Here is a 72089-nt window from a genome sequence, read left to right as displayed (position 1 = left end):
CCAGTTAAGAAATGGGCAGAAGACATGAATAGACATTTTTCCAAAAAGATACAGAGATGGCTAACCAATGCATGAAAAGATGTTCAGTATCACTCTTCTTCTAGGAAATACAAATCACAAGGACTATGAGATACCACCTCACACCTCTCAGAATGGTAAAATTAATAACTTAGGAAACAACAGATGTTGGTGAAGACATGGGAGAAAGGGGAACCCTTACACTGTTTGTTAGTGGGAATACAAACTGGTGCAGCCACTGTGGAAGACAGAATGGATGTTCCTCAAAAAGTTAAAAATAGAGCTACCCTATGACCTAGCAATTGCACTGCTAGGTATATACCCAAAAGATACAAAAACACAGATTTGAAGGGGCACATGCACCCCAGTATGTATAGCAGCATTATCAACAATAGCCAAATGAGGGAAAGAGCCCAAGTGTCCCTTGACTGATGAATGGATAAAGAAAAGGTGATATGTGTATGTGTGTGTGTTTGCATATATATACGCATATACACATATATATATGTGCATATATATGTGCAAATACACACACTATATATATACACACACACAAATATCTATATATACTCAGTAGCACTATATTTATTTATATATATACATATATATGTGTGTATATATATATACACACACAGAATATGCAATAGAATATTATTCAGGCATCAAAAAGAATGCAGTCTTGCCATTTGTAACAATGTGGATGGAGCTAGAGAGTATTATGCTACGTGAAATAATCAGAGAATGACAAATAACATATGATTTCACTCATGTGTGGAATTTGAGAAACAGAACAGATGAACATGGGGGGAAAAAAGAGAGGCAAACAATAAAACAGATTCTTAACTATAGAGTACAAACAGGTTGCTGGAGTGGAGGTGGGCAGGGGATGGGTTAAATGAGTGATGAGTATTAAGGAAAGCACTTGTGATGAGCATTGGTGTTGTATGTAAATGATCAGTCAGTAAATTGTACAGCCAAAACTAATACAGCACTGTATCTTAACTAAATGAAAGTTAAATAAAAACCTGAAACTAAAAATTTAAAAAAAAAACCATAAAATTAAAAATGTTAAAAAAATAAAGATTAAAAAAATTAAGAAAGGATGCAAGAGCAATTACAAATAAACAGACTAAGTGTATACCTTAAGGAACTAGGAAAAGAAAAAAAAAGGGGATTCAAAAGTTAGCAGAATAAAAGAAATAATAAAGATTAGAACAGAAATAAATGAAATAGAGAACAGAAAAACAAAAACAAGTTTAAGCAAACTAAGAGTTTATACTTAGAAAAGATAAACAAAATTGACAAACCCTTAGATTAACCAAGGAGAAAAGAGAAAAAGACTCAATTTGCAAAATTATAGTTGAAAAAGGAGACATTACAATTACCATAGAAATTCAGAGGATCATAGGAAGCTACTATAAACAACTATGTGTTAACACATTGAGCAACCTAGAAGAAATGGAAAAAATCTTAGAAACATACAAATTACAAAGACTCCAATCAGGAAGTAGAAGTAGATAATCCAATCATAGTAGATAGACTCCAATCATAGTAGATAGACTCCAATTAAGAAGTAGATAATCTGAATAAACCAATTACTAGTAAGGATATGGGATCAGTAAATAAATATTTCCCAGAGAAGAAAAGCACAAGACCAGATGGTTTTATCGGTGAATTTTACTGAACATTGAAAGAATTACCACCACTCCTTCTTAAAGTCTTCCAAAAAATCAAAGAGGAAGAACACTTAGTCCCAGACTGAATTTAGAAGGCTGGGATTATCCTGATAGTAAATCCAGAAAAGGAAAACTACTGGAAAAGAGATCCACAGGCCAGTATTTCCGATGACTAGATGTGCAGAAATTCTCAGTAATTGAAACTGAATTGAGCGGCATGTTAAAAGGATCATTCACCATGATCAAGGGTGATTTACCCCTAGGATGTAAGGACAGTTCTACATATGCAAATGATTGTGATGCATTGCATTAATAGAATGAAAGAAGAAAATAGCATGAACATCTCAATAGATGTAGAAAAAGCATTCGACATAATTCAACATCCACTTATGATTAAAAATTTAACAAAATTTAACAAATTCCTCCATAGAAGGAATATTTCTCAACATAAAGGCCATATATGACAAGCTCATAGCCAACACCATAGTCAGTGGTGAAAGAAAGAAAGCATTTTCTCTAAAATGAGCAATGAGACAAGTGTGCCCATTGTCACTTCTCCTATTCAACATAGTGCTGGAAGTCTTATCCAGAGCAGTCAGACAGGAAAAAGAAAGTGTATTAGAATTGGAAAGGGAGAAGTAAAATTGTTTCTGTTTGCAGATGGCAGAATTTTACATATAGAAAATCTTAAAGATCTAAAGATTCAGCCAAATATTGTGAGCTCTAATCAGAATTCAATAATTTGTATAATACAAAATTGACATACAAATATCAGCAACATTTCTACAAACCAACAACAGAATTTCTGAAAAAAGAATAAAGAAATCAATCCCATTTACAGAAAGTATAAAAAAAATTCTTGTGAGAGAAAAAGAGAGAGAAAAAGAGACAAAGGGCTCATTATTATGAGAAAAATACTTTTGACCTTGTGGACCCCTTGGAAATTGTTGGAATCATTGGGAGACTTTTGACCATACTTCAAGAACTACTGCTGTTTTGTTTTTTTGTTTTGTTTTGTTTTTGTTTTTTAAGAACAGCTATTGAAGAATATTACCCTGTTCATTCAATACATTTTATGTTTATCGCAACTCCATATCTTTTAAAACCAGTTGCTTGTGGATTTTTATATTCCAGTCCTATAGTAATGGATTGCTGTTTGTAGTGAGATCAAGGTATGGGATTAGAGATATCTCTGACTTTGCATGTGTTAACCCTCACTGCTGAGGAAAGTTTTCCTCATCTTGCAAGTCTTTTTCAGATCATCAGTTACCTTCTCTGTGACACATTTAATAATTCCTGTGTCTTTCTTACGTACTTCATACATACTTTTAATATTTTACAATCATGCGGGTGCTCGTTACAGACAAAAAGCCGTGGTGTGTATAAAATACTACTTTATTTCCTGTGTAATCTCTTTTACTGTGACTTCTCAACTTTCTAACTTCACAGGAAATTCCATATTCAGCATAGTACGTTCTCTTAACCTGACCTAATGTTCCTCCGTACTCTGAGAACCTACTTGGTGCCCAGAGAATGGAAATGAGCTTCTGGTCACTGATGCAGACATTGTCTTCGCTTATGGTAGTACTCTACTTGTCTGTAGCATTTTAACTGCTGCCATGCCATACGTCTTGTGACCAGATCTCTGCTGAGTCTGGTGACCAATGACTAGTGTCAGTGGTCACTTCTTCCATTCCCACACAGCTATTCCTTTTGGAGGCTTTGGGGCACTGTCCCTTTACATCTGTGTCTCTAGTTCTGGGACCCCACTAACCTAACAAAAATTGTAGGAAGGGGAAGCACCAACTAGTCTCCTGCTTTTGCAAGACTCTTTTTGATTTATAATTGACACTATTATGCTCAGTGGGTCTAGGACTTACAAAACAAGGGTTAAGAATTCTGGCAAGCTTTCTTTTCCTTCCAGCTGTGTACAAATCCTGAATACATTGAAGCATGGAATTTTCTACTTTCTTGAAGGGGAGGTGGAAAAAAGAAGAAAATCTGGAAAGGGGGAAAAGACAGCACTAATTAATCCAACAATATATTATCTATCCATATATGTATTAGACATGATTATTTTATTAGGTTTTATCTTTGCACCCCTCTCCAACATACATACACACATGTGTACACACATAATCCATGACACTGATGTAACTGTTTTGACATAGTTAGCTTCTAGTATGACACATAGTGATCAGCATATCATAGAATCTCTAAATATTTGTTAAAGCAATCTAAAAATAATGTAACTAAGATTTTACCAGTATATTTTATCTTAATTTTCTTTGAAAAAGAATCTAAGCTATGCCTTCTTGTTCGTTGTTATTATAATTGAGGAATGAAAGGCTAAAGACCATGCATAAAATACTAATACCTTTAAGGATTTAATATACTAAAACAAGTTCTTAATACACTAAGGACATTAACTGTCAGTGCCAGGCAAAGATCTAGATTTAGGCATTGGAAGGAAGCATGCAGTAAATAGATAATATGTCTTCTGACTCAGAATTGTTTATAAATTAAAATTTCCTTTATGCTGGAAAATTATAGCTGTTCAGTACACTTAGGTATGCACAGAAATTTCTGGTAGCACTCAATGAAACAATGTTTTAAAATGGCTAGTATGATATGTCATAGGTGATGCTCAGGAAATGGCAGCAATTTGCATTGCTTTATTTTCCTCTCAATGTAGATAGACCTTGTGGGTCTACAGCACAGCTACCTTGCAACTTTGAGAAATGCCAGTTTTCTCTGCTGCCAGTAAATTCTTTTTGCACCAAGAGGAAATCTAGACTGCTTGCTTAGTTAATGTGCATAATAAAATAACTGTTATAGAAGCAGAAAATGGAGGGCCAAAATGATCCTGCAGTGTCTTAAAAATGTACTTCATAGGAGACAATGGGAAGAAATCTGGATTTGCCAGTACTTTTAAGTTTTTTTCTGACTTCTTTTTCTGTGGTTTATTGCATGTTCAATTTCTGCTGTGTCTGGATAAACTCAAAGTATGTGTTCCATGACACATGATCCTTGGTTTCTTGAAGTATATTAATACATATAAGATCTCTTCCAGGACAAAAATTAGTCTTCATCATATAATGAAAGAATTGCCTTAACTTTTTAATAAATATTTGAGGAAGAATGATTCAAGGCAAATTGAGAATTTATTACAAAACTTTAAAAAAAGATTTTGTGTATCTATTTGACAGAGCGAGAGAGTGCGAGAGAGAGCTCAAGCACACAAGCAGGGGGAACGGCAGGCAGAGGGAGAGGGAGAAGCAAGCTCACTGCAGTGCAGGGAGCCTGATGTGGGGCTCAATCTCAGGACCCGGGGATCATGACCTGAGCAGAAGACAGACACTTAACTGACTGAGCCATCCAGGCATCCTTGTTGTAAAACTATAGAAACTTGATGGATTTGCAGACTGGGACTCTGGATAATTTTGTGAAAACAAAAAAACCAATAATCTAAAATCTTCAACATCAAAGTCTTCCTCATGTTGAAAATCTTCAACATCAAAGCCTCATGTTGGTGCTTAAAAATGCAGGGTGTAACATCTGTGTTTTAATCTCGGTTCTACATTTGCCACCATGAGCAAATTCTTACATATTCTGATCCCCAGTTTTCACATCTAAACAAGTGGAATGAGAAATAGGACCTTGTCATAGGTTTATTGTGATTAATAAGTAAGTAAATCATATAAGTTGACAAGAGTGTCCAGCACATTGTAAGTCATCATTAAATATTAAGTATGGTAGTAAACTAACTTCCAATTTCTACCCTCAGAATTTATCCTTAATATAGTTCATGAAATATTATTTAAGTTTTAAGAATTATTTTCTTGGGGCACATGGGTGGCTCAGTGGGTTAATAAGCCTGTGCCTTCGGCTTGGGTCATGATCCCAGGATCTTGGGATCGAGCCTCACATCAGGCTCTCTGCTCAGTGGAGAGCCTGCTTCCCCCTTTCTCTCTCAGCCTACCTCTCTGCCTGCTTGTGATTTCTCTCTCTGTCAAATAAATAAATAAAATCTTAAAAAAAAAAAAAGAATTATTTTCTTCTTGCATTTAAACTATGCTGAACAATTATAATGCATTTGGGTGATGGATTATCTCATGGAATTATTCTTTATTTAATATCTAGTCCTAGGTTTCAGGAATTAAAGTTTGAATTTAGGAAAGGAGTTAATATTCCTAATTGTAAATGCCATCTTTATAGCTTGATTTTATCATAAACAGTATTTATTTGACATTCTTGTTAAGTTTCTTTCATTGACGGTAAAATAAATCTCTGTTGTATTGTTTGAATGATGGCATTAAATATGTGCTAAAAGTTTCCTTTCAAAAATAAAAAATTTTAAAAAAAGTCTCCGTTCTCTGAACTTGGTATAAATATACTTTCCATTCTTAGATGATTATAGGAAGTAGGTAAGCTTTTCCTTTATTTTCTCTACTTCAAGATATGTACAGTGATAAGTATCATTGATATTCTGAGACTTAACCCACTTTTACACTCACTGTTAACTTGCCTAACTTATTTAGTTCATCTAAGCTTGTGTGCAGGTCAACTTTGACAAGTAATTTAGAAGGTTGTCATGTTTGACAGGAAAGCTTCTGTGATCATGGATTTTCTACTCTATTAATATTGTCAACTGGACTGTTTTCTGACATTTTAAAAATAAATGTGAGCCATATTTACTATTATTCAAAAGACAGATCACTCAACTACTGTGAATGAAGAATATTTCACTGGCTAGTGGGAATTTTTTAAGACATAAATGTTATATTCAGAAAACTTAGTGAAATAATCATTAAAATTCCTATTATTTAGAGGAATTGGGGCTTTTTTGTATATACTTAAATTTAACTGCAGTGTTGTGCTTTCTTCAGCTAAATGAAAAAAGCAGTAATTTTTTAAAACCTCAAGTCTAGACAATGGGTGCTTTTGTGTATTTCCATTTTAAATCAGCAAATATTTTCTCCAAAGATTACAATGTAAAAGCACCATGGGCAAATTCTCTCTTACTTACCAAGCCCCACCCCACTGTCCTGCCTTCCACAAAAAGAGGACTCTTGTGATTTTTTTTTTAGTTAAACAAATATAAAGCAGAGGTTTCTTCTAAATTGAAAGTTTCTATTGAAGTAGTTCCAGGACATTAAACCTATTTTCAAGAAAATAAGAGCAGCACTCCAGTCATTATTCAATCAGTATACCATTGTACCATAGTATTTAAGGTAAGGTTTTTTTTTGTTTGTTTGGGTTTTGTTGTTGTTGTTGTTGTTTAAAGATTTTATTTATTTGACAGAGAGAGATCACAAGTAGGCAGAGAGAGAGAGAGAGAGGAGGAAGCAGGCTCCCTGCTGAGCAGAGAGCCCGATGTGGGACTCGATCCCAGGACCCTGAGATCATGACCCGAGCCGAAGGCAGAGGCTTAACCCACTGAGCCACCCAGGTGCCCCTGTTGTTGTTGTTTTTTAAGCCATGGCATGGGGTTTATAATTCTGTCTCTACTACCTGGGACCTTGATCAGGTTGGGGATAAAAATGATACTACCTCATCAGGTGGTTATGTGGGACAAGTGAATTTGTTTTTACTTTTTATTTTTAAAACACTCAGAATTGTACCTGGCATGCACAGTAAACACAAAGGTTCAGGTCAGCTTCCCTGATTGGCACTACTCAGTGCATATTAAGTCATATAAATTGCGTCATACATTGTAGGGGGGAAAAAGACACTGTATGAATGACTTCTCTGGGAGAGGATGAATGGAAGCTTATGCTTGGTGACTCCTGGAACTTTTTGATACTAATATGTACAATTTTGTTGTAATAAACTGTATCTGTGAGTATAATGCTTTTTATGAGTTCTGTCAGTTCTTCTGGTGAATTATTGAACCTGGATGTTCTTGGGACCCCTGCAAACTTAAAATCCATGTCAGAAGTGAGAGTGATCTTGAGGATTCCTGAACTTTGCATGGCCATTCACAATTATCTTCATACTCTGTGGCCATTCTGAAAGTTTCACGCATACGTCTCCTTCAGACCTGTTTATTCCCACTTTTCAAACATTCCCTTTACAATTGAATGGCTAGTAGCCAACCTTGCCTCTTGTCCCTGAGTGCAAATGTCGATACCTCTTTTCTTGTAGGAAGTATGGACAGCCGGATACACCGCCTGAAATTATACCCTCTGTACGATTTTCCATATTGATATTCCTCAGTAGTACAGTAATCCTGTATCCTTCCAAGTTCCAAAAATCAGGTCTGCATTTCTCATCTCCTGCTAGCCGGTCATAGGAAATCCCATGCACCTCGGCCCCCAGGCCTTAGCTGTGGGTTTAGGAAAAGTTCGTGAGCAGCATGATTAACCAACATGAGATTCTGAGCCAGCAGCTCATGCAATTTAATTGTGCTCTTGATGTTGGACTCAGTCTCATACATAGCATTTCCATTTAATGATGGAGTAAATACAGACCAGTTCATGATGGGTAATTCATGCTGCATATTTCCTTGATGTTCTTTAATTAGAAGTCTTTATCAGAGCCCAGTAAATTGCCAGGATTTGCTTCTCAAAAGTAGAATGATTTTTGGCAGAGAGAACATAGCTTTACTCCAAAACTAATGAGTCTTTAATATGATTCTCCTATTGAGACTTAACAGATACTCCATGTACCATTGTCATTGCCCATGTATACTTCCCAATATTGTTGGAACTGTACAACCTAATCACTTTAATAGTAATCTATGGTTATTTTCAAACATGTAACAGGCTCTTCCACTGTCAAACAAATAAGATAAAAATGGATAAGATGGGAATGACTAGCCTTGCAACTTTCAAATCTTTAAACCATAGTAAAAATCTTTAGTTTTCTTGCGGATGTGGTATTGTTTTTTTATCCTTTATTTGTATATACAGGACAGTTCCAAGAGTTTCCTTTTAGCTTTTATGACCCTGATACTGGGGAGTCAATGTAAGGATTCTAACTTTGCCTTCAGGAACTGAAAAAATAACCACAGGATTGGTTGGGGGTCTGCAGGATCCACTGGGAGACATATATGAAGCATCTGTCATTTGACTTCCCATTCTAGAAGTTGGGCCTGAGATGTACTTGCTTTCTCAAGTTTAGTGTTAATTCAGGGCCTATATTTAACAAACCTTTGGAGATTTGGGCATTTATCTGAGTCCAGTTATAAAGCACCCAAATAAATAGCTGAATATCTCTCTGGAGAAGGCTTGGACACCTGTTCATTTAACATAGCTAGGTGCACCATTTCAGGGATCTTCCACAAAGCCTCTCCATTCATTAATCAAAGGACTCATGGTCTATGAATTCACCCAAGGCCATAAATTTACTAATCAACTGTGTTAATTTTTTATTTGCAGGACTTACTTTATTTTCTTTGTTAATGTCAAGCACATAAAGGTTGCTCATTTATTGTATTCTAGGGATGGCATAATAAAATATCCACTGCTTCAGTTCCCTGCAAGTCAATATTCTCTCATTACCACTCTTTCTTTGTGGTTTTGTGTTAATTCATATGCCTTCTTCATCTGGCTCTTATTATACTGGGATTCCATTTTTCCCACCTAAAACTGTGAACCCAATTATCTTCCAGGACAATTGCTGTAAAGCTCTTCACAGTTGATGTTGCCTCCCTCATCAATACATTTATTAATGTCTCAGAAAAGGAAAACTCCCTGTTATTATTTCTTTTCTCTTTTTATAAGACTGATTATTATTATTACTACTACTACTATTATTATTACTACTACTACTATTATTTTGGAGAGAGAGAGGAAGAGAGAACACGAGCCGGGACTGGAGGTGTGAGGGACAGAGGGAGAGGGAGAGAGAATCTCAAGCAGGCTTTTCACTGAGCATGGAGCCCAACTTGGGACTTTATCTCTTGACCATGAGATCATGACCTGACCCGAAGCCAAGAGGCAGAGGCCTAACCAAACTGTGCCAACTGAGGTGCCCCTCTTTTATTTCTTTCATGCTCATTAGTAATTGTGTTCTTTATTGGTTGGTTTGTTAACACACCATCTTTCTAGTATGTGAGATTTCTGTAATGATAGAGTAATTCTTGTCTATCTTATTCTCTGATAGCTCTGTCGTGCCTAAATAGGTCTTACTATACAGAGATGCTTAGTAAGTCATTACTGACTGACTGAATGAATGAATGATTATATCTCTGTGCTTCTATGTGAATGTTAATGTGGGATAGATTTCCAGAAATTTCAATTGCTTTGTCTAAATTTATGGACATTTTAATTTTATGAAGTACCATCTGCTTGTCCCTCAAATAGATATTACTGATGGACATTTTCATCAAATATGTATGAGAATACTCATTTCCACAAATTCATCCTAATACATGGCCTTAATTGTATTGTCAGTCTATATGTGAAAAAAAATCCTATTTGATTTATTTGCATTTCCTCGATGATTGGTACATTTGAACATTTTATATTATATATATTTAATATATATGTGTATACATATAAAATATATAGAGGTGTGTATATATAAATACTGGCCCTTTATATTACTTTATAAGAACTTGTTCATACACTGTTCATTTTCCCATTGTATTTTAAAAACTGTTTATTTGTAGGAGGTTGTTTTGTTTTGGGGTGTGGGTTTTTTTTTTTTTTTTTTTTGGTCTTTTAAAGATTATTTATTTATTTATTTGACAGACAGAGATTACAAGGAGACAGAGAGGCAGGCAGAGAGAGGAAGGGAAGCAGGCTCCCTGCTCTGCAGAGAGCCCGATGCGGGGCTCCATCCCAGGACCCTGGGATCATGACCTGAGCCGAAGGCAGAGGCTTTAACCCACTAAGCCACCCAGGTGCCCTGGTGTTCTTGATTATATATTGGTTTGTGCTTAGCCACCTTTATCAATCTTGTGCTTATTGTATAATTTTTTGTATAATTTCATTTGCATTTTTGATACAGCTTATCTTGTCATTTGTGAGTAACAGTCTAGGTTTCCCCCCCAATTCTTAGACATTATTTATTTTTCTTGCCTATTGCAGCAGCTTAAAGTCTTGTACACTTCTAATTAAGAAATGAGAACTGCAAGCTCCCCTGTAACGTCTTACAGAGTATTTTCGTTACCCTAAAAATCCTCTGTGCTCCACTTACTTATCCTCTCCTCCTTCACAACTCTGGAAAATACTGATCTTTTACTCTCTGTATAGTTTTTTGCCTTTTTCTAGAATGTTGTATAGTTGGAATCATACAGAATATAGCCATTTCAGATTGACTTCTTTCACTTAGTAATATGTACTTAAGGTTACTCCACATCTCTCATGGCTTGATAGCTCATTTCTTTTTAGGGCTGAATAGTATTTCATTGTCTGGATCCACCATAGTTTATCCATTTACCTAATGAAGAGCATCTTGATTGCTTCCATTATTTCACAATTATGAATAAAGCTGCCATAAACATCAATGTGCAGGTATTTGTGTGGACATAGATTTTCAACTCCCTTGGATAAATACACAGGAGTGCAATTGCTGGATCATATGGTTAAGAGTATGTTTAGTTTTGTAAGAAACTGCCAAAGTGTCTTCCAACTGGTTATACCATTTTACATTCTCACCATCAATGAGTGAAAGATCCTGTTGCTCCATATCCTTGTCAGCATTTGTTTTCAGTGTTCCAGATTTTGGCCATTTTAATATGTGTGTAGTGGTATCTTGTTTTAATTTGATTTTCTCTGATGACAGATGATGTGGAGCATCTTTTCCTATGCTTATGGTATCTGTATATCTTCTTTGAAGACTTTGGCCCATTTTAAAATTTTTATATTGTTGAGTTTTTAAGAATCTTTGTATATTTTGGATAAAATTCTTTATCAGCTGTGTCTTTTGCCAGTATCCCCATCTGTGTCTTCTTTTCTAATTATTTTGATAATGTCTTTCACAGAGCAAAAGTTCTTAATTATAAAAAGTCGAGGTTATCAATTCTTTCTTTCTTGGGTTGTTCCTTCGGATTGAAAAAGGCATTGCCATACCCAAGGTCATCTAGGTTTTCTCATATATTATTTTCTAGGAGTTTTATACTTTAGATCCATTTTGAGTTTTTGTGAAGGGTATAAGGTCAATATCTAGATGATGATGATGATGATCTAGATGATGATGATGATGATGATCTAGATGATGATGATGATGATGATCTAGATGATGATGATGATGATGACGACGACGACAACGACGACAATGATGATTTTGTATGTGGTTGTTCCACTTGTTCCAGTGCCATTTGTTGAAGAGGGTGTCTTGTTCCATTTTATTACATTTTCTTCTTTGCCAAAGATCAGTTGATTGCACTTATGGGAGTCCATTTTTGTATTCTCTATTCTGTTGATTGATCTTTTTTTCTATTCTTCAGTCAATTCCACAGCATTTTAATTACTATAGATGCATATATCTTGAAATCAGGTAGTATCACACCTCCAAGTCTGTTCTTCTCTTTTAATATTTTATGGGCTATTCTAGGACTTTTGCTTCTCCATACAAACTTTAGATTTAATGCTTGTTGATATACATAGAATAACTTGCTAGGATTTTGAATGGGATTGCCTTGAATCTATAGGTCAAATTGGGAAGAACTGATATCCTAACTATATGGGGTGTTCCTATTCATGAGCAAAGAATATTTATCCATTTGTTTAGCTTTTTGATTTCTTTCATCACAGTTTTGTAGTTTTTCTCAAGTAGATCCTATACATATTTTGTTAGATTTCTACCAAAGTATTTCAGTTTTTGGTTGCTAATGTAAACATTATTATGTTTTTAATTTCAAATTCCATTTTTGGATATCATAGGTTTATAGGGAAGCAATTGACTTTTGTGAAATTGGTCTTGTATCCTGCAAACTTGTTATAATCACTTATTAATTCCAAGAGGGTTTTTTTTTAATCAGTTCTTTTAGATTTTCTACATAGATAATCATGTCTTCTACAAAGTCAGTTTTATGTCTTCTCGATCTATTTACGTTTCATTTCTTTTTTCTGACTTATTACATGAACAAGACTTTGAGTATCATGTTGAAAAGGAGTGATGAGAGGAGACATCCTTGCCTTATACCTGATCACAGTGAAAAAGTTTCAAAGTTTCTCACCATTAGGTCTGATGTTAGCTGTAGGTTTTTATAGATAGTCTTTGTCAAGTTGAGAATTCCACTCTATTCTTAAATTACTGAGAGTTTTTAACACAAATGTATGCTGGATTTTCCAAATATTTTTTCTACATCTATTGATATGGTCATGTGGTCTTTCTTCCTTTCTTTCTCTGTTGATGTGATGGATTAATTACTTTTTGAATGTTGAACCATCTTTACATACCTGGTATAAACCCACTTGGTCATGGTGTATACTTCTTTTTACACATTGTTTGGTTCAATTTGCTAGTTATTTATTGAGGATTTTTGTGCTGTTGCTGTATAAAATAGCCAACAGATGTTATTTCTATCTAGTTGGTTGATGATATTGTTGAGATCAGCTGTGTTTTTACTGATTTTCTGTCTATTCTGTTTTTGATAGAGGGGTATTATACAAGTCTCCAACTATGATAGTGTATTTATTAGTTTCTCCTGGAAGTTCTACAGTTTTTGCCTTGTGTAGTTTGATGCTCTGTTGTTAGGTACGTTCAGATTTATGTGTTTTGGAGAATTGCCTTCTTTATCATTATGTAATATCCTTCTTTGTTAATTTTCCTTACCTTTTAGTCTTCCTTGTCTGAAATTAATATTGCTACTCCTGCTTTCTTTTGATTACAGTTAGCATGGGGTGTATATTTCTCTGTTTGTTTATTTTTAATTCATACGAGTCTTTACATTTAAAGTGGATTTTTTTGTAGACAACATATGGTTGGGTCATATTTTTTGATCCAATCTGACAATCTCTGTCTTTTAATTGGTATATTTATACTATATACTATATATTTATACTATTTATACTGTACATTTAAAGTGATTATTGATATAGTTGAATTAGTGTTTACTATTTGTTGCCCTTGTTCTTTGCTTCTATATATTTCTTTCATTTTTCTGCCTTTGTAGTTTTGCCTTTGTGGTTTTATTTTATTTTATTTTACTTTATTTTTAAAGATTTTATTTATTTATTTGACAGAGAGAGTGATCACAAGTAGGCAGGGAGGCAGGCAGAGAGAGGGGGGAAGCAGGCTCCCTGCTGAGCAGGAGCCCAATGCAGGGCTCAATCCCAGGACCTTGAGACCATGACCTGAGCCAAAGGCAGAGGCTTATATTAACCCACTGAGCCACCCAGGTGCCCCTCCTCTGTGGTTTTAATTAAGCATTTATTTTTTAATTTTAAGTATTTCATGATTCAACTTTCTCTTCTTTCTTAGCATGTCATTTATTCTTTTCTTTTCTTTTTCTTTTTTTTTTTTTTTTTACTTTTTTTAGTGGCTGTCCTAAAGTTTGCAATATGTGTTTATACTTCAAGTCAATTTTCAAATAACACTATGTCACTTTATGATAGTATATCTTATATTAAAAAAATCCTTATTTTTTCCTTCTGTCTCTTATCATTGTTGTCATTCATTTCACTTACATATAATCATACATAAACATATATACACACACACATATATATGCACATATAATTGAATACATTGTTGCTATTATTATTTTGAACAAACTCTTTCTATTAGATCCATTAAGAGTAAAAAAATAAGTTTTACTTTACTTTCACTTGTTCCTTCTTTGGTGCTCTTACTTTGTCAAATAAATCCAAGTTTCTGACCTATATATTTTTTTTCTCTCTGAAAAACTTATTTTAACATTTCTACTTGCAACAGTTTCCCTCAATTTTTGTTTGAGAATATCTTTATTTCTCTTTAATTTTTCAAAGATACTTTCACAAGGTATAGAATTCTAGGCCTGTAACATTTTTCTCTCAAAAGTTTAAATATTTCATACCACTCTATTCTTGCTTGCATCGTTTCTGAGGAGAAGTTGAATATAATTATGTAATTCTTTTTTATTTCTCTATAGGTAATTTTTTTTCCTTTTTTCTTCTGGGATTTTTTTTTTTTAATCTTTGATTTTCTGTAATTTGACAATGATATTTCCAGGTGTAGTTTTTTGCCATTTATCATGTTTGGTGTTCTCTGAGCTTTCTGGATATAGGGTTTGGTGTCTGACATCAGTTTGGGGAAATTATTAGTCATTAGTGTTTCAAATATTTCTTCTGTTCCCTTCATTCCTTTCCCGCTGGTATTCCCATTATGTATATCTTGCACTTTTTGTAGTAGTTCTACAGTCCTTAGGTTTTCTGTTCTGCTTTTTCAGTCTTTTTAGTTTTTGTTTTTCAGTTTTTGAGAATTCTGTTCATACCTGTTCTAGACCAGAGAGTCTTCCCTCAACTCTGTCCAATCTACTAGTAAACCCATCAAAGACATGCTTCATTTCTGTTATATATATTTTTTTCATCTGTAACACCTCTTTTTCACTATTTGTTAGGGTTTCCATCTCTCTGGTTCCTTACATATTTTTTCTTGCTTATCATATACGTTATCCATTGAAACTCTCAACATGTAAATTGTAGTTGTTTTAAATTCCTGGTCTGACATCCCAACATCTCTGCCATGTCTGGTTCTGATGCTTGCTCTGTCACTTCAAATTTTATGAAATGCAGCTAATGTAGCACTTAACTGAATACTTAGAGCCTAAAGCACATACATTATAAAAGAATGAAAGTTGAGAATAAGTGAGCTATGTTTCCATCTCAAGATGTTATAAAAGAGTAATAAATCTTACAAAAGAAAATAGAAAGGAGTTAACGTAAGAGCAGAATCAATGAAATAAAAAATGAATAAATGTACAATATAATTTTGTGTTATAATTATAGTATAATTATATTAAATTTTTTTCTTGGTAGTCAGACATGATACATTGAATAAAAGGAACTACTATAAATAGGCCTTTAGTAATGCTTGGTGAGTTTTCAGGAGAGGGAAAGTATTCTCTAGTCCTACAGGTAGATCTCAATCTTTTAGTGATTTGTGTCTCTGGACTGTAACTTCACAAGTGTTTTTTATTTCTTTTCTCCCTCCTTCATTGGGACAGATTGGTTACAGTGAGTTTGTATTGGGTATTTCCCTTCTCTAGGCCAGTTATGCTTTGATAATACCCTAGTGGGGTTAGCTCTGATTAAGTAGTTTCATGTGAGGGCAGGCCTTGTTAAGAAGAACAGCATTCTCTGGAGTATATAAAAATGGCTTCTTTAGGATTTTTATGATTTCCTTTCTCACATTAGGTCTTTCATCCAGTTTGAACTTATTTCTGTGTATGATGTAAGAAAAGTCCAGTTTCATTCTCCTGCATGTTGCTGTCCACTTTTCCAACACTGATTGTTGAAGAGACTGTTTTTTTTCCCCTACTGGATATTCTTTCCCGCTTTGTTGAAAATTAGTTTACCATATAGTTGTGGCTCCATTTCTGGCTTTTCTATTCCATTCCATTGATCTATGTATCTGTTTTTGTGCCCATACCATACTGTCTTGATGATTACAGCTTTGTAATATAGCTCGAGACCCAGAATTGTGCTGCCTCCAGCTTTGCTTTCCTATTTTAAGATTTGAGTCTTTTTTGGTTCCATACAAATTTTTTAGGATTGTTTGTTCTACTTCTGGGAAAAATGCTGGTGGTATTTTGGATTACACTGAATGTGTACATTGCTTTAGGTAGTATAGATATTTTAACAATATTATTCTTCCTTTCCATGAGCGTGGAATGCTTTTCCATTTCTTTGTGGCATCTTCACTTTATTTCATAAGTTTTTATAGTTGTCAGAGGACAGATCTTTCACCTCTCGGTTAGATTTATGTCTAGGTATCTTACGATTTTTGGTCCAGTTGTAAATGGGATTGATTCCTTGATTTCTCTTTCTGCTGCTTCATTATTGGTGTGTAGAAATGCAACAGATTTGTGTATGTTGATTGTATCCTGCAACTTTACTGAATTCATGCATCAGGTGGAGCTTTTCAGGTTTCCATATAGCGTATCATTCTGTCTGCAAATAGTGAAAGTTTAACTTCTTCCTTGCCCATTCGGATGCCTTTTATTTCTTTTTGTTGTCTGATTGCTGAAGCTAGGACTTCTAGTACTATGTTGAACAACAGTGGTGAGAGTGGACATCCTTATCTTATTCCTGACCGTAGAGGAAAAGCTCTCAGTTTTTCCCCATTGCTGAATATTAGCTGTGGGTTTTTTGTGCATGGCTTTTATGATTTTGAGGTGTGTTTTCTCCATCCTACCCTGTTGAGGGTTTTTATAAAGAATGGATGCTACATATCTTTAAATGCCTTTTCTGTATTTATTGAGATGATGATCACATGGTTCTTCTTTCTTTTATTAGTGTGGTGTAGTATGTTGATTGATTCATGGATATTGAACCACTCCTGCAGCACAGGAATGAATCCCACTTGATTGTGGTGAATAATTCTTTTAAAGTACTCTTGGATATGATTTGCTCTTATCTTGAGAGTTTTTGCATCCATGTTCATCAGGGATATTGGCCTGTAATTCTCCTTTTTAGTGGGGTTTTGTCTGGTTTGGAAATCAGGGTAATGCTAGCCTTGTAATATGAGTTTGGAAGTTTTCCTTCCATTTCTGTTTTTTGGAATAGTTTGAGAATAGGTATTAACTCTTCTTTAAATATCTGGTAGAATTCCCTTGGTATAAGCCACCTGGCCCTGGACTTTTGTTCATTGGGGGATTTTTAATTAGTGATTTAATTTCTTTGCTGGTTATCAGTCTGTTCCAATTTTCTATTTCTTCCTGTTCCAGTTTTGGTAGTTTATATGTTTCTAGGACTTTATCCATTCCTTCCAGCTTGCCAAGTTTGTTGGCATACAATTTTTCATAATATATTAAAATAATTATTTGTATTTCTTTGGTATTAGTTGTGATCTCTCCCCTTTCATTCATTATTTCATTTATTTAGGTCCTTTTTCTTTTCTTTTTGGTAAGTCTGGTTAGGGGTTCAATCAATTTGCCAGCCACCTCTTTGACCTTGGCCATAACAACTTCTTACTAGACACATTTCCAGGGACAAGGGAAACAAAAGCAAAAATGAACTATTGGAACCTCAGCATGATAAAAAGCTTCTGCACAGCAAAGAAAATAAAACTTAAAGGCAGCCTTTGGAATGGGAGAAGATATTTGCAAATGACATCTGATGAAGTGTTAATATCTAAAATTTATATAGAACTTATCAAACGCAACATCCAAAAAGTAGATCATCCAGTCAATAAATGGGCAGAAGACACAAATAGACATTTTTTCCAAAGAAGACATCAGATGGACAACAGACACTCATCATCAAGGAAATACAAATGAAAGATGCTCAATATCACCCATCATCAGGGAAATAGAAACCAAAACCACTATGAAATACCGCCTCATTCTGTCAGAATGGCTAAAATTAACAACTCAGGAGACAACAGATGTTGGTGAGGATGTGGAGAAAAGGAAACCCTCTTATACTGTTGGTGGGAATACAAACTGGTGTAGCCACTATGGAAGATAGTATGGAATTTCCTAAAAAAATTAAAAATAGAATTACCCAATGAACCAGCAATTGCACTACTAGTTATTTACACAAAGGATAGAAAAATCCTGATTCAAAGGGGCACATGCACCCTAATGTTTATAACAGCATTATCAACAATAGCCAAATAGTGGAGAGAGCCCAAGTGTCCATCAACTGGTGAATGGATAAAGAAGTCATGGTACAGATATACAATGGAATATTATTTAGCCATCAAAAGGAATGGAATCTTGCCATTTGCAAATGTGGATGGAGCTAGAGAGTATTATGCTAAGTGAAATAAGTCAGAGAAAGATAAAAACCATATGATTTCACTCAGTGTGGAATTGAAGAAGCAAACAGATGAACATTTGGGAAGGGGGAAAAAAAAAGAGAGGGAAGCAAACCATAAGAGACTCTTAGCTATAGAGAACAAACTGAGTGTTGATGGTAGGGTGGTGGGTGGTGGATGGTCAAAATGTATTATGGGGATTAGGGGAGCACTTGTATTGAGCACCGTTATTTGTATGTGATGAATCACCAAATTCTACTCCTGAAATCACTGTTACACTAAATGTTAACTAACTAGAATTAAATAAATTTGAAACCAAAAAAATACAAGGAAAAGTATGGAAAATTAAAAACAATTTTAAAAATGGCTATATCCCTAGAAGAAAAAATTTGGAAACAGTGCGATGGTTGCACAGCAATTAATGTAATTAGTGCTGCTGAATTGTACACTTGAAAATGGTTAATAGAAATAACAAATTTTGGGTTAGATAAATATTTTACCACAATAAAAAGTGATTATATAAAAACAAATAACTAACAAAAACAAAAACAAAACGCCTTTTTTCTTCCACCTACTGGAAGCCCTGGGAGATGTTTCTCCAACATTTACCTTTGGAATTTGGCCAGGCTATTGGAGGTAAATCTCACAATATTGTGGAGCACCATTATGACTGTGTACCCCCTGGAGTTTTTAAGTTTCAGAGTTGTCTGCACTGAGCCTCCAATAATTCACCAGCAGTTCAGATTTTCTTACCTGGCACTGGGTTCTTGTAGAAGTTTCTGCATGTAAATCTCTGCTCTGTAAGCTAAGATTTCTGTATTTTCTTGTTTGTCTCTCTGATTTGTGGGTCAGCAGTTATCCCTGTGCCCTCCCCTTTCTTATGGAACCAGGAAGAGTTGTGTGTTTTTCGGTCTGTTCAGCATTTTACTTGTTTTTAGGATGGACTGATGACTTCCAAGCTTCCTACATAAGGAACTAGAAACAGCGACTCTCTTGGACTGCATGTGTCAGTTTTTAATATGAAGTTTATGATAATAAAATAGCTGGTGTTTTCTTTTCTTTTTCTTTTTAATTTTTCATATGTCACTATAATATACAAAATTATGTTCACATGTATATATGTATTTATGAATATGTGTGTGTCTGATTTTAAAAGCTGTGCAACCACCCCTCAAATCGTATGGATAATTTTTTTAGCATTATAACCCTATTTTTTAAATAGAACTTAGGTTCCCATTGACTTAAAATGTCATTTTTTGGGGATTCTTGTGTGGCTCAGTCCATTAAGTATCTGCCTTCAGGTCAGGTCATGATCCCAGGGTCCCGGGATTGAGCCTTACATCGGGCTCCTTGCTCAGTGGGAAACCTGCTTCTCCCTCTGTCTGCCATTACCCCCGGCTTGTTCTCTCTTTCTCTCTCTGACAAATAAATGAATAAAATCTTTAAATGAACAAATAAAATACCATTTTTTGGCATTTATCAATGATACATATTTTTGTTTCATTGAACATCATTCATTGATGGCACACTCTCTTAGCAATTATAGGTTTGTGAAAATCCTTGATTACTTAAAGACCAAGACCTTGTCCCTAATATACTGTTTTTTTCCTAGGAGGGCCTAGGACTTAAAAAAAAAAAGACTCAAGACAGTTCTTAGACTCCCATAAGAAGATAATGTCCTGTGTATGTTGTATAGTTTCCATAAGTAATGAACAAGTAAGTGTCTCCTAGAGGGCAGATTCTCAGATATGAGGGAACAATAAGCAAGGAAGTTCCCTTTGATCAGGAATGTGAATCTAATAAAGTAACTTTCTCTGCAGCAGGTCAAAATGAGTGGATTTAAGGAGGGAGTATATTACAGGGCCTAGCCAGCTGCAGTGTGTGTGTGTGTGTGTGTGTGTGTGTGTGTGTGTGTGTATTTTATTAACATATACTGTGTTATTTGCCCCAGGGGTACAGGTTTGTGAATCATCAGGCTTACAAATTTCAAGACACTTACCATAGCACATACCCTCCCCAGTGTCCATAACCCAGCCACCGTATCCTTAACCCTCCACCCCCAGCAACCCTTAGTTTGTTTCATGAGATTAAGAGTCTCTTATGGTTTGTCTCCCTCCCAGTCCCATCTTGTTTCATTTCTTTTCTCTCTGTAGCTCCCACAGACCCCTGCTCTGCCTCTCAAATTCATCATATTAGAGAGATCATAGGATAATTGTCTTTTTCTGATTGAGTTCTTTGGCTTAGCTTAATACCCTCTAGTTCCATCCATGTTGTTGCAAATGGCAAGATTTCATTTTTTTTTTGATGGGTGAATAGTATTCTATTGTATATATACTGCATCTTTATCCATTCATCTGTTGATGGACATCTAGAGTCTTTCCATAGTTTGGCCATTGTGGACATTGCTGCTATAAACATTTGGGTGCACGTGCCCCTTTGAATAACTACATTTCTATCTTTAGGGTAAATACCCAGTAGCATGATTGCTGGGTCATAGGGTAGCTCTATTTTCAACTTTTTGAGGAACCTCCATACTGTTTTCCAGAGTTGCTGCATCAGCTTGCATTCCCACCAAAGTGTAGGAGGGATCCCCTTTCTCCGCATCCTCACCAAAACCTGTTGTTACCTAACTTGCTAATTTTAGTCATTCTGACTGGTGTGAGGAGGTATCTCACTGTGCTTTTGATCTGTATTTACTTGATGCTGAGTGATGTTGAGCACTTTTTCATGTGTCTGTTGGCCATTTGGTTGACTTCTTTGCAGAAATGTCTGTTCATGTCTTCTACCCATTTCTTGATTAGATTATTTGTTCTTTGGGTGTTGAGTTTGGTAAGTTCTTTAAAGATTTTGGATACTAGCCCTCTATCTGATACATCATTTGCAAATATCTTCTCCCATTCTGTCATTTGTCTTTTGGTTTTGTTGACTGTTTCCTTTGCTGTGCAAAAGCTTTTGATCTTGATGAAGTCCCAAGTTCATTTTTGCTCTTGCTTCCCTTGTCTTTGGCAATGTTTCTTGGAAGAAGTTGCTGTGGCTGAGGTCGAAGAGGTTGCTGCCTGTGTTCTCCTCAAGGATATTGTTGGTGTCCTGTCTCACATTGAGATCTATCTTCTATTTTGAGTCTATTTTTGTGTGTGGTGTAAGGAAATGGTCCCGTTTCATTCTTCTGCATGTCCAATTTTTCCAACACCATTTGTTGAAGAGACTTTTTTCCATTGGACATTCTTTCCTGCTTTGTCAAAGATTAGTTGCCCACAGAGTTGAGGATCTGTTTCTGGGCTCTCTATTCTGTTCCACTCATCTATGTGTCTGTTTTTGTACCAATACCATACTGTCTTTGTAATACCATACTGAGCTTTGTAATAGAGCATGAAGTCTGGAATTGTGATGCCACCAACTTTGGTTTTATTTTTCAACAGTCCTCTGGCTATTCGGGGTCTTTTCTGGTTCCATATAAATTTTAGGGTTATTTGGGGCACCTGGGTGGCTCAGTGGGCTAAGCCTTTGCCTTTGCCTTCGGCTCAGTTCATGATTTCCGGTTCCTGGGATCGAGCCCCACATCTGGTTCTCTGCTCAGCAGGGAGCCTGCTTCCCCCCCTCTTTCTGACTCCTCTCTGCCTACTTGTGATCTCTCTCTATCAAATAAATAAATAAAATCATTAAAAAAAATTTAGGGTTATTTGTTCCATTTCTTTGAAAAAAAAAGATGATATTTTCATAGGGATTGCATTAAATGTGTAGATTGCTTTAGATAGCACAGACATTTTTACAATATTTGTTCTTCCAATCCATGCGTAGAACATTTTTCCATTTCTTTGTGTCTTCCTCAATTTGTTTTATGAGTACCTTATAGTGTTCTGGATACAGATTCTTTGTCTCTTTGGTTAGGTTTATTCTTAGGTATCTTATGGTTTTGGGTGCAATTGTAAATGAGATCGACTCCTTAATTTCCCTTTCTTCTGTCTTGCTGTTGCTTTATAGAAATGCAACTGATTTCTGTGCATTGCTTTTATATCCTGACACTTTACTGAATTCCTGTGTGAGTTCTAGCAGTTTTGGAGTGGAGTCTTTTGGGTTTTCCACATAAAGCATCATATCATCTGCAAAGAGTGAGAGTTTGACTTCTTCTTTGCCTATCTGGATGCCTTTAATTTCTTTTTGTTGTCTGATTGCTGAGGCAGGGACTTCTTATACTATGTTGAATAGCAGTGGCAATAGTGGACATCCCTGCCGTGTTCCTGACCTTTGGGGAAAAGCTCTCAGTTTTTCCCCATTGAGAATGATATTCGCTATGGGTTTTTCACAGATGGCTTTGATGATATTGGGGTATGTACCCTCTATCCCTACACTGAAGAGTTTTGATCAAGAAAGGATGCTGTACTTTGTGAAATGCTTTTCAACATCTATTGAGAGAATCATATGGTACTTGTTCTTTCTTTTCTTAATGTATTGTATCACACTGATTGAATTGAGGATGTTGAATCAACCTTGAAGCCCAGGAATAAATCCCACTTGATCGTGGTGAATAATCCTTTTCATGTACTACTGGCTCCTATTGGCTAGTATTTTGGTAAAATTTTTGCATCCATCTTCATCAAAGATATTGGTCTGTAATTCTCCTTTTTGATGGGGTCTTTGTCTGGTTTTGAGATCAAGGTAATGCTGGCCTTATAAAATGAATTTGGAAGTTTTCCTTCCGTTTCTATTTTTTGGAACAGTTTCAGGAAAATAGGAATTAAAGGAATTAATTCTTTTTTAAATGTTTGGTAGAATTCCCCTGGGAAGCCGTCTGGCCCTGGGCTCTTGTTTGTTGGGAGATTTTTGATGACTGTTTCAATCTCTTTCCTGGTTATGGGTTTGTTCAGGTTTTCTATTTCTTCTTGGTTTAGTTTTGGTAGTTTATATGTCTCTAGGAATGCATCCATTTCTTCCAGATTGTCAAATTTGCTGGCATATAGTTGCCCATAATATGTTCTTATAATTGTTTGCATTTCTTTGGTGTTGGTTGTGATCTCTCCTTTATCATTCATGGTTTTATTAATTTGGGTCCTTTCTGTTTCTTTTTGGTAAGTCTGGCCAGGGGTTTATCAATCTTATTAATTCTTTCAAAAAATCATGTCCTACTTTTATTGATCTGTTCTACTGTTCTTTTGGTTTCTATTTCATTGATTTCTGTTCTGATCTTTATGATTTCTCTTCTCATGCTGTTTTTAGGCTTTCTTTGTTCTTTCTCCAGCTCCTTGGGTGTAGGGTTAGTTTGTACACTTGAGACCTTTCTTCTTCTTGAGAAAGGCTTGTATCACTATATACTTTCCTATCAGGGAGGGCTTTAATGTATCCCAAAGACTTTGAACAGTTGTGTTTTCATTTTTATTTGTTTCTATGATTTTTTTAAATTCTTTAATTTCCTGGTTGATTGATTCATTCTTTAGTAGGATACTTTTTCACCTCCATGTATTTGAATTCTTTCCAACTTTCCTCTTGTGATTGAGTTCTAGTTTTAAAGCACTGTGGTCTGAAAATATGCAGGGAATGATCCCAATCTTTTTGGTACCGGTTGAGACCTGATTTGTGACCCAGGATGTGATCTATTCTGGAGAATGTTCCATGCACTGGAGAAGAATGTGTATTCTGTTTTACTGGGATGGAATGTTCTAAATATATCTGCAATGTCCATCTGGTGCAGTGTGTCATTTAAAGCCTTTATTTTCTTGTTTATCTTTTGCTTAGATGATCTGTCCATTTCAGTGAGAGGGGTGTTAAAGTCCCCAACTATTATTATATTATTGTTGATGTGTTTCTTTGATTTTGTTATTAATTGGTTTATATAATTGGCAGTTCCCTGGTTTGGTGCATTGATATTTAAAATTGTTAGATCTTCTTGTTGGACAGACACTTTAAGTATGATATATTGTTCTTCCTCATCTCTTATTATAGTCTTTGGCTTAAAATCTAATTTATCTGATATAAGGATTGCCACTCCAGCTTTCTTTTGATGTCCATTAGCATGATAAATGGTTTTATAACCCCTCCCTTTAAATCTGTAGGTGTATTTGGTTCTAAAATGAGTCTCTTGCAGACAGCATATTGATGGGTCTTGTTTTTTTATCCATTTTGACACCCTGTATCTTTTGATTGGGATATTTTGCACATTTACATTCAGGGTAACTATTGAAAGATATGAATTTAGTGCCATTGTATTCCCTGTAAGGTGACTGTTATATTGTCTGTGTTCCTTTCTGGTTTGTTACTTTTAGGCTCTCTCTTTGCTTAGAGGACCCCTTTCAATATTTCCTGTAGGACTGGTTTGGTGTTTGCAAACTCTCTTAGTTTTCGTTTGTTCTGGAAGCTTTTTATCTCTCCTATTTTCAATGACAGTCTAGCTGGATATAGTATTCTTGGCTGCATATTTTTCTCAGTTACTGCTCTAAATAGATCATGCAAGTCCTTTCTGGCCTGCCAGGTCTCCGTGGATAAGTCTGCTGCCAATCTAATGTTTTTACCATAGTATGTTACAGACCTCTTGTCCCGAACTGCTTTCAGCATTTTCTCTTTGTCACTGAGACTTGTAAGTTTACTATTAGATGATGGGGTGTTGACATATATTTATTGATTTTGAGGTTGCTTCTCATGCCTCCTGGAGTTTGATGCTTGTTCCCTTCGGAAATTAGGGAAATTCTCTGCTGTAATTTGCTCCAATATCCCTTTGGCCCCCCCTCTCTCTTTCTTTTTCTTCGGGGATCCCAATTATTCTAATATTGTTTCGTCTTATGGTATCACTTATCTTTGTATTCTCCCCTCGTGATCCAGTATTGTTTGTCTCTCTTTTGCTCAGCTTCTTTGTTCTCCATCACTCAGTCTTCTATATCATTAATTCTCTCTTATGCCTCATTTATCCTAGCAGTAAGAGCCTCCATTTTTGGTTGCACCTCATTAATATCTTTTCTGATTTCAACTTTTTTTAGATTTTAGTTCTTTTATTTCTCCAGAAAGGGATTTTATTTCTACTGAAATGGATTCTCTAATATCGTCCATGGTTTTTTTGAGCCCAACTAGCGCCTTGATAATCATCATTCTGAACTCTACTTCTGACACATTACTGATGTCCATATTGACTAGGTCCCTAGCCATCGATACTGCCTCTTGGTCCTTTTTTTTTGTGGTGAGTTTTTCTGTCTTGTCATTTTATCCAGATAAGAACAGATGAGTGAGAGAACAAAATACTAAAAGGTAGCAATGAATCCAGAAAAAATATACGCTAGCCAAATCAGAAGAGCCCCCAAACCAGGGGGAGAAGTGAGGGGGAAGTAACAAAAAGGAAAAAAAAATATATATATATGTATGTATATGTATATGTGTGTATATATATATACATATATATGTGTATGTGTGTGTGTGTGTGTGTGTGTGTATATATATATATTAGACTGGTGAATAGAACACAGCTGCACACTTGATTTTGGGTGTATTTTGGTCTGTTAGAAGAAACTACCTCCCTATATTTTAAAGAAGGAATTAGATGTAATACAAAAATAAGGGTAAAAATGATGAAGGGATGGAATATGACTGTAAAGATGAAAATTAGAAAAAAAAATTCCAAAAGAATTGATAAGATAAGAAGTTGGTTGAAAAAAGAAAAAAAAAAAGAGGAAAATATGTGATTAAGCTGGGGAGTAGAACAAAACCATGCACTAGATTTAGGGTATATTTTGATCTATTGGAAGAAATTGTATCCCAAAATTTTAAAGAAAAAATCTTTATGTATATAAAAAATTAGTTTAAATATATTGATGGGATAAAATATGATTATAGTATTGAAATTTTTAAAAAATATTTTTAAAATATATTGATAAAATAAAATTGTTAAAAATGTTAAAATGAGAAAGAGGAAAAATAAAAAAAATAGAATAAGAAAAATAAAATTTTAAAAATTTAACTTTTAAGAACAGAAGGATCGTGGAAAATAGCCATGGATTCTATGTGTTGCTTTCCCCTAGCTCGGGAGTTCTGCAGTTGTCACTGATGTGTGAACTTGGTCTTGGCTGGATGTTTTTGCTGATCTTCTGTGCGAGGGCCTGTTGCAGTGATTGTCAGATGTCATTGCCTGAGACAGAATTGCACCACCTTTGCCAGGGTCCATGCTCAGTAATCTGCTTGGTTTTGATCTCGGGATCTTTTGTTCCCTGACCACTTTCTGTATAGCTTTGGAGGAAAGGAACGAAAATGGCAACCTCCGAATCTCTGGCCCCTTTGAGGCCAAGAGCTCAGGGCCCCACTCCTCAATGCACCCTCAGAGGAAAGCCATCAATCCCTCCCGTCTCCCTGGTCTCCGGCCACACTCTGAGCTCACCCAAGCTGTGATGGAGTGTTTCTATCTCTGGTGCATGGCTCCATTTGGAGTCTCCAAACCCAGCAGATTCCTGCAGCACCTTCCTGCACTGCTCCTCCCAGCGGAGGAAGGAGGGGTGTCTCTCCAAATCTGCCACTTGTGGGGTCCTTTCTTGAAGAGAGGTGTCCCGACTGTGCCTTGGATCACAGTTTAAAGTAATCCTGAGCTGAGAGCCTCCTCTTTGGCTCTGTCTTTACAGCCGGCTTCCCCGATCTGATACCTGGAAGTTCTACCACATTCTGACATCCCTGGTCTTTTTGTGTCCCTACAGGTCCTGAGACCACACTGTCCCCACAAGAGCTCCATGCCCCGCTTAGCTTCTGGAGTGACGTCCCTCAGTGGAGCAGACTTCTAAAAGTTCTGATTTTGTACTCCACTGCTCTACCACTTTCTAGGAGCTGACCCCTCCCCCTGTGGTCTCTCTTCCCCTCTTCCCTTATGTTGCCTTGGATTCACTTCTCCACACATCCCCCATTCCAGAAAGTGATCACTTTTCTATTCCTAGCATTGCTGCTCTTCTTCTCTTCTATCTCCTGTTGAGTTTGTAGGTGTTCAGAATGGCTTGATAACTACCTAGCTACACTCCTGGGACCTGATGATATTTAGGTCTCCTGCTCCTCTGCCATCTTGCTGCAGCATTTTATGTTGTTAGCAGCTGTGTGCTTCCCTTTCCAAAATGTAAGTTTTCTACTGTTATTGTTGTTCTACCAGTGATAGCATACACAGGACTGATATTTTGTCCTTTATATCATATTTTGCAGGACCACAACAACTAGATCCAGCAACAATGGAGAAGATTACTCAATATCCAGAGATTCTGACATTTCAGCTATCTGTGGTAAGTGAATAAAATTTTGGATTGTCTCCTTTGGGGAACAAGTGAGTAGATAGCACCTGTGGAAAGAGGGCACACATAAATACATATAAAGGGGAAGATGGTTTGTGCAGAAATTACTTGCTGCTCAACAGTGTTCTTGTTCTCCACCTCTTGATCTCAGAGGTAAAGATTTCTTACCTCTCTTGCTCTTTTGTGTGGATGTTTCCTGAGTTCTAGCCAATGAAGTGTGAGCAGAGTTGATCTTTCCAGTCTTGGCCCATTAAAAACTCCCATGTTTGCTCCTGTGAGCTCTGTTTGCTTTCTATTTGGAAGGAAGAGCATTGCCAGACAGGACTTGGATGGGCATAAGGTGAAGATGACAGAACGTCTGTTGGCCATTTGGAGGAGGATTGCCCTACTGACCTGTTCAGTCTTTTGAGCAAAAAATAACCTTGTAATATATTCATAGTATGTCCTAGGGCAAGTATAACAAAATATCATAGATAGGTTGGCTTATAAACATAATTTATTTCCCACAGTTCTGGGTCATAGGGAGAGGGAGAAGCTGGTTCTCAGGGCCCTGGGATGATGACCTGAGCTGAAGGCAGACACTTGACTAGCTGAGCAATACTGGCATCCATTTAGAATGCCTTTAAACATAGGTATTCTGTTGAGCAGTGTGCTGCTTCTCCAATTTCTCTTTTTGGGAAGACTGTAATTGATTTTCTTTGAATTATAGGGCTATTTCTAAAGCAATAGTTCGCTATAATATAATTTTGATGCCACATGCCTAACCTTGTGGTATGGACACATCAGAACTGCATAGAATGAATCCCATTGATGAAATAGAGGCTCATTTTTCAGATAAATGCAAAAGTAATTAAAACACACACACACAGACACATACACCCAAAATGCTGATTTCTATTATGAGGACCTATCTAATTTTCATCTGTAGTTATAGATGGCCATGTCTATATGGAATCATAAGGTGATAACCTATTCATCTCCCCAGCTCTCTGTTCATCCTCCTTCAAAATGAAATGAAAATATTTCAGTGGCGTGATTTTATTTTTCTTTTGTAGACCTCTTTCAGGCACTTATTGGGACTGATTTGATCTGATACATTGTTCATCTCCTAGTATTGTCAGAAGTTATATGATAAATGGAATTGACTTTGTATATGGTATAATGTTTTTCCTTTATATAATCAATTATGTTCCAGTATCATCTGCTGAATTAGATATTGAAGTGTTTTCCTAGTGATTTGTAAAAGCACAGCTACCAGATACAAATATTCTTATATGAAGATCTGAATCATGGCTCCTTAATCTGTTCAATGTCCATCTCTGTCCCAACATCACACACTTGGTATTACTAAATGTCTTAATATTTGACAGGTTGAAGTGCTCCTCCTGATGCTGCAGCTTTAAATTTGTCTTGGCGATGCATTGCCCTTTATTATTCCACATGGATTTGTACCAAACTTGTTAGGTGTGAAAATCATTTTTGGGATTTGGATCAGAATCACATCTAATTTATAGAATAACTTGTAGAAAATTGGCATTCTTCATAATATTTAGTCTCGCCAACTATGGATGCATTATTCATTTCTTTTTTTTTTAATATTAGTATGCACTTTTAGTAGTAATAGGAGTAGAAGTAGGAGTAGTAACAATAGCAACAACCAGTTGAATGGTGATTACTATGTGATAAATGTTTTCAATGTATTATTGTCCATATATCAAATCATAGATTTCTATGGGTGGGAAATATTATTACCTACATTATGCTGCTGATGAAACTGAAGTACAGGGAACTTAATAACACGTGTTAAGTTATATAAGAGGATGAACTGGTATTTGAATACATGCAGTTTGTCTCCAGAGTTTAGAATCCTCGCCAATATCTGATAATGCCTCCCTAAGAAGTTGGATCACTTTCTTGGTGACTCTACCATTGGTTTATTACCTTGGATTTTCTAACTAAATAATAATACTTTATGTGTATAACTGCGATAAAATTATTGGTTACATTCTAGACCTTAAACTACTCGTGTTTGCTCATTTACATATTACCTTAGCTAAGATTTCCAGGAAAACATTCATTATCAAGGGTGATAGTATACTGCTTTTGATTTAAAATAGAATACTTCCAAATATTTAGCAAGAAGTTTACTGTTTTAAGAGTTAACATTATAAAGTTATTTCACTTCTATTTCCCCCATTTTTAAAACTATAAATGAAGGGCGCCTGGGTGACTCAGTCATTAAGTGTCTGCCTTTGGCTCTAGTCATGGTCCCAGGGTCCTGGGATCAAGCCCTGCATCAGGCTTCCTGCTTGGCTGGATGCCTGTGTCTCCCTGTCCCACTCCCCCTGCTTGTGTTCCCTTTCTCACTGAGTCTCTCTCTGTCAAATAAATAAATAAAATCTTTAAAAAAAATAAAACTATAAATGGGTTCTTAATTTTTTTTTAAGATTTTATTTATTTATTTGACAGACAGAGATCATAAGTAGGCAGAGAGGCAGGCAGAGGGAGAGAGGAGGAAGCAGGCTCATTGCTGAGCAGAGAGCCCGATGCGGGGCTCGATCCCAGGACCCTGGGACCATGACCGAGCTGAAGGCAGAGGCCTTAACCCACTGAGCCACCCAGGCACCCCGGGTTCTTAATTTTTTAAAAATATCTTTTCTGCTTCTGTTTTCTGCGGCAAAAACTTGTGCTTTTTTGAGATGAATCCAATGTCTCAGAAGAGATCGCAAAGTCAAAAAAGCATGACTTCCACATTACACTTTCTGGTTGCAAGGCTTTCTGTGTCATTTATAAACTCTGGGCCTTGGGAGAGTTGGTTAACTTCCCTAATGGTAACAATCTTAGATGCTGGTGAGAAGGAAACTTCCTCTCAGCCCTGCCCTTTGGGAGGTCCTATGTATCACAATTACACACAAAAAATGAATTTATTAAATAATATTTGAATGTCTTTTATTGTTTTGCTGGTAAATATTTGACAAGAGGCTCTCAAACATGTGTTTATGTATATGCATACATGTGTATATACTTACTAATTTTATTGCTACAAAGGTCGTGTATCATACTACTTGTAAAAAATATTCAATACCATGTACTGTAAATTATATATAGCCAATCGCTTTTCACAAAATGTTTACACTATTATTATTATTATTATTATTTTTGCTTCAGTCCTGTATATATACCCAACTTTTGAATGTTGGACTAACAAATACGGTCTTGACATGAATGTTGGCTGATCACTTTCATTTATATTAATAATATGATGTGAAATAATGAAGACATGTATTAGAACTTCATTTGTTCATCAGTGATGCAAGCAACTTCTTTACTGAATTAGATAGCAGATTTAGAAGAACAGAATAATATTTTCAATTTTATGCTACTTTCAATGTAATGGCTACACACAAGACATACTTCTGGTTTGACGTCTATGATTAACATTTCCTTTTTCACTTTCTTAAGTTTAGACAGTCAACAAAATAATAAATACCTGATTGTGGAATTTGCCCTTTTTTTTTTTTTTTGTTATATAAATGCTCCCATCAGGACAGATTTCTTCTCCATGTGGAAGAGATGCACAGTAGCACACCATTGTATACTGGCTCTACCATGCAGATAAAATAGATATAAAAGCCTCTTCAGTATAGAACATAGTAAAATGTGTTAAAATAATGACTCATTTTGAATATTAATTTCCTTAACTTTTAATATAATTTGTTTAAATGTACATTTACAAAATTTAATTCTTAATAATGTCTGGTTTTAAAAATTGGCTTGTAAACTTACTGAAGATATAAGTTGTTATGAGCCTGCACGCACAGACTCCAGTATACCACTAGCATATCCACATGTAAATTCAGCTCCAGTTGCTCACATATTGCATCCCATAATATTAAACATAAACCTTCCCACATGGTTCAGGCTCCAGAAAAACACTCCCTACATCTTTGCCCTGTGTTTTAAGGCAAAAGCATGACTGAATTCATTGATATGAAATTTATAGATACTTTGGGCTGCTGCCAGTGTTGGAGAGGGACTTTTGTGCACAAGGAGGATTTGAACAGAAGTGCCAAGGAAAGCTTATTACTTGCCAAATCCTTCTTTTAGAAAGGACCAGAGCAATAGATTGTGTGTGATGAAGTATCGAGTTCAGTATTGCAGAACCTCCTTCACTAGGTATTCCAATTCATGATCCTGGAGTTACACATTCATTAATGTAGCACTCAAAAATACTGTATAAAGCAGGAGAGAAATATTTTGTGACTCTATACAATTCAAATTTTCTTGAACTTTTACCTATGTGGTCTACACAGAACATGAATGAAACATACTAGCTTTTTTTGACAAATGGTCAGTGAACATTAAAATTATAAATAGCATTTTTTGTTAAAAATTATGTTGAAATTTCTGAATAAAATTATATTATAGATTTTAAATTTGGAAATTTATTATTTATAATTTGTATCTTTTGTATAAATGTTATTGGACTGTAACGTACATAGGAAAAAGAGTGCACAGATTTTAAAGATAGATCCTGATAAAATTAAATATTACTGTTGTAACTACTATCTGATATAGAAACAGAACTTTACCTGGATTCCAGAAAGTGTTTCACATTATGCTTATCTTTTGCAATCACTATCAACTCTGAAGGGCAATGTTTATCTTGACTTTACCCCTATATATTAGTATTATTGCTGCTGCCTATATACCCCTATATATTAGTATTATTGCTGCATCTTGATTCTTTCTTTCAACATTATGTTTGTGTGATGTATCCATGTTGTAGCACAAAGACGTAATTGTGTGATGTATCCATGTTGTAGCACAAAGACGTAATTCTTTTTTTTTCTCCTTGCTGTATAGTAAGGGATTGTATGAATATATCACTTTATTTATTGTCATGCTGATGAAACTTTGGGTTGTTTTCCTAATTTATATTACTGCTATGAATGAATGTTGCATATCTTTTGGCAGATGTATTTTTACATATTTGTAGATACAAGCACGATTATAGAATAAACATTGGTTCCCAGTGTGCTGCCCTGTAACTTAAACTTAGATCTATCTGTTTCTAGACCCTATTAACCATTTCTTAATTATAATGGTTAATGCAATCTTGATATCTGGTAATATAGATCCTCTAAGATTTCTTCCTTGAGATTGTCTTTACCGTTCTTCTTTCTTTATATTTCCATATACATAGTAGAAACAGCTTCTCAATTTCTTCATACACACACACACACAAACACACACACACAAACACACACACACACACAGAGGCACCAGCTTGAATTCTAAACTGGATTGTATTAGATCTATAAATGAGTTGGATAAATTTATATTACTCAAATAGTCAACATTCCAATTCATGAATATGCTATATTCTTCTATTTGAGGTTTCCACAAAAATTCCTTGTTAACGTCATGAAGTTTTCATGTGTCAGGTTGCAAATCTTGCATTAGATTTATTCTTAGATACTTGATTTTTTTTAATCTGTTGAAAATTGAATAACATTTAATGTTATGTCTTTAAAAGATTTTATTTATTTGACAGAGAGAGAGACAGCCAGAGAGGGAACATAAACAGGGTGAGTGGGAGAGGGAGAACCAGGCTTCCCACAGAGCAAGGAGCCGGATGTGGGGCTCGATCCCGGAACCCTGGAATCACGACCTGAGGTGAATGCAGATGCTGAACCACTGAGTCACCCAGGTGCCCCACATTTAACATTTTTTTTAAAAGATTTATTTATTTATTTATTTGAGGGAGGGAGAGAAGGAGGGAGAGAAAGAGTATGTTTTCGAGTGGGAGAAGGAATAGAGGAAGAAGGAGAGAAATCCTCAAGCCGACTTGCCATTGTGTGCAGAGCCTGATGAGAGGCTCAATCCCAGGACCTTTGATCATGACCTGAGCCGAAATCAAGAGTCAGACACTTAACCTGAGTCACCCAGATGCCCCAACATTTAACATTTTAATTTTTATATTGTTTGTGGTGCGTAAAGATGCTTTATGGATTCTAACATCTGAGTTTTATTTTAAACCAGAAATCTAACTAAATTCCTTATTAATTTAAGTAGTGTAGAGATACTCTTTGATATTCTGTCATCACAGTCAAGTCACAGTTAATAATGAAAGCTTCATACATATATTTTTTTTAATTTCTTATTCTCTTTACTGCCATTTTATAAGGCTTTTCTTGCCTGAATACAGTTGCCTACCACTTCTTATATAGTACTGAATAGAATTTACGTAGTGGGTTTTCTCTTTATCACTTCTGACTTTAGGAATAAATCTTGTAATTATTCATCATTAAGTATGAGATTTGTTTTTGTGTCTTCATGGATACATTTTTGGTATATTTAGGAAGTACATGATTTTCCTGGTTCCATCAGTGTTTTTTTTTTTCCACATGTTGAATGATTTTGAATATTATCATATCTTAAAAATGTATTGAGATAATATTTAGTTTACTACAACAAATGGTGTTAATTTTCAAATGGTAAACAAATTTAGCATGCCTAGAATAGAATCCACTTGTTTGTGACATGCTGTTTTTCTCTTACATTGCTAAATTCAGTACGCAAATGTCTTGTTAAGGGTATTTGTATCTGTTAATTTGAAAGGGTTAACTATCTGTTGGAGCTCGAGAAGCCCTGTGCTTCTAGGAGGATCCTTTAGTCACTATGTTAGCTGGCCAGATGTTTCTCCTTCATACGATGAAAAGCAGGGATCTAAACTTATCCAAAAAGCTAGAGGGACACCTTTTATTCCTATTGGAATGTGGGTTTTGCTGCAGTCATTGCATTTGGACTGTATACATTGAAGAACAGGGAAAATACTAAAATATCTGTTTACCTGGTCCAAATGTGTGTGGTAGCCTAAGACTTTGCTGTGGGAACAATGACTCTTGGAATGGCTGTTGCATGTATACGGAATTCTGGGCAAAGCCTAAACCTTAGAAGAAGAGAATCTGTCTGTCTTGATTTTATTGATAGTGCTTGCTTTAGTTAGACATCTCATGTTAACTTTATATGTTTACATTGAAAATAAATTGTTTGAATGGGTCAGACAATAACATGGTAATTTGAAATTACGAGTGACTAGTTAACTAGCTAGGTCATTCAGGGGAGTCAAATTAGCACAAAAGAAACTTGTCACTTTCAAATGTCCTTAGTAGAGGTAAAATATGAACCTTCTTAAACTCTTCTGATGAGATTAGTTCTAAAGAGGACAATTTGCCAGTCCTGAGGTACTCCCAGTTGCTATAGAATATTATATGCTTTTGATGTTAAGGTGGGAATCCTGTTTGCCCTAATTAATTTAACTTTATTCAACCTGTCTTGCAGACTGATAGAGTGTTTCAGTTTTTAGGGCCTTGTGGTTATTAATGAACCCTTCAGAACAGTGCATGGAATATAACATTATAAGCTTCCACACAGCTGAAAATGTATGTGTGTGTTTAAATCTAACCTGAGAAGCTAACAGCTGCATAAGCGTAGTATTTACTTCAGAAGCCAACTTGCAAACATGGGAATAACTTAGCTATGGATCCCTAGCTTTTTTGTAACTACAGAATTGTATTTATGTTCCTGTTGCATTAGAATAATTTTTAAATGTTATCTTGAAATAGAAATATGTATTTTGAGTACTAATGTATTCAATGAAGAACACCTTTTAAATGTAAAAAAAAGATTATCTGTAATTTTTCATTCTTATAATGCTCTTCTCAGATTTTTGTGTAAGATTTTAGATTCCTTGGAAATAATTTCTTCTCATATAATTTTCTGGAAGATAAGATGGATTCTGCTTCTTTCTTAAATACTTAAATTAGTTTACCAGAGGAAACTTTCATAAGTGAAGTTTGATTTGTGAATAGTTCTTAGAAAAGGATTCCCTTTTTTAACCATGTAAAAGTATTTAATTTTTTTTCTAAGTTGGATTTTGCAACGTGTATGTCTATTTCATTTATGTTTTCAAATTTTAGTGTAAAATTGTTCACAATATTCTCATCTTTTTAATGTTAGCAAGATCTATGGTGTGGTCTCATTTTTAATTCATGATATTGGTAATTTTTTTTCCATTTTCTGGATTAGTTCTAAGGGAATTATTAAAAATTTATATTCTTAAATAAAACATCTTTTAGCTTGGTTGATTTTTCTCTATTGTACATTTATTTATTTTCTATTTCATTGATTCTACTTTTATGTTTATTAAAACCAACACTTTTTATCATCATTGCTTTTGGTACAAATGCTGACAAAATGAAAAGGATAAAATAGCACCTTGGTAGTATTATGAAAAGATAGGCTGCCTATGTAGGCTACACTAAGAAGTACTGCCTTGGGTAGTTCATCTTGATGAAGTCCCACTAGTGGGATGAAGTCCCACTGTTGGCACTTCATCAAGATAAAAAGCTTTTGCACAGCAAAGGAAACAGTAAATAAAAGCAAAAGAGGTAAAGTTGGAGTTTTCATAAGGGTTTCTTGTTCTTTTTTCACCCATTCTCTTTGGGTGGAGCTAGCCAAGGATTTCAACAAGTCTGTAATGTTCCCTGGGGCTTTCTTCTTGGTGGACCCTAAAGTTAAATCTTCATCTCCTCAATGCTATATAATCTGTAATTCATCCTGTGTGATCATATCGTTTGGAATTTCCAGGTCTCTAAGTTTTTCTTCCAAAACATTCAATGGATTATTTTGTTTATTCATCCAGTTTTTTTTGTAATACCAAATCCATTTTTTTATTTAGAAATTGTATTTGTTCTTTTAAAATGACCCTGATTCATAATGTCCTGTTTTAAATAAGGTATCCATTCCTTAACCTCTAATCACTTAATACATACTTATTATAAAGTCAAAGTACTTTTTTATTATTTATAGTTTACAACCATTGGGTTATTAGGAAATACCATATCTAATGACACTCTCTCATAATGCTTTATTTTCTTAAGTCAATATGGATGTTTTGTCTGTATACTTTTCATTTGGATGTTTTATTTCTGGTAGTACTTTGTTCATCCTATTATAAGAACTTTAGTAAAAATAATTGTATTTATTTTTTGCCAAAAGTCCTTGGTCTCTTACCTTTTCCAGCCCATTTTATATTAATTTCACTGGTTGATGTTTCAAGTTTAAAAGCATATTTAAAATTCAGATTTCACACTTGAAAACTAGTATCATTTTCCCTCACATATTTTTTTAAACCCTTATTTGCCTAGGTAAAATTCAAGAGAGGACATTCAAATATTTTTTCCCCTACTGCATTCTTTCCTCTCTCCCTCCCTCCTTCCCCCCTTGCCTCCTATCTTTCCTTCTCTCTCTTTTCTTTTCTTCTTCTTCTTTTTTTAATGAGAACATTACTTTTGGACTTCCTGTAAATCTCTCAGATTCTTTTTTCAATCTAATGCCTGTTCAAGGTAGTACCTCCCCTCATTAAAACACAATTCAGTATCTTCTCAGTTTTACAGGTGAAGTCAAATCTTCATAAACTACCCATGTGTCATTTCCTTCTCACTATAGAGGCTTTGAGTTTCTTCCTATTTTTGGACCTTGCTATGTTTTTTTGTTTGTTTGGTTTCTTTGCTTTTTTGTTTTGTTTTGTTTTGTTTTGTTTCCTTTTCTGCCCCCTCCTCTTCCTCCTCCTCTTTCTTCTTTGGCTTTTTCCCTTTCCAAATTCAGCTATGTATTTTAAGTTTTTTTATATTAAATTTTAACGATAATACCTATTTGTTTGTAATTGGATTGGAAGAGCTTTTCAAATTAGCTTAATGTAACATATTGATGGAAGTATTATTTATAGCTTCAATTCAGTATTTATTTGACATGTATCATGTGGGTTTGCTGACCTGATATAGATTAATTGTATCCTGATTGTATTACTTGTACAACACACTATTAGAGTACATGTGAAACATAATCTGCAGAAAGAACCCCAGTATTTTAGTTTAGGTACATTACATAATTTTATAATAGTTTCCAGAAAGGAATGTTATACTGTTTAGAGTAGACAGAATAATGCCCCACCCTATACAGCTGTCCATGTCCAAATCCCTAGAATCCCTGAATATGTCAGGTTATAGAGATGGGAAAGGGGAATTAAGAATGCTGATGGAGGGTGCCTGTGTGGCTCAGTTGGTTAAACATCTGCCTTTGGCTCAGGTCAAGATCCCAGAGTCCCAGTGGGGAGTCTGCTGCTCCTTCTGCCCTTTACCCTGCTTGTGCTCTCTGTCGCATTCTCTCTTAATCTCTCTCTCTCTCTCTCTCAAATGAATAAATAAAATTTAAAAAAAGACTGCTGATGGAATTAAGTCTGCTGATCAGTTGATTTTAAAATATTATTATCTGATTATACTGATGAACCCTATGGGATCACAAGGGTTGTTTACATGTCTAAGAGGGAGGCAGAAAAGTTAGAAAAGATGTGAAGGAAGCCAGGTTAAAATGGTGTAAGGCAAGTGTTCAAGCCACAAAAGCTGACTTTAAAGATAGAAGAAGTCCATGAACCAAGGAAAGTAGGCAATCTCTACAAGTTTTAAAAGGCAAGAAATAGATTCTCCCCCTAGAGCCTCCCTGAAGGAACATAGTTCTGTCACCACCCTGATTTCCATTGTTTCCTTCATTGCTCAGAGGCTTTTTATTTTGTTGTAGTTCCAAGGGTTTGTTTTCATTTTTATTTCCCTTGACTGATTTTTTTCTTAATGAAATTCTTAAACAATATAATTAAGGGAAACTATTCATATAGTGACAATAGTCTTATTTTTCAATAAAGAATAAATATTCAATAAAGAATAAATATTTCTTTCCTTTCTCATAGATATTTTAGTGGGTATTTGGAGAAATCATTAAAAACATTCCTTGTTATAATTTAAATTGTGAATTGAAGACTTTACATAATATTCATTTATATAGTAAATGGCATGTTAGGTAGCATCAACATGTGCCTGTGGATTGGTGTAAACAGTCAAGTGACAAAACTAGAACAATTAGAAATGAATTTGATGTCTTTTATTTAAGAGAAAAAGATCCATGGATTGGGAAAATAGAGTGCCATACAAGAACTGGAGCACCCTGCCTGAATGATCTTGGGCAAAAGTGAGTCTTACAGAATATTAAAACAGGTGAGCAGAAATAGAGCATGATTGGCTAGGAGATTGGGGATTTCCTTATAAGACTAGGCAGGCCCTAGGTTCTAGGATAAGGTAAGCTAGCTAAAGCAGAGTTGGAGGATTGTGACTGGTGTATGTTGGCTGTTCTTGACAGGTGTTTCCCATAAATGCAAATCAACTTCGGTTTAGATTTGTGATATGGGACTGGCCACTGGTATGGCCTCCATTTTGTGGGTCCTGACACACAACTTTATCAAAGCATATATTTTTATCATAACTGTGGTAAACTAATTTGCATCAGTATGCAATCAGAGTCAGGGTTTGTTTTAATTTAGCTTCTGAGTGAGATAAAATTAGTACATAAATTCTGACCTAAGAGTGCTTGCAAGTTGCATTATCTCTTGAGATACCAAGACTATTACATATTTATGCATCTAACAGTTTAAAATAATTCTGACATTTTTATGTCTCTCTACCTGGAAAAACCTACAGCTTATTCCTTCTGAAATTCTTGATTATTCTCTCTCTCTCTTGCTTTCATTTAGTAAGTGCCTTATGAGCAACTTGGGCATGGTCCATCACCTCTACATGTTTTTGTAGAGGACATCCATCAGTTACATTATTCCGATTAAGTGCATTTTTGGAGATTGGAAAAGAAGAATGTTCTTTATTATTTCTAATGCTTCCCAGCTACATGTTTAAGTACAGAATGAGGTTCAGACCATGGCTCTAGATCACTTTCATTTTCTTTTAAAAAATGTAGAAAAACATTTTTTGGTAATATAAATGTTATATCTCTGTGTACATGAAATATAGTCTTTTAAATTGAATATAGCCAAATGAATTAAAATGCCGGAATATTTTAGTTTGTATAATTAATTGATAAGTAGCCTATTCAACTATTTCTTTGATTATGTCAATGGCTCATAAACTTTGGCCTTTCTGCATTCACTGGCAGCATAGCTGATTTTTAGAGAACTATTTCTGGCTTCATTGACATTTGTAGTGACCACAGTTCCTTTCAGTCACTTGCTTCCTTTGATGATACTTTATTGGCTCAATGAGGAACAATATCTTCAGTATTCATTTTTGAGTATTCTGAACACAGACATGGGAGCCATCGCCCATTTAACATGCTTAATTATAATAATTCATATGGTAAATGATGCCATTAACTTTTAAATTAAGTTTTCTATTCATGAGTTCAGCAGGAGCTTCTTCCAACTTCAGAGTAAAGTAGAAATCTTGCCCCCCTGCAAATATTTTTGAAAGAAACAAAAGATCAAAAGATGAAAACAGCATCTTATTTGGCCTTAAGATGATTTATGTTTTGAGCCAGACTCGAATAAACAGAAGCAGCAATTATAGTTCATAGATTATTCAAAACAAAGTAAACATTATTTATTATTGCTTTCTAATTATGCATTTTTAAGATTTATTTTATTGCTTGCTGATTATTTCACAGTCCTGCCACATTAGTAGACTTGAGTCTAGTTCTCATATTAAACTAATTAAAATGTATGAATTAAATTGTAATTTCCATTCTACTTCAACTGAAGTAATCTGAAAAAATCTTCATATTTCCCTTTAAAATATAACATTAATCTTAGTTACCAAATACTAGTTAGTACATAATGCTTCTAGCACTTTAGGACGTTTTCTAATTGCATATCTATTTTTTCATGTTATATTGATGGGAAAACCATTCAATTATTTTAGTGCATTGCAATTTATGGAGATTTGTTATTAGCTATGGCTATATTATCTCTAAAACATAATCCTAGAATGTCAGTCTAGCTCTGAAACATAAATCTCTATAGGTCGGGACTCCTGGCTGGCTCTGTCAGTTAAGCTTCTGACTCTTGATTTTGACTCAGACATGATCTCAGGATCTTGAGATCAAACCCTGCATTCTGCTGTAAGCTGGGCATGGAGCCTGCTTAAGATTCTCTCTCTCTCCTTCTCTCTCCGCTCTCTTTCCTAAATATAATTGCTATAGATAAATGTTCATATGTTTGAAGTAAAGGCGTTTTTCTTTTTCAAACAGACCTTGCATAAACTCATAAAAATATTTCCTGGTGTATAAAAATAAACTAATTTCTCTTTATATGAAGAGGCAGATGATACTCTATTTGTCAGATTTATTAACTTCAAAAACCAAATGAATTCTGGTTACTTTGAGTAAAATAGTCGTTTTAGAAAAATGTCTGCTAGATTATGGAGTTTCAGGGAGTATTGTAGAACTAGATTTGAACAAGGGTCAGTGTCAGCAAGACAACCCAAAGAAGTTACCTGATAGAACATCACCACTAATCCCAGTTTTAATTAACTGTTATTGTCGCTACCTTGTCCCTGGACACTTAACTCCACACAGTTGACACAATCTCTAATTTGACTCTGTGTCTTTGTATAATGTCCTCAGACTTCAAATTTCAGAGTGTCAGGAGAGTATGAGTAGGCGAACACCCGATTCTCTACCTGACAAGTACAGGAGAGAAGGGATATCTCTGCCCACCTTAAATCTGTATCTCTGGCCATCTGTCCTGCAGGTGAAATGGCCAATCAAATGCATTACTTGAAATTCTACCCACAGATTTTCCTTCTTCACTGCCCTTTAGAGCCCCCTAAATGTGGTGGTACTACTGTGACAGTTTATATCTCAGTAGTACCAACTTGTGTTTCCATCTATAAGCTGGATTTTTATTTGGGGACTTGTGGGGCCATAGTTGTGATTTGAAGGAGAGATGGCAATGCAGCAAAAATAGATGGAATTGAGGGTGTGAGCCAGCTCCTCATGCAATTTAGCTGTGCCTATAGAACCTGCTTGAATTCTGTTTCATATATACTACTTCTACTTGGTGTTGTAATGTTGCTGATCATGCTCATGCCTATCTGTATGGTAGGTGATCTAACGATACTTCATTGATGATGAACAGCTTAGCTCACATAGTCCTTAACTGAGTCTCTATTGCACAAGGAAGGCAATAATTGATCACTAAAACTGTTTATTTTGGGGGCGCCTGGGAGGCTCTGTCATTAAGTGGCTGCCTTCGGTTCAGGTCATGATCTCAGGATGATGGAATCGAGTCCCACATTGGGCTCCCTGCTCAGCAGGAAGCCTACTTCTCCCCCCACCGCCCACTTATGTTACCCCTCTCTTGGTATCTCCGTCAAATAAATAAATAAACTCTTTAAAAAACATGTTTCTTTTTCATAGAGAGATGGTTTTGCTCTGACATCTAAGTTGCATTATTATTATGATGCTTCTTTCCATGTACAGTGTTATATTTTGGTACAGCTATCCACTGTGGAATTACCACCAGATAACAAGGATTAAGTGAGTTATGCCTTTGTAACAGCCTGGACAACTGAACAATCTTCTGTTCTAGGTTCCTCATAGTTAAGCAATAATAAAATCCATATTATGCCATTTAAGATTCCTCAAAAAATAATACTATTAAAAGGCTTAAACAGAAGTCTTGTGATAGAGAATCTAAAAACATTATTTTGTTTTAGTCATTAGTTATTAATTTGGTAATTGACATTGACCAGTGAACTTATCCCTATACCTTATTATTAAAGTATCTACTCTCATCATACTTCTGGCTCCACCAGGAATTCCTATTTAGTCATTAAAATATATTGGGCAAATTCTATGATTTTTATTGTTACTTTTTTTCTTTTTTCTATTGACTCAGGTAACTAGAGAAAGCAGGAATTTGAATGCAGCTTTCATATTGATCAAGAAACTTCTGGGTGAGACAGGTTTGAGTAAGAGAACTAGCTGAACAAAATGCTCTGACTGAATTTAAGTAGCTACCTTAAATCTGTGCTAAATAACATGGAGACTTTAGGAATTATTGGATGATTTTAATATATATTCCATTTAGTCAGTCTTATAAATAAAAGTGTATGTTCAGATATATAATGTTCTCTTAATTTACTTCTCTTTTACATTTTTCCAGTCTTTTGGGAATATTCTATGTTTATGTTAATATCATGAATCTATACAAATCACTCAGGCATAAAAGACTGCTGATTTAAAGGATGAGTTTAAGGGAGATGTCCATGAGATTTGGTGGACAGATCAGTAGAGAGCAATAGCAGAATTTTTCGTAACCATGTATCAGAATGATTGTTCCTCTCTATTGGGTAAATAAAGTCTATTATGGAGGCTTGAGAGAAGAGACATGTCCTGCTGAGCTGGAAAGGGTAAATGAAGAGGAAATTAAGAGTTTGACTCTTTGCAAGTGAAATTAGTGGTTTACAATGTGCAATTGGTCAAACATAAAGATAAAAATACTTGTTGTTTGGGTAACACAAATAGATACTAGTTATTAGTTTCAATCCAGTGTTAATTTTCTCTTAAGAACAAAGAAAAACCATTTTAAATGTGAAATGAAAATTTAAGCTAATTAGAGAATACCACTGAGAAATTTTGAAAATATAAATAAAAAGGATTTTCTTAGTGCTCAGTATAAATGAGAGTTCTTGCCGGAAACTAAAATGTAATCAGAGAAATGAAGTACATAATGATAATGCATCATGTAATGAAATATTGAGACATGTATATGACATATTTCTGGGATAAGATGACTTCAGTTTTATGTTATACAGCCAAATCATTTTTTTTTTAAAGATTTACTTATTTATTTTAGAGAGAGAGAGAGAAAGAGCATGTGTGCATGTGAGTGGGGGAAGGGACAGAGGGAGAGGGAGAGAGGCAGATTTTCCCCTGAGCACAGAGCCCAGTGCAAGGCTCCATCTCAGGACCTTGGGATCATGACCTGAGCCAAAATCAAGAGTGGGACGCATCACCGACTGAGTCACCCAGGTGCTCCAAAATCAATTATTTTTGTTGCATAAACAAAAACACCAACTCTTTCATCATGCCAAACTGTAGTCAGCTAACTTTAATCTTCATAATAACATCATAATAAATGCATCCATTTGAATATTTTTGGAAAAAAAAAAAAGAAGGGTAAAAATTTTGTCTAAAACAGTAAATTAGGAAAAATGAGTTATAGATTATTAAACTAATGTTAGAGTTACCTTTCTGTATGACTGTATGGCTGTTATTTAAAATAACAGCTTATTAAAATATAGAGTTTTAGAAATATATATATTGATCATTAAATCTCTGATTTTATGCTTTTTATTTCTCCATTCCCTGCTCAACCCAAAGCCTTAGCAGAGTGAAACTTCATAGAATTTTTATATAGACCAGTTTAACAGCAACCTCAATAGCAACAATACAGCAGACAGCGTTTACTGAACTTTTTACTATGTTCCAGTCACTGTGTAATGCTTTACAGGAACTCTTTTTTTCACTTTGCACAACAATCCCACCAGATGATTTCTGTTGAAACCAAGACTCAGAGAAATGTGAATTGTCCAAGGTAATACAATGAGTGCCAGTCCAGGGATTCAGGAGTCACTGTTTGTTTTATTTTATTTTATTTTTTTATTTTTTTAAGATTTTATTTATTTATTTGTCAGAGAGAGAGAGAGAGAGAGCGAGCACTGGCAGACGGAGGCAGAGGGAGAAGCAGGCTTCCTGCCGAGCAAGGAGCCCGATGTGGGACTTGATCCCAGGACGCTGGGATCATGACCTGAGCCGAAGGCAGCTGCTTAACCAACTGAGCCACCCAGGCGTCCCGTCACTGTTTATTTTAAAGCACAGTTGAACTTTTACCCTGTATTTCATTTCTACTTAAGCGTAGCAAGCCATCCCTAAACTAGGCAGTTCTAAAGAACAGCATGGTATATTATTTCTCTTAATATTATGGATCAACAGGATATTTGTATCTCCCGAAATTCATATATTGAATCCTAAACCCCGATGTAGCGATACTAAAAGAGGTGGGGTTTTCTGGAAGTATTTAGTTATGGGTATTGGCTGTTGGCTGAACATTTAGCTGAAACTTTCAATGAGAGCACCTTAGCTGTGATCTCCCACTTACCTTGGAATTCTCTGTGTGTGGGGGGTGGAGGGGTAGTTCTTAAGAGGAAACTTTATAAACATACGAAAGTAAGAACTGCAGATCTCTTAAGGTTCAACCTCATAAGTTAGAGTTATTTTATTATGTTCTAGTGGTCAAGGAAAGTTGTAGATCTAGCCCAGAACCAAGGGGATGAGAAATAGATATGCCTCTCTTTTTGGTAGATGTGGCCAAAAATATGTAGCCATTTTAATCTACAGTGCTACTAATTTATTATACTGTACATCATGTTGATTTCAATAAAACATTAGTATTTATATTTTAATGAAGTTAAAATTTCCTTAGAGATCTATGTTAAATTATTAACTTCTGTTTTTTCTTATATTGTTTGAATCACAAACACTAAAGGTGTGTAACACCATTGTATTAACTAACCTTTCTGTGACTCTATATTTAATGCTTTATTAGCCTAAGGAAGGAAACATTTTGTTGTTGGAAAAAATAGAAATAGTAAATATTTTTTGTCATCAATTTTATAAATTTTAATATGTTTCTCTGATCTATTACCTTTATTAAACCACTTCTTTGTAGTTTTTTTTTTTTTTTTTCCTTACTGGTGATTTTTCTGCTATATTTTTGGAGGCCTTTGACAATTGACATTTCACAGTTTTCTCTCCATGGCGAAGGAAATACAGTCCTGTTACTTTTCCATGAAAGAGGAAAAAAAAAATTGACCACATTTTGTTTCATCCATTTGCCTGATGAAATTCCATCAAAACACGAAGAAGAATGACTGAAAATGATTAAGTTATTTAATAACTGCAAAATTAATGATAGGATTTTATTCCACATTTCTTTATGACTTTAAATATCTAAATATTAGAGATTATTTATGACTTTATTATTTCATGATGTATCAATAAAGCTGGGAGCTGATAAAATTATAAGATGGTGAATAATGTGATATACAATTTAAATACATTGTTTTCATAGTTATTACAGTTACATATACTATCACACCCTTGATCTGGGTGTTATGCAAGTATGCTGCCATAACACGGACTGGTCATTTTCTAAACTGGGCTTACTGCATTCAAATTCTTAAGCTAAATATTTATAAGCCTATCATATTGAGACATAACCTAGTTTTATTTAATTCTTTCCTGAAATTTATATAAGAACTGATTGCCTACAACTTTCTTTAAAATATATATGTATAGGGGCACCTGGATGGCTCAGTGTGTTAAAGCCTCTACCTTCAGCTCGGGTCATGGTCTTAGGGTCCTGGGATCGAGCCCCTCATCAGGCTCTCTGCTCAGCAGTGAGCCTGCTTCCCTTCCTCTCTCTCTGCCTGCCTCTTTGCCTGCTTGTGATCTCTGTCTGCCAAATAAATGAATAAAATCTTAAAAAAAAGAAATAAAAATAAAATATATATGTATATATTCCTTTAAAAATAAATATATCTATAGTAATAATAAATATATGTGTAATAATATTAAGAAGTATTGGGAATGTAGTTTTAGAGGCTCTCTATTGGGAATTTGTATTGATCATTGATTTTAATATAATTAAAACCTTAAAGGAAAACTGTTTATTAATTATGTCCATTATAGAGATGAGGAAATTTAGGTTTAGAAAGTTGAATAAATTATCTAATGTCATACATCTAAGGAGGCAGAGGGGCAGAATTCGATGCTCTTTCTGTCTCCACGCCTGTGTTTGTAGACTATAATATTATGTCCTTTTTAAGTTATTAGAAGAGCTAACTGTGATTATTCTTTCTACAGCACATACAATATTAGTTTATTTGTCTTCTTTGAGTCACATACTGTTCATGGCAATGAGGAAACAGTAATGAGCAAAACAGATATGATTGTGGACTTATGGGCTTTTAGGCGTGCAGTATATGGCCACTAAGCAAATATATCAGTTTATAAAAAAAGAAAAAGTGTTACAGTGCCAAGAGAGAAAGAATAGATCAGATAACAGGAAATCGAAATACTTTCCTAATGAAAATTCATTTGAACTGAGATCTGAGAAAGACAGTTTAAAAAGACGAAAAGCAGGGAGAGCTTGGGATGAGTGCCAGCCAGTGAGAAAAGCATATAGGGCTGTCTTTGAAAGAGACAAGTAATTCAAACGAAGTCCATATATCTGGAATTAAAAAATTTAAAAATATTAGAAACAGGGTATATAAGATTATCCACAAATAGGTAAGGACAAGATTATATTTTAAATCATGCTAAATATTTAAATCTTAACCCAAGATCATTGATGTGTTTTCCAGAGTGGATGACGCATGAGATTTGTGCTTTTAAAATGCTTCACAGCTACATTTGTAGAGAAAAATAGGGATAAAAAACAGATGATTAAAAATTTGAGGTATTTTTATATATCCAAATAGAGATTAATAAACACATTAGAATTCAGAGAAGAGATATAAGCTATGAAAAAAAAGTATTTTGAAGTAACTCAAAATACAGAGATGCTACCTGAAATAAAGAGGAGTGAAGATTTTATAACAGAAAAGAAAAGGGGGAGCTACATCTATTCATAAGAACTGAGTCAACATTGAAGAATGAGATTGGCTAAAATATGATGAAAACCTGATGCAATGATTTTTTTATTACTGAAACAGTGTTTGAAGGAAAAAGGAAGTAGTTAATAATATTGGATGCTGTTAGAGAGTCAAGTGAGACAGGAAAGGAAAAAATAACTCCAATTGAGTAATTAGAGACCATTGGTTATTTTAGTGGGAACAATTTCGAGAGGATGTTGGGGCAAAAGCCAGATTGGTATAGGTTGTAGGGTGAACACAAAGTGTTCATGCAGGGAGAAAAGACCAACTCTTCCAAGATATAAATTTTATAAAGAGGATAAGAAAATTAAATTTATAGAAGAATTTTAATAGGGGTTTCCCTGACAAAATATTTTTAAAGCTCTTTGGAGGTATAATTGACTCACAATAAGCTCGTGTTTAAAGTATGTTTGACAAATTCTGAAATATGTATCCTCTTGTGAAATCATCACACTCAATAAATACAACCGTCAGCCTTCACATTTCCTTATGCCCTTCTGTAACACCTTCCTTCTGCCCCTCCTTAACCCTTCACCCTATTTCAAGACAGCAGCTTACTTGTTTCTGTCAATTAGGTTTTTCATATTCTAAAATTTTTTAAAGATTTTATTTATTTATTTGACAGACAGAGATCACAAGTAGGCAGAAAGGCAGTCAGAGAGAGAGAGGAGGAAACAAACTCAGAGAGCCTGATGTGGGGCTCGATCCCAGGACCCTAGGATCATGACCTGAGTCGAAGGCAGAGGCTTTAACCCACTGAGCCACCCAGGTGCCCCATATTCTAAAATTTTATATAAATGAAAGCCTACAATATGTTTCTATTGCTTATCTGGCCTCTTGTTTATTTGGCCTGTTTCATTTCACATAATTTTTCTGAACGGTCTGTTTTTGGGTATATCAAGAGTTCATTCATTTATGTGAATATACCACAATTTATTTTTCCATTCACTTCTTCGTGTACATTTGGGCCATTTCCAGTTTGGGGCTATTACAAATCTGCTGTTAATATCCATGTAATAATCTTTGTATAGATGCAAGCTTTCATTTGTCATGGGTGGAAAACTGGGTGTAGTAATGTCTGGGTTATATAATAGATATTTTAATTTCTTAAGAAACTGCCAAACTTTCCTAAGTGGCTGTCCCATTGTCCATTCTCATTACCAGTGTCTGGGAGGTTTAGTTGCTCTACATCCTTATCAATACTTGGAACGGAGAGCCTTCCTTGAGAGCTTGTTTGGAGGTTCTAGCAGGGGAGCGCAGCTACTCGTATACCCTTGACCGAAGAACGGTCCTCTCCTCTATCGGGGAAGGTCGTCCTCTTCGACCGAGCGCGCAGCTTCGGGAGGGACGCACATGGAGCGGTGAGGGAGGAAGGGGACACCCGCCTAGCCAGCCAGATCAGCCTAATCAACCCTGGCGATCAATGGGGTGACAGATGTCGCAGCCAGATCGCCCTCACATCCACGGAGAGCCTTCCTAATAAAGGTACAGCGATATCTCATTGTAGTTCAAATTTTTATTTTCCTAATTATTCCTAATTATTTTATTTTCCTAATTATTTTTATTTTATATTTTATTTTATTTTATTTTATTTTTATTTTCCTAATTTTTATGTTCCTAATTAAATATCTTTTATTATGCTTATTTGAAATTCTTATATTGTCTTTGGCAGTGTGCCCATTCAAGTACCCATTTGGTTTTTGAATTGTTTGCTTTCTTAGTGTGAGTTCTTTATGTATTTTAGACACATGTCCTTTATTAGATATGTAAGTACAAATAGATTTTCCCATATGAGAGCTTGCCTTTTCCTTCTCTTAGCAGTATCTTAGGAAGAGTAGACATTTTTAATTTTGGTAAAGTGCGAATTAGGATTTTTTTTTTTTTTTTTTTGGTGGCTCATACTTTTGATGTCATGTTAAATAAATGTTGACCTAACCCCAGTTCACAAATATTTTTTCCAATGTTTTCTTCTGGAAATTTTAGAATTTTAGGCCTTATGTTTAGGTATAAGATCCATTTTAATTCAATTTTGTATATGATTTTCAGTGTGATTTGAAGCTTTTCAAGTAAAATGTGAAAATATTAATATTTTCCTTTGAATTGCTATTACAACTTTTTCAAAAATCAAGTGACCTAAAATTTATAATCCTGGCTGTGTTATCTTGGACAAGTTAAATGACTTACTTTATTTAATTAATTAATTTATTTACTTAAAGATTTTATTTATTTGTCAGAGAGAGAGAACACAAACAGGGGAAAGAGCAGGCTCCCAGGTGAGCAAGGAGCCAAATGTGGGACTTGATCCCAGGACCCCAAGATCATGACCTGAGCTGAAAGCAGATGCTTAACCGACTGAACAACCCAGGCATCCCTAAATGATTTACTTTAAATCCTAGTTTTCTTTTCTTCAAATAGTGGAAAGTAGGACAAGCATTGTAGGTTTGTTTCGGAGATAAAACTGAGTAAATATGTAAACTCTAGTAGAATGCTTTCTACAAATTCTTCAAATATTTGTCTCATTTTATTCCATTTATGCTCAAAATAGAAGTTAAGTAAGGTGTCTTAATATAATTATATGTAATGTGATATGGAATCATCTGGAGATAATTATCAAGCAGCCACTGGATCTGCCACATTCATATTCTACATTTTTATTGTACACATACACATACACACCTATGTACACGTACACATATATATGTATAAGGTTATGGAGGAAATGTCGGTTGTTAATTTTGGATTGCTAATTATGAATTACCGCTTTTATGAAGAAAGAAAAATAAAATAGTATTCCTTTTTTATTATTATTAGTTGTATGTTTCTCTTCTGGAAATTCTTTACATATATCCTGTACAAAAAAAAACTTCTTTTGAAAATTAGACCACTGGAATCAAGCAAAAATAACTGAAGGATAATTACTTTTTTATTGTGTGTATGGACACTTGTAGGTTCTCATTATTCTCTGTTGCTTCCTGATAATGAAAGATAAATCTGTATTGGAACCTGTATTCATTTATTATTTTCAGATTCTACAAAGTAATATTGACTATCAACAGTATATGAACCATTCTTGATTTGGTTTATGAAATGAATAAAATATCATTATTTTCTAGGAATTCTGTGTACTCTAGGGGAGGATAAAATATAGCTATTATAAACAAAAATTATACGTACAAACAAATATTATTTCCATGAAGAAGATTAAGTGCATTATTTTATAGTGAATTTAGGAAGGAAATTTGGGTAATAAGGGATCAGGGAGAAGAAATAGATTAAACAGGGTGAAAATGATAGTTTAGGAAAGGAAGGGCATTTTCAGGAAGAAAATAATATGCAAATGTAGATAATCTTAAACATAAATGTTTTATTCAGAAATTGTGGAGTTGTAATGTCTGCGGAGGTGAAGTGTGTATGTTGGCAATGATAACAATTAAAATTTTGATTGTCAGATTTGGTTAAAGTGAATTCTAGGATTATTTTACCTTAAAATTAAAATAATAATGGAAGAAAAATTATCGCATAGTTTTTAGTGTTGTATATGTAACAGGAATTCAAATATTTTAGTATTTTCGTGGTAAAATATTGGAAGTGTGAAGATAAGGATTATAACGAGTGAACCAATTTAATAAGTAAATAGTCTTATGGCTTAAAAATGATTAGTAGTCAGTTTTTTAGCTTATGTATCAATTGAAACTTCATTCAAGCATCTGTTCATAAACATTTAAAAAGTTACTAATCTTTGGATTAGAGTGAAGTTAGACTTTTTTCACATATGCACTTAAAATTTTTTTTTTCTGTTACCTTCTTTACCAATTTTCAAGCTTATACTTTTAGGATGTTACTATCAATATAATCTTTGTTACCTCTGTCTGATTTTCCATCTTCTACAAAATATTATTACATTATAATCTAAACCAATTATTCTTGATTTCTCAATGTCAGTGTTTTCAAAGAAACTCATACTTTTAGAGATTACTATAAAATACGATTTATTTTACCTTATTTGCTACCACCAGAAACAAATGGGACTTCTTCTGAAATTATCATTAATGTATTCTCATTTCTTTCTCTTCTCCCATATGATCACTCATCTGTATCTTTAAAATATTAACTGATTTCATCAGATTCTCTGACTTTAATTTTAAGAATTAAGTCCTATCATTCTGTGTAATCTAAAATATTTTCTACATCTTTTGTAGTCTCACTTACTTCAAACATTTCCTGTTCCTGGCTCTAAATCTGTCCTTGATTGTTTTGTTTCCATTACTGCCATTTAATTCAATGTATTTGTCCTTATTGACTTAATTTAAATTTGTCGGCATTTAATATTTAATGTTATCTTTTTTTGCCATAGTGTTAATGTGTTCCTAGACCACTAATTGTACTTGAGATACACGTATATTCCTCATTTCAGAACATCTTATTTTTTTTAATGGTTTTGAGGAAATTTTGATCCATCAATGAGTTTATCTCTCTATTATGACATCAAGTTAAATACCTTGTTTTGATTCCTCTGTTGTAGGCAGTCGTTTTCCTAGAAACAAGCAGAAAATAATCTTACTGCTTTTACTTAATGTCAATATATTAACTATATGCCAATATTTAAGGAATGCTGTAATTTCTAAAATGACCATTTAAAAAATATTGGTTTTATTAAAAAAAATATTTACCCCACATTTAAAAGGTTGAACCATACTATTCAAAAACAGCTCCTTTTTTTTTTCTGGCTTGAAATTTTATGATATGGTGTAGGCTTTTTGGCACCTCTAGAAATTTTATAAGCTTAAATGATTATAGTCATGTCTTTAATTTGTTATAAGTTATAGGTAAGTTGATATGTTTATTTGGATTTTAAATTTTCATTTTTGTAGGTTCTGCAATGTATAAATCAAACAATTATACATTTTCTTTTGTTTATGATAAGGTAGGCTTTATGGAAAGAAACTAACCATCTTAAGTGAGCTATTTGTTAACATTTGGGGAACAGTTATATGATTAAATACTATTTTATTTAAGTATATAAACACATTTTACTTTATGAGAAAAATCTCTTTATCCTTTTATTTCTCCTCTTCCCCCACCCCATAAAAAAAGCATTTGTTTCTAGCCTGATTTTTTGCTCAACTTTTATTCATTTATTTATTTAATTTCAGGACTAAACATACATAGATTATCCCACAATTATAATTGTTAGTAAAGAGTAATAAATTTATAGGATTAGTCAGGTAAAATGACATTACTTGAAAGCAAACAATGTATAAAACTAAATTATTGTGGATGTATGGCGAAATGATAACCACTTTTGCTTGGTCTTTTTATGGCATTTTAATTTAACTTTTATTAATAGTTTTCCATTGCTAATTCACTTCCTCTTATCCAATTATCCTTAAAATGTTTTGAAGATTTTGATAACATAGTGTAAATATAGTATACCTGTAAGGAAATGAAACAAACTACATGAGATTCTAGCAGGACTTAGGCTTAAAATATTCCAGAGTATGCACAAAATAGTAGTATTTAAAATTAAATTGTTCCAAGCGTAAATTACTATAAGAGTTTTAAAAATATCACCTGTATTTTATGGAGCAGTCTAGATTTACAGAAAAATTATGAAGTTGGTAGGCTTCTCATGTACCCCACATCTAGTTCCTGCTATTATTAACATCTTATATTAGTATGCTACATTGATTATAAATTGTCAGTTATTAACTGAAATCCATACCTTACTCATGTTTTCTTGATTTTTACCTGATGTCATGTTTCTCTTGGAGGATCTAGTCTAGACACCACATTACATTTAGTTATCATTTCTCCTTAGGTTTCTCTTAGCAATGACATTTTCTTACACTTTTTTGTTGTTGTTGTTTATTTTTTGTTTTTGTGTTTTGTTTCATTTTGTTTTGTTTTTGATGACCTTGTTAGTTTTGAGGAAAACTGGGCAGGTATTTTCTAGAATGCCTAGCTGTCAGGATTTGATGTTTTTCTCATAATGAGACTGAGGTTATGCATTTTGGGAAGGATGGCCATAGCAGCAAAGTGCCATTTTCATCACATCGTATCAAAGGTACATACTATCAACGTGATTTATGAACACGCATGCTGGCCTGATTCCCTGGCTGAGGTAGGGTTTATAGTTTTTCTCCACTGTAAGATTCCTGCAACCGTTCCATACTGTACTCTTTGAAAGGAAGTTGCTATGCCTAGTTCATCCATAAAGGGTATATAGACTTATGCTCCCCCTTCCTTGAGGATGGAGTATCTACATAAATTATTTACAGTTCTGCACAGAAGATTTGTCTCTTCTTCCCCTTTTATTTATAAATTAAGTTGGGATAATCTGACATCTTAACAATAGTCTTCCTGGCCAAGAACACTATTTATTTAGATCTTTGACTTTTTCATCAGAGTTTTCTGGTATTTTGCATATAAATGCTATGCATATTCTCTTAGGTTTTTACCTAAACATTTCCATTGTTGGTGCTGTTGTCAATGCGTTGTTTTTGATATTATTATTATTTATTTTTTTATTTTTTTACTTTTCGCACGTGTTCATTGCTTACATATTGGAAAGCTACCTTTTAGAATTTGATGGAATTTGAGTGGAAGTGATGAGAAGAGGATATCCTTGCCTCCTCGAGATCTTAGCGGGGGGTATTTTTATTTTCCATCATTGATTATGATGGATCCAAGAATAGCCATTGGTTTTAGTTTCTTCATGTTGTTGTTGTTGTTATGAAGGTAGAAATGACCATATCCAAGCTGATTAATTGTCAGCATAGAAGCCAGAAATTCTATGTTATGATTATTTCAGCCTTTAGCTTACTTTGCTAATTTCAGTCTACAAGTTATGTTTTCTTCTATATTTTACAGACATTTATGATTGAAGAAAGAAATAAAGCTAAAAAAGATAATTATACATTTAAATATTTGAGTCTACATAATATAGTATAACCATAAAAGAGTTAACACTATATTAATCCTGCATTTTATAATGAAGACATTTGAGTGAAGTTTGTTTCTATCCTTTCAAGATATGTTGCTATTAGAAGAAAGTAATAAATGTTCTTTGGTTGAATAGTGTCATGGAAAATTCTCCGTTTTGATATTTGCCATTTCAAAGTGATTGGCAAAGTATGTATCAAGTAAAGATTCTATCACTGTGAATGAACACTGACTTAAACAGTGTACTCTATTTAAACATTCTGCTGGGGGACTTCGATTCAGTTATAAATACTTCTTGTGTTAATTTTTTTAAAAAGAGATTCATACACTGAATTTAAAAAAACGTATATTTGGCTCTCTCAAAGTGTTCCATCAAACCTAAAAGAAGATGCACTGTTCCTGGTTAATTTCAGCTTGAAATTCTGTAATAATTATTTCTGGCATTTTGTATGGCTGAAACCTCCAACTTTACAGTTAATAGTGTGAAACCCCTTTCTGTCCCCAAAGCTATATGACACATAATTATTTTAAGTATTTAAAATTCAAATTACTGCTTTTCTAGAATTCTGTGAAACCCCTTGTGATAATTAGAGATCTAATTATATAACATATCTAACTATCAGGTTTTAGAATCGGAAGAGGCAAGCAGGCAAGGAAATTGACAGTGATTTCTTTCTCTGCATTTCCAAATCTCTTGACTATATCCTCTGAATGTGGAAGTGGTCCTTAACAATGTCAGAATGAAGTTTGTCTTTACTGTTTCTTCATTGAATTTGACTTTCACAGAAACAACAATGACAGCAAACAGAAAAGGGATGTAGAGGTACAAAGTATTTGTATACTTGCTCTGCCATATTCATGATTTGAAATGCCTAACTTTGAATCCTGACTATTAGCTATGTGATTTTGAACAAATTACTTAACATTCTATGTCATTTTAAAACTGAGACACTATATTTCTTTTAGTTTCTGTAGGAGTTGAATTAATATGTCAAGTGTCTTGAATACTGTGAACATGGTCCATACATACAAGTGTTTGCTAATATTAAAGTTTTGGTGTAATAATTCACAAAACATACTATCAAATTCACATCATAGTTTATTAGCAAAGAGTTCCATAGAAGAGAATTGTTTTGAATTGTTAAAAAACCAAAACCAACAAAAACAAAAATGAAAAAAAAAAAAAACCTGCAACAAAGCAGTATTATTTTGGGATATGTCAAAACCAATGTTGGGAGTCACTGGATGAAAACAAAATTCATCAGTTTTCCAGTGCAGTCCTTTCTCCCTCCATGCAGTAATCTTTTTTTTTTTTTAATCTACATCTTTATTTTCTATTTGGAGTAGCAATTACAGTATTCAGCAACCAAAGTATAAGCCATATTCCCATAGTGTTTTTTTACTACTGGGACCCAAATTTTAACTCTTTTTAGGATAGACTGGAAACAGCTAAATTAATAGTGAAAACCATTTGTGAGAGAACACTCAACATATGATCATATTAGTATCACAGGATTCTTTCAAAGTTTAAATGAGGTAACATATCTCTAATATGTAATGCCTGAAACAATAGAATCTCAATAAATGGACCTGCTTTCATTTTTAGTTGAATTAACAGAGCAAACCAAATACAGAAACAAACCAAATTCTAAAGATTAGGTACTTAACAGCTTTAAAATTTTTAAGTGAGATCTTAAATATGATGTACTAATTATATCCTATAGAATTAAAAAAGACCCTAACAATCCTGTGTTATCATTGAATTGAATCTAACTTCCTTACAATTCCATAGTGGCAGAAAATTAAGACTGACATCTTCTCTAATAAATTTTATGCACATACTAAGTTAAGTAGGATTTACTGACTACACTTAACACCTAAAACTTAGCCAGATTACGGAATATATGTAATTATTATTGAACCAAAAGTTGAACACAAATATATAAAATTCTATAAGGATTTCCTTTATAAGATATCTCTTAATGTTATTTATGCTTATCAGGTACTTTGACCGCTGCTCTAGAATAGTGCTGTCCAGGAGAATATAATGTGAGCAACAAATGTAATTTTTTATCAGCCACCTTAAGAATATAGAAACACTTGAAAATAATTTAAGGAATGTATCCTATTTAAACCAGTATATCACACATATTACAATTTCAGAACAAAGTCCTGATAAAAATTAATGAGACATTTATGTTCTTTTTTCAAACTAGGTCTTCTAAAACCACTGTGCATTTTATACTTAAAGCATATCTCAAGTCAGACTGTTCACATTTCAAATGGCTGAACAGGGCTACAGCATGATAATATATTCTAAAAAATACTGTTGCTCAATGATATAGAAATGTTTATAGGTAGTTTCAACAATAAAAGCAATCCCCATGCCATGTCTAAATTTTAATCTGAGCTTCAACACAATATCTAAAATAGGGATAATTGATTTTTTTATCAACCTCACATTCTAGACAATTTTACCAAAATTATTTCATATTATTTGTATTTTTATATATACATATATAAAATGGAACATATTTGTATGTATTTGTTACTTACTTATATTACTGAGTAGAAAGAAAAGGTCAATTGGGGGATACTAAATAAAAATCCAAAATATGTTATTAATTGTTTTTATATTACTGTACCCTACAGAGCATAGAATTATTATAAGACAAGATCTCTCAGTAGTAGTAACTTAAAACTAGACCAGAATATAAAGGGCATATATATTAAAATATATTAGATAAATGAAACAGGCATTACAAAACAATGGACTAGATACACAGTTCAAGCGAGAAGACCTTTGCAAATGGGGTAGTTGGCAAGGTGGAAAAACTTTGAACTTAAAGTGAAACATGTGGCTGTAGGTACTGATCACATTTGTGCATCTTTAACATTTTTAGCATTTTTTTACAATTGTAAAAGGACTTGATTGAATTATCTTGTTCGACATTTCTAGAGGAACTGAAAAGTATTACAGTTGACAGTATACAGCCCAGAGAGGCCCGTCATACAACCACTTCATTTACTGTAATGTGAACAACTGGTCTGATCATATCTGATCACTGAAATTTAAAATTCTGAGGTTTATATGCAAAATATATTTTGGATTTGAAGTTGTAGTATAAAGGAGTTACATGTTTTGCATTTAATATTTTTCTAGGACTTCAAGTTTTAATGTTATCGCTAAACAAGTTTTAGCATCTATCCATTGAAAGTACTGAAAAGAAGATACTGATTATTCTAATTTAAATTTAGGTCTTTAGTATATTACAAAATAAACTTCTTATAAATTTCATAATCACTCTGTGGATGACACAATTAAGTTGCACAGCATTTTAATTTCAAAGTATAAATTTTCAAATAAATACTCAAAAACATGTCACAATTTTCATAATTCTGATATTTTTAATTTTTTTGAAATAAAACTGAAGTCATTGGAAATAGTTTTACTTCTACTAATTTCTTAAACTACAGTATATAATGATATACAATTGACTAATGAGTATAGCTTTAACTAGCATCAACTCATCCTAAAGAAAATAGTCAGTGAGTCAGATATGTCACAGTTGGTTTACATGATTACTATCAGGGAATTGAAGATTCTCTGGTAAATATCCTTGATATAGCACTTATACAACTCTAGGAATTAAATTAGAAATAAAGCAGCATGCTTTTAAAAACAAATACATAATTTTTCCAGGACTATAGGTATATATGTTAACTGCTTTTATACATTAATGTTCAGAGAAAATCTTTTGAGCTTTAATTTCTAAAGCTCTAAAATTGAGAAAAATATTTTACCACTTTATCAAAAAGATGAGCCACATGGAATGCATAGTAACATGATTCATCAATCATGACACATCATATTTTATTTCTATTGGGCACTTTTGTTCAACATAAAGAGATCAAGCAGAGAAAATAAATGACAAATAATTTCTTCAGACACCATTTGACCCAGCAAGTGTTAGACTCTGCAGGCAAATCACAGTGGCTGTAAATAATGGGGTTAATTGCAGGCTTTTTTCAGCTTCAGAAATTCAGTTATGTTCATCAAGAGAAAAAAAAAGTTCAGCAGTGATATGTTAATAAGCTATTTCAATGTTGTGCATCATTACTGTTGTTTACCCAAACTAAAACATGCTGCTGGAAGCAGGGGATCCTTTAATTTTGAACTCAGGGCAAAAGGAATCAATCTAAAGGGACATACTTAGTACACAGAGATTTGATCCTTCAACCCAGCAGTTTGCAATACTGGCTGTATATGAAAATAAGTTTTAAAATCCAAGTCCCCAGTCCATCAACATTTAATTAAATGAGAATCTTTGCAGGTAGATCTCTCATTTCATTATTTTTCAAAAATACCCCTAAATGATTCTTACATGCACCTGGGTTGACAACTAATAGACTAGAATACCCTCTTCTTTCTTAAAATAATCTAATAGAGATAGTTGAGGTTGTATCGTCAGCAAAATATTATCAATATTTTCTTTATTATAAGTCACTTGGTAAATTTATTCTTTTTTATTTATTTATTTTTTTATTTTTTTAACAGACAGAGATCACAAATAGCCAGAGAGGCAGGCAGAGAGAGAGGAGGAAGCAGGCACCCTGCTGAGCAGAGAGCCTGACGTGGGGCTCTATCCAAGGACCCAGGGATCTGACCTGAGACGAAGGCAGAGGTTTAACCCACTGAGCCACCCATGTGCCCCAGCAAATCTATTCTTAATCAACAATGCCTAATGGTCAGTTGGAGATGCATACCAACTACATGGTGAAACCAAGAATTCCATGAAAGATAGGTATTTTCAGCATGCAAATCTTTATTATTTCAAGCTACCGTGTGTCTTTTTTTTTCTTTTAGCATATTTTATTTGGTTGAAGCATAATTGACGTACAATGCCCTGTAAGTTTCAGATATACATCATAGTGATTTGATATTTGTATGGTGACAGATGGTAACTAGACTTATCATGGGAATAAATTTGCAATGTATAAAAATATCAAATTGCTACCATGTATCTTGAAGGCTCATCTTTCAAAATATGAAAAGATAACGACGTGCTGTCTTCCCATACAATTTCAGCATTATTGAAAAAAAAATCCCAATTATTTCATTACATGAGCAATCACAAAAACTATCCTTCTCAAAGGATGACAGCAAAACCCTGAAACAAAATTTATTACGAACCAGCAATGATAAAGAAAATAGACTTCATCTCCTAACCGTGTATTGGTTGTCAATATGTACTGACAGAAGATAAAAATCCACCTACAAGAGTCTGAATCACTGGCCCAAACTTCTGCTGTGTCCCTCATTTTAGAAACTTGCCTGCTGAGCAGACTTATGCAAAACCTGTAACAAACAAACATGGCATATATAAAGAAAAGAGTAGATAAGAGATAACTAATTAAAACAAAGAAAGATGGAATGTGGAAACCTATAAACCCTACAAAAGAGAACTAAGAACCCTAAGTCCATTGGCATATGCTAAGAATAAGACCTCTAATAAAATAATACAGAAATTTAAAGGCCATTTCCAAATTAAGCTATGATATATATTCCAATCTGATATGTTAACATATCTAATATCATCTGTGTTTTGCCTTTCCTACTGTGTATTTTTGCTCTGAGGTTCACTGATGAGAGGCAGATTTCCTGAGATCCACACCTTTGAGACCCCAGAGCCTAGCTTTTATCTAAAATGTGACATAGTCGCCTATCAAACTGAAATAATAGGCACAAAGCAAACAACAGAGAACAATGAGGAAAATTAACTCAAAATATAATTTCTATTTATTAGGTTAAATGAGTAAAGTGATTATCTTCTCCCTCTTGGTCTTAGTTAGTGGTACAGTAGATTGTTTGAATTACACAAGTTAGAGATGATAGTGTCATCTTTGAATGATTCATCTTTGTTAGCCTCACATGTAATTATATTCAAGTTCCATTTTTCTTGAATTTTTTTCTCTTCATTTTTAAGCTAACACTTCCCAGCCCCAAAGTCCAGGCAGGCATTCATACGTTATTACATTAGCCCCTAAACTATTTCTTTCTTCCAACATCTCCCTGAATTGCTGTGATACATTTCCATCATCTTTGTGGCAAAACAGGGATCTGACTATGAATGCCTCTTTAATAAATAAACACTATTTTAATTGTCTCAAAGTGAAGTATGAATTCTGTCCACTTCAGGTATGTCATTTTTTTGCTTTCCCATCTCTTTTTTCAGTTATATGCCATACATAGATCCAATTAAATCAGACTCTTTGGGAGGCAGGATAACATAGCTGTTAAATAATGGCTTAAATTAGCTTTGGTGTTTGAGGGCTTACTCTGTCACTTAACTTTCTCTGACTTTGGTGAAATTACTTCGGTAAAATCGAAATTAGAATATGAACTATTACAAAGTAATATTGTGAGAGTAAAATGCTTGAAGTATATAAAATGTTTTCTTACTGCTTAATATGTACTAGTTCTTAGAATGTAGCTTGAATTGTGTCTCCCAAAAAGTTGTGTCGAAGTCCTAACTCTTACTCAACACCCCAGAATTTGACCTTATTTGGAAATAGAGTTGTTGCAGGTGTAATGACTTAAGACGAGGATATACTGAAGTAGGGTGGATGCCCTTAGAAGAAGATAGCCATGTAAAGATACAGTGATACAGGGTTAATATCATGTAAAGATTGAGATTGGAGTGATGCATCTACAATCTGAGGAATGCCAAAGGCTGCCAGCTGTTACTAGGACCATGGAATAGTTTCTCTCTGAGTGCTCAGAAAGAACCACCAGTGTCAGGACCTTGATTTTCGACTTTCAGACTCCAGAGCTGTTTTAAGACAACCCGTTTGTGGTACTTTGTATGGCAACTCTAGGAAGCTAATGCATTTTATTATTTCAAATTTGTTAATTATATTCTCTTTTCTTTATTCTATTCCTTTGCTCTCACTTTACTGGTTGTGCTTTTCAGCACTTAATTCCTATTTATGACTTATGTTCAGTTCTCTAATGTCTGCATTTCTGCATGCATCCCTACTCTTAGCTATTAACTCATATTAACTCATATATACTTTTATTACAGTCCTTAATTATGATTATATTGTTTATTTATGTATATTTCCTTTTGCTGGAATATAAACTTCAAATATTCAGAAACTAGAATTAATCTGATTTTGCTTCTTGGTTTGCCCTCTATCTTTCATGGAGTTTTACACATAGATAATGAAAAGTTTTTGAATAAGAATTGCTTTAGCAAATGTGACCATGACAGGATATTGTTTCTAAAACTTCTTTGTAATGCTAATTCTAATACTTATAAAAATATTGAAAACTTATAAGAGTATATTGGACAAGTGTGGTAAGTGAATTTTATAATCTGTAATTTATAATAAAGCTACAAACTAGATACATTGCATCATTAAACTTAGCATTCACTTTTTTTTTGGTCAGAATAACACATTATTTAAAAGTTTTATTTTTATCAAGTTCAACATTTTATATAGCAAATTTAAAAATTGTTAAATTAGTAGAAACTTGAAAAAGTATTTAAAATTGGAATGTCACCATCAAAATTTACCATGTTTTATTCTTACTCTCAGTGACTAAATAAAAACTCAAAAAAGGTCAAAGCTTTTTAGCATTTCTTGTTGTTTAAGAATAGGATCTAAAGCATATTGTACATCTAGCCCTTATTTTACTAAAGCTCATTAGGTCAATATATCCTCATTCTTTATTAATAAATACTATGTTTTTTTTTTATTTCAGCAATATAATACCTCAGGCAGGTCTAAAACCTGGGTGGCAAAGGGAAAAATCATCTCTGAGGCATTCAACCTTATAGTAAACACCCAGGAATGAGCTGAAGTTACATCATGAGAGTTGGGATTATCGCAGTTGACAGAATTTGTGAAGGTTTGAAAGCCAGCGAAGCTTGCATCTCTGGGCAGAAAGCTGCTATGTTTGTGGCTCATCAAGCTAAATTTTCTGCTTTACCTTAACATTAGTATCCCTAAGGGATACCTTAGTATCCCTTAGCATTGTTCTGTCATTTATCCCATCCTCTGACTTGTGACAGTCCTACATTTTATAATTTGTGGTACTTTATCATAGAGACAGACTTTCTCACATATTATTTCATATACAGTTCGACATGGAATTTAATTTTTATTCGAAAAGCAAAACAAAATGTATAGTTCTTTTGTTATTAAAAAGTGTTCAATAAGAAAAATAAACCCAAATAAGAAGAGAAATGGGGAAGGAAAAGGGATTTGCTTGGGGATAGGAGGTAATCGGTAGGCGCTGCATAAAAACAAGTTAAGTGAAGTTAGTGTCACCATCCCATGATTGTTACCTTAAGCTGTCTTTACTATTAACATTCATCTCATGTGACACCTTCAGAAAAAAGTTTGTTCTGAGTAGGTTTTCTATGTATAAAATATCAACAGCCAAAGATGGATGTATAGAGTCACCTCATTCACTACATTTTTTGAAAAAACACAAAAAGGTTTTATAGTAAGCATGCACTTTTTTTTTCTTTCTTAGGTGAAATCAGTTGTGGGGTGTGCGTGTGTGTTTGTGTGTGTGTGTGTGTGTCTTTGTTTAATCACAGTAGTAATTATAGTGGTATTAGGTAGATATTAGCAGCTGTGTTTTCATATTATTGCAGTTTAAGATGGAAAAACACGGGGCACCTGGGTGGCTCAGTGGGTTAAAGCCTCTGCCTTCGCCTCAGGTCATGATCCCAGAGTCCTGGGATTGAGCCCCACATCGGGCTCTCTGCTCAGCAGGGAGCCTGCTTCCTCCTCTCTCTCTGCCTGCTTCTCTGCCTACTTGTGATCTCCATCTGTCAAATAAATAAATAAAATCTTTTAAAAAAGATGGAAAAACACCCTCATCAGTAGAAGCCTGTTAGAATATTAAAAGAGAAATTTTAAGAGGATAATAAAATAATGACTAAATTAATTAAATAAATAAATTCATTAAATTATTTATTAATTTTAAATTAAATTTAATTTATTAAAGATGGAACAGAACAAAAAATGTTTATACCCTAAGTATAGGTTGTATTTACAAGGGTATAATTAGATGGTTTATATAGCACCTGCAGATCATTCTATTTACTTGGTCAAAATTTTCACTGGGATAGGCACTGAAAAACTGAAAAATTGAAAATGAGGTCTGAAGGTTATATACCTCCTGATAAAATTTAGTGCTCATTGGTAATTGTAAAATGTTAAGGAAAAATTCATGGTCTGCTTACCAAGTTGGATAGCATTATTATTGGCCTCTAGAAGACACTTTTCAGGATTATTGAAGCCTCTTATCTGTTCATTCTCTTCAACCAACATTTCTCATATTTCTGATTTAACAAAAACCTAACACTCTCCTTAGGAAATTACTTCTTTGCCTCTCTTCCAGGTAGAGTTTGTTCTTTCGCACTTTGGGCATTGTCCAGAAGATCTGGTAAATGCTCTCTTTGGTTCCTCAGCATCTTCATGCTGTTTTAATTTGATATAACTGAAAAACAAAACAAAACAAAACAAAACAAAAAAGCCTTGCTCACTTAAGGCCCCTGCCATGGGAATAAAATACCTTTACCCCAATGTACCAATAGTATCTACTATTTTACTGGATATGTTGCCCCGTAAGTTGCAGCATTAAAATATTGATCTTGTCAACCCATCTAACAGTATGACTTCTCAGTTTCTTGACTTTTTCACCAATAACCGCTTATCATCCATAACTCTTTTCCCTAACCTATACACTAGAATTTAGCACCTGCAAATGTAGGACTGGTGTATCAATAAATTCAGACATTTCTCTTTAAACAAAACTCTTTTTTTTAGCAACTTCCTCTCTTATTTTGATCCTCTATTTTTTTTTCCTCTTCCACGTTGGTTCCTCAAGTCCCTCTTGTCTCTAATTTTATCCAGCAGTCTCAACCTTGCTATGATAGATTTTTTTAACACTGAGGGTGACCAAGCATCACAGCTTACTTTGGACTGAGAGGTTTCTGTGGACACAGGACTTTCACTGCCAACACTAGGACAATCCCAGCAAAACCAGGGCAGTTGGTCATATTGCTCTATTACTACAGCCCCTTGCTCCTGTTCTACCAGCCTGGTAAAACCACAACCTAGTCCACTGGGAAAAACAAAAACAAAAACAAAAACACAAATCTCTCAGTTGGTTAGACTAGCACCACTATAACCTCATAGTTTGTCTTTAACACTACCTGAGATTCCAATATTATTTGTGTCAACAACACATTTCTTGGTTTTCTATAATAAATAATTAACTTTCTTCATTATTGTCTCTTTACTTTATATATTCAAACTGTCACATTGACCTTCCCCTACTTCGCTGCAAAAAATATTGTCTAATAAATTCATTAAACTGACTGTAAACTGACTTAAATGTACATCTGCAACACTACTAACACCTTTTATTTAGAAGAGGAATAATTTCTCATCAAAGCTAATCCCATGATATTTAGTCTGAGTTGGTTTCATCCCACCCTTCTCAGTTGTACCTCCAGCTGGCCACCAAATCAGATTTATTCTTGCTCTAGAATAGCTCTGAAGTCATTCCAGTTTTATGAATCCATATCTTAACCATTATGGTAGTTTCATAACTAGTCATGTGTCTGTAATATATCTATTGACAGTTGACTTAGGATACTAAAATGATCTTTGAGAATGGAAACTGATCATATTCTTGAGTTAAAATGATTCAAAGACTTTTCATTATGTTTAATATAAAACTTCAGAATGATAATATGGTCTGCAAAGTCCTATATCATCTAGCCTAAGACCATCTGTCTGTTTGACTTCTTTTCCTTTTTAATCTGTGCTCCAAACATACTAAACTTTTCTTGTATTTCCTGTAACAAGTATGCTGATATTAGAGATTTTCCATACACTGTTCTTTTCAGCAGTTCCTCTTCAGAACCTGTTACTCATTCTTCAGATTTTAACTTACATATTGCCTTTTAGGAATCATTTTTTGGAGTCTTAGACTGGTAAGGAACTTCTCTTATTTAGTCTCATGTACTTCCCCCATCAAAGCACCTCCCACAGTTTTAATGTCTGTCTTCCCTACTTGACAATGAATTACCCAAGCAAACTTGTCTCTCCTTTTTACAGTTGTTTCTAAGGCGACAAACACAGTGCTTGGGACACAGTAAATGAGCAGTATGCATTTACAAATAAAGTAAATCGTTGAACTTAATTTTACAAAGTCACTTTTGAAATCTGGTTGTATTTATTATTCAAAAATATATTATCAGATAGTTTGTGAACATGGAGAGTAGTTTGCAGCCATGAAGAAAAACAAGTCACGTGTATGTGAATTTTTCCTAAAAGGCAAACCCATGACAAAGGAATACATGTGGTCTTATAGGAAAACATTTATATGTGTAAGAAGTTAGAGGTGTTTTCAGAATCACTAGCCTTCTACTGCATGGTTTTTTGAAGAGATATTACAGGGACAACCGTCATGTAGAAAGGGGTCATTGTAGGAGAGAGATACTCAGCAACTGAGTTGACATATTGTCAGATGTTGTGGTTCTTACCTACCCTGCTCCTAAATGTCTGTTACAGAAGGAAGAAAGTATTTTGGAACATGAGACCCTTCCTTAACTTCTGATGGTCAAAGGACTACTAACAGATCAAATAAAATATGTTGTAAAGGGGGAGATTTGATTTGGGTTTTGTAGACAGGTAAGGTTGTCCTGTTAGGTTAACAATCAGAGGAGTTAGGGGTTTCCCCTCTTTCATTACCCCTATGTTTTACTTCCTGTTGGATCTAAACTAATCCATTATTATGGACCAGAATTGTTATTATTAATTTATCAACAGCAAACTCTCTTAACTCATTTTATTTCTTACTGCTAATTTCATTATACTCCAAATTATCTTTACTTAACTTCCATTTTGGACATACCTTTAGTTAGTAAGAGTGGTATCATTATTTAGCATTTGTATGTAAGAGAACATCTTGTCTCCTTCCTTTTTAAGAATGTGTTCATACTGTAATGTTCTCATGATAGTCTAGATTCTTTTAAAATATATTTAATATTTTTATTTTATTTTATTAATTTTTTAGAGATTATTTGAGAGAGAAAGCAAGAAAGAGAGCACAAGCAGGGGTCAGGGAGAGGGATGGGGAAGAGGTAGAAGCAGATTCCTTGTTGAGTGGGGAGCCTGATGTGGGGCTTGATCCCAGGACTCTGGGATCATGACCTGAGCTAAAGGCAGATGCTTAACTGATAGAGCCACCCAGGCGCCCCAAGATTTTTATCTTAAAAATAAATGAACAAAGAGAATGAGATAGTTGAAATTACTATTTTAAGGAAACTCAGCAAATTACACACACACACACACACACACACACACGTATACATCTATGACAAATGTTATTGTATACCATCTATAAAATAGAAGATCCATAAGGAGTTTATTGTGTCCTCTATTTTAACTTATTTATTCAACTATGTTAATTGAAACATTTATCTTATAAATATTGCCTATGAAATGTATAAACATTTTAATTTAACAGCAGAAAATCACCAGAGGAATCTGAAAGGAAGTCAGTGCTCACACACAACTCATACACCATACACATCATGACATTTTAATTCCATAAAATCTGAAGTGAGTATAGGAATACAACGTTTTGAGTTATGAATTTGGCAATCAAAAATTTTAGTTGAGTGTAGGAACACACAGTTTTGAGTTATGAATTTGCAGTCAAAATTTCAAGTGATATTTTGTGTAGCAACATGAAACAGGGAGGCACTTTAATAGCTTAGAAAGATTTCTGCCTTGGGTAGTTTTAACTGTGCTCTTTGGTAACTCGGTGACACTGAGTAAAGTACTTTATCCTGTCTTGCTATCTATTTTCCATCTATAAAGTGAGGGATAACCACAATTGCTTGATGAACCTGAGCTACTAGTTTGTTACAAAGATAAGTTAATATGCAGTAGTATATGCTAAAGTAATGAATTATAAGCTGTTTAGATATATTGGTTACAGCTCCTGTGGAGCTTCCTCCTCCCAGCAACAGATCTGCTGAATGTAAAGCAATTCCTGGCAAGCTTCTGGCAATGCATGGTGGAGCAGTTTAATGGGGTTATACTGAGGAGTAGCCTTTGAGATCCCACATTTGTGTTGAATATATCTCCACTCCACAACCCATGTGGAACATATCCTGCATTTGGTAGCCAGTGTTGTGCTGCCTAAGCAAAAAATGTGATGTTCAAGTTCCTGGGGTTAAGAAATGCTCCCATGGCAAAAGTAACTTCTTTGGGTTTTGCTTTCTCCTGTACTTGGGGCAGAAAATCTTATTTTATCATCTCCTCAATTAATCTTTCAATGGAAGAGGTGGCCCTAATACCGATTCTGTTCTCTTGAATGTAATAAACAGAACAACCATCCGGTCATATTCCTGGAAATGGAAAGCTCCGTGTATGGCTTAGTTTTTCTTTTTGGTTTTTGGGGTTTTTTTGTTTGTTTGTTTGTTTGTTTTTTAAATTCCAAAAGTAACAAGTGCTTTGAGGGCTCTACATTACCCCCCTATTTTATTGTGTTTATTTTTTTTAAGATTTTATTTATTTATTTAACAGAGAGAGAGAGAGAGAGAAGGAGAAGGAACACAACCAGGGGGAATGGGAGAGGAAGAAGCACGCCTCCTGGTGAGCAGGGAGCCCTGTGCGGGGCTGGATCTCAGGACCCCAGGATCACGACCTGACTGCACCACCCAGGTGCCCTCCCCCCATTTTATAGTATAAAATATCTGTGCCAGATTAGGCTAAAAGCTACGTCAGGTAATCTGTCCGGACATATATGCCTAGAATGAAGACCATGAGTCATATAAGCAAATGGGTAGGAAATTGCAGAGGGACTAGTATCTTTATTTTTTTAAGATTTTTTTTATTTATTTGACAGACAGAGATCACAAGTAGGCAGAGAGGCAGCAGAGAGGGCGGGGGAAGCAGGCTCCCTGCTGAGCAGAGAGCCCATGTGGGGCTTGATCCCAGGACCCTGGGATCATGACCTGAGCTGAAAGCAGAGACTTTAACCCACTGAGCCACCCAGGCGCCCCGGGACTAGTATCTTTAAAGTCAAAGGCATATTTCAATAAAATGTCATGTGGAAATTAGAAATAATTAATTCCTTAAATTATTTAATCATAAATGGGTATTCTTTTTTAAATTCAGATTTAGAATGGCAATGAAGTATTTTCATATGTTCAATAAATATTTTAATTGCTACCAGTACTGTTTAAGGAAATCAAAGTATTGATCAATAAGATTCCAGCTCTCATAAACTTCATTCACCTTCTACTGAGAGGAGATAATAAACAAGTAAACAAATATGTAACCACTATTTAAAAAAAAAAAAATGCTTAGAAGAAAATCAGGGCATTTTAATAGAAACTGACTAGAGGAAGAATCTAGCTTAGAGGGGGCAAATATGTAATTTGTGAGCTAAATGACCAAAGAGAAGCCAATGAAGTGGATATCTTCAATCAAGTAGAAAGCCCTGAAGCTGCTGGTTGTACTAGAGAATTAGAAAGAAAGCAATAAGCAACCAGGAGTGCAGGAGCTAGGGAGAGAGTGCACGATGAGCCGTATTTAAGGACCACTTCATTTAGCCTTTGTAGACTATCTTAAGAAATTTAGTTTTTATTCCAACTACAATGGATTGTTTCAAGCAGACAGATAACCAGATTTGATTTAGGATTTTAAAAACAAAACAAAACAAAACAACAAACAAATAAAAAGCTTTCAGGGGAGCATGAGGCTCTATCATTTAAGACTCTGACTCTTGGTTTCGACTCAGATGATGATCTCAGGATTGTGAGATCAGTATGGAGTTTGCTTGTCCCTCTCCCTCTGCTCATCCCCCTGCTCGCTCGCTCTCAAATAAATAAATAAAATCTTTAAAAAAATTGCTTTCACTCTTAGTAGAAGGTGAATTCTAAGGAAGAAAGACACTAGTCTTTGGGCTGCTTCTGGCCAAAAAGGGTAAGGGCTTAACATGAAGCAGTATCAGTGGTTGTCTTTTCAACAGAACAACTGGGTTTCGCAAAAATATTAAACTAATAGAATCCATAGGAATTCTTTACAGATTATACTTTAAAAAGTCTATATAATTCACCAATTTTTGGCTTGAATGATTGGTTTGAAATGCAGTACCATTCACTTGAGAGAGGAAGCATGGAGGTACAGGAATAGAGATGATGGAATAATTTTTGTAATTGGGTGTGAGTTATATATTGAACACCTGACATTTGGCTGTGGAGAAACAACCTGTCTTGGTAGAGAAAATATGTATATGTAGTCAAACTAAGATTTTCATCATGGCTTTGCTGTTTATAAGCTGTGAAGGCTTAAACAACTTAAATTCTCTGATCCTCAATATTCTTTTCCATGAAAGAATTATTAATATAAAATATTGTGTGGATTTGAAAATTAGGGATTACATAGTGTTTTAGTGTTAGTTGGCATGTGGAAACTACTTTGTCATTTTCATTAGCATATGTGGTTTGTATAGTGAGAGAAAAATTATGGATACCATTTGGGAGATTTGGGGATACAGATTTTTTTATGAATTTGGATGAAATATAATATGGTGAAATATAATATGATGAAAAAATGATGTGAGAAGGAAGACAGATATCAAGGGGGTAAGTAAATGGTGGTGGGTCAAGTTGATGCTGAATATGAAAGAGATTTCAAAAAGGAGAAGTTGGGAAGTTGGAGGGAGGAGAAAGAGGGAGAGGGAGTTGGAGAGGGAAACTGCAGTTTGTGATTGCAGAGAAGATACAAAAGGAATAGAAAAGTCTCAGTGAGATATAATAATAATGGCAGTGATTATTACCTGGTCAAGGGTTGTATCACTGTGGACAGAAATCTTGGAGAAGAACACCTTTTCCATTCAGAGGGGGTGTAAAAATATTATAATATGAATATCATAGTTTCTTATTTGTGGAAATAAAGTTGCAATCAATATTTCTTAGGTAAGACGCAAAATCATGTTAAGTGGAATGAGGGTGAACAGATTTGGGTAGGGCGTTTGATGAGAGATGACAGTTGGAATAAAACGATCAAAATTACTTCTCCAAAATTACTTACTGACAAAAAGCAGTAAAAATCCCAGGATTATTGGAAAACGTTTGCTTACCTTAAAAAAAAAAAAATCTGGCACTATATTCTTATGTCATTTTCAGCAAAAATACGAAATTAAGGTACACTAACATTATATTAAAAATAAATGTTTTTTCATTCTTTGAATAAAGGAATGTATCCCCCCCCCAAAAAAATAAATGTTTTTTTAGTATCTTTTGTATATACTAAATTGTGGCTCAACATGTTTTACCAAAAATGATCTACTCAAAAAGAAAGACTATTTTTATATGTTTCTGATCTAGGAGACATGCTGTTTTATTAATTAGTGTACAAAGAATTGTTAGGTTAGATGATTATGTTCAATTAAGTATAATGAGTATAATTAATGTAGTTGCTGTTTTAGGTTTTCGAGTTAATAGTGCCATTAAATGCTGCTGTTTTTGTTGTGATACTGATTATTGTTATAATAGAATACCAAACTTTGAAATGAACGGAAACCTAAAACTTTGGCTATTCTTTTGTAGCAGTGTGTGTGTGTGTGTGTGTGTGAGTGTGTGTGTTTGCCATTTAAGTAGCAGATCATAACAAATGCATTATACAATAATTAGCTTTTAAGTCATTATATTAACTATTTAAAAACATTTTTAGGGACGTCTGGGTGGCTCAGTGGGTTAAGCCGCTGTCTTCAACTCAGGTCATGATCTCAGGGTCCTGGGATCAAGCCTCACATTGGCTCTCTGCTCAGCAGGGAGCCTGCTTCCCTCTCTCTCTCTCTGTCTGCCTCTCTGCCTACTTGTGATCTCTGTCAAATAAATAAAATCTTAAAAAAAAACCATTTTTATCTATTTAGAAAGAATAGTTTCAAGTTAAAATATAGCTATCAAATTACAATTGGAAGATAAGTATACATGTGTTTTAATTACCTGAATGAGAAATCATTGAGTTCCTGTAAAAATATGTTAAACATCTTCAACATGCCAACTATTTTAAATAAGGTGATTTTTCTTTATTAAATGCTTCAGTAGTTTACGTTTATATAAAAATGTTTTCCACAACATGAGCCATCAATAACAATGCACAATAAAATTTTAATAATATTTGTAGTTTGTTTTTACATCTACTTGTTCTACAGGAGATAGAAATGAATATTTAAGTAGGGATAAATGAAAATCCTTTTACATTTAGGCAGTGCTGAAAAAAGCACATGTGTGATCTGCATTTCTTGGATTATTTATAGCATAAAGAGCATAATTAAAGTGTTTTTAATATAAGTTAGGAATGTATCATTGACTCTAAGCTATATGTATACTAATTGCACTGAAAAAATGTTAAGGAATTCTTCTTAAAGTTATTTTTTAGATATGTTCCCAATTTAGCTATGAACAGGTATAATTTCATGTATTTTATTATCTGTCATTTTAGTCACATAAGCCTCCAGGCCACTTGGGTTCTGCTATTCAAGTTAACTAAAAGTTCCTCCTTATCAACTGTTTTAAAAGAGTAAGATGTAGTGTTCAATAATTCATCAGTACAAGTGAAACCGGTGATGTACTCTATGTTCGTTAATTGAATTTAAATTAAAAAATATAAGAATAAGATAC

At 34.2% G+C, this 72089-nt stretch overlaps 1 pseudogene across 1 annotated transcript; it reads left to right on the top strand.

Annotated features, from left to right (window-relative positions):
* The first annotated feature begins 11897 nt into the window (after positions 1 to 11897).
* LOC308338326 (HIG1 domain family member 1A, mitochondrial-like) lies at positions 11898 to 34747 on the top strand (annotated as a pseudogene). The gene is made up of 3 exons: positions 11898 to 11932; positions 27702 to 27778; positions 34412 to 34747. The product of its transcript is annotated as an HIG1 domain family member 1A, mitochondrial-like (transcript).
* Positions 34748 to 72089: the final 37342 nt, after the last annotated feature.

This window comes from Martes martes (assembly GCF_963455335.1).
Source record: "Martes martes genome assembly, chromosome: 2".
NCBI lineage: Eukaryota > Metazoa > Chordata > Mammalia > Carnivora > Mustelidae > Martes > Martes martes.
This window is presented reverse-complemented; position numbering and strand designations above follow the sequence as displayed.